The 72,089-nt window shown below is 46.9% G+C and overlaps 1 pseudogene; it reads right to left on the bottom strand.

The window, feature by feature from the left end:
- Nucleotides 1–46,166: 46,166 nt before the first annotated feature.
- On the bottom strand, nt 46,167–48,673 carry LOC123129382 (uncharacterized; annotated as a pseudogene).
- Nucleotides 48,674–72,089: the final 23,416 nt, after the last annotated feature.

Raw genomic sequence — 72,089 nt, 5'->3', positions numbered from 1 at the left:
AAGAGGATTCATCATCTTTCTGCAAGTCTTCTGAAGAACTGCCTTTACATGTTCCATCATATTGGGTATCATTGACATCAAGTTTATTGGCCTTTACATTGCTCCGTGAGGTTCTTGTGGATATATCAGTGTGTGCAATTATATCTGACATGCATGGAAGACAACTAGTAGTTAGATTTATGTAATGAGTGCCTGTAGGAGACGACATAAATAGTAGGACTGGGGTTAACTAGCAGCAACAGGTCTCATAAACTAAAGGGAGAACACAGATGAAAGCTACAGAATATGTATCATTTGTACTCGAGATTAACTAGATGGCACACAAAAGTATTAAAGAACAACATAGGTAATACTAGAAGTGGTATAATACTATAATCACCAGCCTGTGGGATAGCATTGGCTGATGGATGATAACTATGGAACAACGTTACTTAAAGAACAAGTATCTTAGCTGAACTATGGAACAACGTTAACTCCTGAACAAGACCCGTAAGAGATCAACATGAATATACAGTGAAATGTGATGATCTATTTTCCATGCTTAGATGAATAACAAAGCCATAAATGTTGCACACAAGTAAGATGAGGGTACAACCTATCTGGCTGCCATCCATAGGAGTGAGCATCATGTGCTGACTTGTCGATGGCCCTGCAGTTGTTGTGGCTGTCCATGTCGGGCACGCACATTCGATGCAGGGAACTGTTGAGTGGGGACTATAGCTCCCTTCTGGTGTATGCTTCCCTTGTTGGAGCAGGTGTGGTGAGTCGGAAGACGGTGTGTCTGAAGATGCAGATAACGCATAATGTTAAGAATGACATATCTCTTTGATCTGAAGAAATACACTAAGAGATCAACAGCAAGGTACGAGAGTGGTCACACGTCTGTTGACTGAAGACTAAATTGGGGTCACACGATTTTATTTTATTTTGGTACTGTCTGATCTACGCCGGATGGCTGGCCGTCTTATGCCTCCCAGCTAACACTGTTTGGAATCTTCCCCGAAGAGCCAGCGACCAACGGCAGAATAGCCTGCCTCCGCCGTTCGTGGCCCCGACCAAAACCCCGCTCCCCGCCCCACCGCACTGCCGTGGTTGCGCCGCCCCCGTGCCAATCCACAAAGACTTCCCGTCATCCAGATCCGGCGGCGGCAGTACCTTCAACCCACACAACTCTAAAAGATAGCCATCTAAGCACTGCTTCCGCGGCAAATTTGCGGCCCCACACCCTTACGTTAGACACCAGCCAACCGGCAGCCTAGGAGCTCCGCCGCCTCGAGGGGTGCTGCTTCCCATTGGGAATCGATTGACCCAGAAAAAAATTCAGACAAATGACACCTAAATAAAGTGATTTGAGATGAGGGTGCGACCTATCTGGCGGCATGGTGAAGTAGGCAGGTCCAGCTACTGAGTCGGTGAGGCCGGCGCGGTTGCGGTGGCGATCGGCGGCAGGGAAAGAGCGATGTCGCAATGGTCGACGGCTACGCAGGAGTAGCGCCAGGACTCTGGACGGATCCGAAGTTGGAGCCACTCCGGCGCCGTGAATAACGGCGGGGGTGAATCGGCCCCGGTACGATTCAAGCGGCCGTCGTCGAGGCAGCACCAGCAGCACGGAGTAAGAGGCACATGGCCCAGTGCACGACGACAAATGGACAGCGTCTCCGGCATTAGGGAGGAGGGCGGCTGTGAAATTGGTGCGGCGGGGGCGCCATGGAGGTGGGGCTGAGGTTTCACTGCTCGGGAGAAGGGAGCTTCCCGGGGAGAAGGTGATTTGGCGCCCACGAGGTATGAATGGGGGCGGGCGGGGGGGGGGGGAATTGGGAGGGGAGTGGAACCATGTCTTACGGACGCATTTGTCTGAAATGTGAGGGGGAGTTACAGTTCTACCCTTGCCTATAGGCTTCTCGGCTTGGGTCTGTGTACTGAGGGTCGGGGATAGTAGAGTAACTTTGCTTCTCCCCAAATAGTGGGCGGGAGCGATTTCGGGCGAGGAGGGCGTGTTTTGAACTATAGTGGGCGCGAGCGATTTCGGGCGAGGAGAGCGTGTTTTGAAATAGTGGGCGCGAGCTATTTCGGGCGAGGAGAGCGTGTTTTGCCGACCATGGTTTATGAATTATTCGGCACATGTCATTTCGGCCGAGGAGAAGGCGCGCTTGGATGAAGTTACGAACCTACCCTCGATGTACAACGGGCCAATTGATGCGTGTCCCACATAGGACGGTAATTTCGCGTCTCCCATTTATTTGCTCGGGCGAATTCCACCGAGCAGAGAGGATGTTTAACGGTTCGTTCAAATTTTGGGAGAACGAGCATCCACGTCTACCTTACCAAGTCGATTCGGAATCAAATTTTGAAATATTAGCTTGCCACTTCTTTTTTAGATGGAGAGATGATGCTCGGGAGTAATGTGTTTTTACATGCTCGTTGCTAGCGATTTACTATATGACAAATAGTTGACCCACTCAAAAACGCGAATCAAACCCAAAATGAAATATCTCGATTCAATGAAATAGCTCGTTCAGTAGGTCAAAATAGTGAACTAAATCCAAAATTGAACACCTCAATCGAGTAGCATGTTGTACAGTATTATAGTACTCCATGAACATGTTGAAAGTCAAATTAATGAACTTGTTTGATATACGCATATATCCGTTCATGTGTGGATTGCAGACAACATGTTCTCCAATTTAAATATTTGAATGCAAGTTTATATCGAAACATGGTTTATATCAGTCTTTGATGCATAAAATGCGACCTCCCCCTCTCCCGGACTCCTGTTCTCTCTCTCTCTCTCTCTCTCTCTCTCTCTCTCTCTCTCGCCGACAATCTTCAATTCTGTCGCACGCATCCGACACAAAACCTTGTTGGTCCCTCTCCCATTCTCTCCATCTCCCTCTCTCTCTTTGTATGTGTGTGGGGGGGTCTTTCTAGTTTGCATGCATATATACAACATCTATAGGTCTCTCTCGCACACTATGTATGATACTCTAGCTAGTCCAAGCTAGATATCTTGGGTGCACTCATCGTACGCACACAAATTCCTTGGCTCTTTGCCCGTAACTCTCTCACGCACCACTATGTCGTCTCGGAGCTCTTCCCCCCTCTCTCAAACTCTCCATCCACCTGGGTCACACATACACATGCATATCTCACTCGCACTCGATAGGCCCATCTAAAACTCTATCTCTCCCCTCGTTCTCTCTCCATCTCACACGCGCACACACACAATCTCATGCCCAGCTAGCCAAGTATGATGGTCTCTCACTCAATTGTAGGCACACGCAGTCCCCCCTATATGTATATGACTAGCTAATCTTAGTCTCCATCACAAACATGTGCATGGTCTATATCTCGATTTCTCTCAGGGCATCTTTCTATCGCGCACGCACTCCCTCGATCTCCCACCCATATAGTCCCCTCACGATCTCGATGGGATCTCTCTATCACAAACACACCCTCTCTCCCTCCCCATGTGTCCATGCCATCCATGTGTCCCTCTCGACCTTTGTTCCTTGTTGGCCAGACCTCTATTGGACATGTGCTAGAGGGGTGTCTCTCTCTGTTGCAAACAATCACACACTAGCTATCTTAGTGTATCTCCTCGCCTCGCTTTTCCATCTCGGAGATGCATGCATGATATGTTCGCATAAGAAACGAAAAAACACACTCTCTCTCTAATTTATCGTTTGTTGTCACTTTCTCTTTCACACACATACTCTTTTTGCACACTTACTCATTCTCCTTCACACGCACTTGATCTGTCTCGACTGAGGCACTCTCCTCAGTCCATAGCATATAGATTTATTGAAAAGTCAAACATCACAAAGTTTGACCATGTACGTGGAGAAAAAGAATTACATCTAGTACGGCAAACATATACCATTAGATTCACCATGAGATGTAGTTTTGTATGATGTATCTTTGGTATTGTAGATATAAATAACATTTGCGTAAACCTGATCAAAGTTTCCAAAGTTTGACTTCTAAAAAATTTACATGCACTGCATTATCGAGCGGATGGAATATCTCTTTCCCCCTCTCAGCTATCTGACGCACCACTCAGCCTTATCGGGGCTCCTCAATCTCTCTCAAACTTTATTGGTCAGTTTGGTTCGTGACCTGACCCTCATGCCTTGATGGCCGGTACTGCCTGGTGTGGACGTGAGATGTAAAATATTTCTGCCTGGCCAGGCTTGTGTGGTGCTGAAGCGTTTGGTTCATGCCTGGGCCAGGCAAAGCATCAACATCCCATCAATCAATCCATGCATCAATTATTTAATGCTAATATCCATCCATGTTGCTGTTAGCCTCGTGGCCACAGACCAGGCACGGCCAGGCGTTCGAAATCGGTCGCCTGGGCCAGGCTACTTGCAGTGTCTGGAGTTCAGCCAGGCTAATTAAAGTGCAAGGGAACCCAGGCCAGGCGGGCTTTCTTTTTCACAGGGTAGCAACCAAACAAGCGTGCATGAAATCCAGCCACAACCCCAGGCCAGGCAAAAGATGCTCAGGACGCAAGCCAAACTGGCCTTATATCTCCCTGGTTCACACATACACATGTCTCGCTCGCGCTATACATATAGACCCATCCAACACTCTCCGCCCTTGTTCTCTCTCCATGTGACACGCACCCCCCTAAGTACCATAATCCCTCACTCCATCATAGGCGCAAGCACTCCCCCCCTCCTAAGTATGATTATCTCTTACTAGCCATCAGGAACACACGTATTGTCTCCTTCCATCCATACGTCTATCTCGATATCTCTCGGGGCATCTTCTATCGCGCACACACCTTGTCACTCGATCTCCCACCCATGTAGTCCCATCACGATCTCCAGGGGATCTCTCTATGACAAACATACACTCTCTCCTCCCCATGTCTGCATTTTCTCCGTACGTCTCTCTCGACCTCTCTCCCTTGTTTGTCAGACCCCTCTTGGCCACGTGCTAGGGGTCTTGCTCTCTCGGTTCCAAACAACTACACACTATCTCCTCACCTTGCCTCCGTTGTCGAAGATGCATGTGTGATATGTTTGCATAAGACACGCATGCTTTTTCTCTTCTTTTATCGTGTGTTGTCCATGTCTCTTTCTCACACGCACACACACTTTTTTCACTCATTCTCTCTCTCTATCTCTCTCTCTCTAGTTAGGGACTCTGTCACGTCCATAAGCATATGGATGTTTTGAAAAGTCAAACCTCAGAAAAGTTTGACCAGGTATATGTGGAGAAAAACATTTACATCTGGAGCGAACATTAGATTCATCAAAACATGGACTTACTTCATACTATCATTTATCTTTGGTATTGTAGATATAAGTAATTTCTTTATAAACTTGGTCAAAGTTTCAAAAGTTTGACTTACAAAAATGTTGGAAGTACATTATCGAACAGAGGGAGTAGCTCTTTCTCTCTCTCTCTCTCTGCTATCTCTCATGGGCCTCCCCTCTCACTCGAACTCTCTATACCGATGGATTAGACGCTCATTGTGTCAGCGTATAACTCCGTATATTGTTTAGTTGATCGGTCAACCAATCCAGATGCTGCCTTGTCAGATCGTGTTCTGTATCTTCGTGTTTTGGCCCATGTGGCAGTGGGTGAAAATAAGTAAACTAGAGGCCCATCTGACACGCCGTGAAGTAAACAAAGTTGAAACCACTCGGGGTAGCACCCCGCACGCTAGTAAATTGAGGTCGCATTGAGGACAACTTCTTGCGCGCGAAGGACGCACTCACGCACAATTCACCACTGCGCGGCGGCATGCACAGAAGGACGCACTCGCGCACACCCAGCACACAACACACACTAGCACACGTGTACAGCGGCGTCGCCGCCGGTTGAGATGGACGGCGAGGTAGCCAACAAGCGGAGCCGGCTCGAGCCAAAACCGCATCCGGCGAGCCTGGACTTCATCAGCAGCCTCCCCGATGACATGCTGCTCATCATCATCGGCCTCCTCCCCACAAAATCTGCCGTGTGGACCGCCCTGCTCTCCCGGCGGTGGCGCCCCCTTTGGCGCTGCGTCCCCCTCAACCTCACCGTCGACAGCTGCCTCTGCGACAGGGATTGCAAACGCATGGCCGCAGTCTCCAAGATCCTTTCATCGCACCCTGGGCCAGCCAGTCGCCTTGGCATCCGCATGTTCAGTACCAACTGCAAGGTCCAACCCAAGTTCGACGAGTGGTTCTTATCCCGCGCCCTAGATCAGCTCGAGGAGCTCAGCTTTAAAGCTGGACGATGTAACTCTCTACCGCCGTCCGCGCTCCGACTCGCGCCAACGCTGCGCTGCGCCAGCTTCAGCTCCTTCTATCTTCCCCAGATTAATGCCGCGCACGCCCTTCTTCTCCCTCAACTCAAGAAGCTCGACATCTTCGACGTTGTCATCTCGAAGAAGGCTATGGAGCACCTGCTCCGCAGCTGTACTGCGCTCGAGTACCTTTGATGAGGCACAGACTAGCGAGGTGCTAATTTGTGCTTGTAGATGCCCGATCTTTCACGGCGATGCTTGATCGACAGTTCGTCCCCCTGTTCCTCCTAGCAACCTTCAAGATAATTTTCACCCGCGTATGAAAATACATGAATAAGAAAGAGCATTTTTTGGTCCACAAAACTGTCGCACACGGCCATCGTTTCCTCGGCATAATATGGTCGCATGCTTAGCATTATTTTCCACAACTTTTTCATGCCTTGACTCATCAAATGGCTCAGCTTTAGTAGAATTATCGATCAATGGTGCCTTGCCCGCATCAACCTTCGTCTTGATCAGATCCACAGGTTCATTAGCCTCCACATCGCCTCGACGAATCTCCGATGGATTTATGTGTCTTGCTAGCCCCGCACAAGACATCAATTGGGAAGAGATCACTCCAGCTGTTCCACGTTATGGTCATTGAGAATGCGCCTTTCCTTGAGAGATTGCTTGTATCAGATCTAGAAGGTCCAACAAAAATCAGGGTCATTGACGCGCCGAATTTGACAGCGTTGGTGTACTCGTCTACCAAATTCTCCGAACTGTTTATTGGATCCGTAATCGTTCAGGTACAGCACTCATCTTCTTCTCCGTCTTCTTAAAATTCACATTTTTAAATTTCTTCTTGATGTATTTACGACCGTCTTCTAGAAAATGAGTCCCACAAGCTTGACCCAGTCCATGCGCACAGTGAAGATCTTAGCACTAAAATCTATCGGCCCCAATCTGGATCAAGTTGTTGGATTCCTTACATGCTTTCCGTGCACGGAGAAGCTACTCATCGAGGTGAAACTTCTTTCCTATAAGTAAACGGTAATGACAACGTAGCTCAATTTTTTTGTAATTTTCCCAAATTACGATGACAAGTGTAGTGTTGAAAACTGCATCTACGCACTGCACCGAAAGAAATGTTTTTAGTATTTTTTCTCACATGATCACCTGCATCGTTTTTATGCTGTACTACTATAGTAGCCTAGGCTAGTCATATTGGAAAGTAACTTAGACTACTCCAGTAACTCTATGGTTACCCTAAGAGCAAGTACTACCTCCGTCCTGGTTTACTCTTCCAATTTTGTAGTATCAAAATTTGACCATATATTTAACTGACAAAATGTTAATGCATGTCACTAAGAACTATATCGTTGGATTCGTATTTGAACATAATTTCAAATGGTGTAATTTTTAGTGACATGCATTGGCATTTTCTTAGGTAAATCTATGGTCAAAATTTTATACTACATACGAGGTAGTATTCCCTCCGTCCCAAAATTCTTGTCTTACATTTGTTTAGATACGGATCTATCTAACACTAAAATGTAACAAGATACATCCGTATTTAGACAAATTTAAGACAAGAATTTGGGACGGAGGGAGTACAAAAGTGGGCTATGTATGCCAAAACATGTGCCAAATTCACTTGTGATGCATTTGGCATCGATGCCCCTCCATTGCTCACCTGGTGCCCCAATCTGGATCACCTACTTTGCTCCGGTGCCAAATTAACTCACGCAATGAAAAAACACTGCGTGGGAGAGAGAGAGGACTGAGGCAATAAAAACACTTGTTTGGGAGAGTGAGAGGCTGGTGTAGTTGGTTTGATTGATTTGTTTATACATGTGGTCTGTGTGCACAGCGGTGCCAGCTCTCTCACATCGCGAGAGCGGTGCCAAAATCTTTTGATTTGACATCAATGCGTATTATGTGGCATACTTTTGCGAAATATGGCATCGGCCACATAGTGGAAGGCAACAAATGCCCAAGCTCTTCACGTGCTCCTAGTTAAATGAGAGGAAACAGAAAGAGAGAGAGAGAGAGAGAGAGAGAGAGAGAGTGAGTGAGTGAGTGAGTGAAAAAATATCACTAGCCAACCAACCCTATCATATGAGCGAATGATATTGGTACCTCTTGATGACATGGCAATCTTATGCAGCCAGCTGCTCTAATATGTTCTCTTCTTTTGCAGATAAAGAAGACCCGAAAGTGAAAAATGTGCTGCACTATAACAATCTCATCGAATGCCTTGATCTCCATCTTACAGAAATTGATTTGATCGACTACCGAGGCAGCACATCTGAGATTAAATTGGCTAGGTTCTTTGTTCTGGAGGCAAGTGTGCTCAAGGTAATGAGGTTTGGCGTTCTCTGGCGCAACAATGAATGGCGTGCTGTTCACCGCAAGCGTCTAAGACTAAATGACAAAGTCTCCGCAGAAGCTGAATATGTTTTTGAAACATCAAGTGGCCAGAGACTCGAAAACTTATTTGCCCATTAGTGACTTGTTAGGGCGGTGGATTTTAGTTTGTACGATAATGTTGCATCCACCTAAAGTAACGAAAGTTCTTACGTAAACTTCGTAGTAATTCCCTCTTCATAGGTGCAGCATTACTCCTAACATTTGTAATATCAGTTTGTAACTTGTAATATTGCTGTGTCCTATTCCTGCATTTTCAAAATCCTGCAAATCAAACAGGTCCTGAGTTGGTGATGATGTTTTGCCTCCCATCTTTCACCAATAGCCGTCGGATCTAGATCTGACGCATACAAACCAAGCTTCTCCATTTTTGCAAAAAGATGCCCGCACTTGTTCCCTGTTTACAAACAACTCCTTCTCTGTCACAATCAGCCTTATCTCCTCCCCACCACAGCTAGAAGGCCGTGGAAAAATCTGGCGCGATGGCCGCTGCCGGAGCCGTCCACCCACTACAAGAAATATGTTAATTTATGACAGATTTCTGTTGACAGTTTCAGAAACTGTCATCGATGGCCCGGTATAGCCCGGCAAGCCCGCTAAAGCCCGCCTAGCCACTCCCGTATAAAACCTAACCCTAAGACTTTGTTCCTCGGCTCGTGGCCACACCCTCCTCCCAATTCCCCATCGTCTCCCACGCATCGCCGCCAACCACCTATTTGCCTCCGTCCTCTCACGGCTCGCTGCCGGCCTTCCCCCTTCCCTCCTCCTGCCTCGCAACTCTGGCAGCTGCCAGATCCGCCAGATCCCCCACCCAACCATCCCTCCAGGAACCCATCTGTCTCTCTCTCGTGTGACCACTCACGCCGCGACCAACGGCCGCCGATTCCGACAAAGTCGGCCACCACGTACCAGACTCACGACCTGGTCTCCGACCTCTCCGTCTTCCTGACTGGCTGGATCCGTCGATCCCGGTCTCCGGTGCTCGCCCGCGGCCTCTGTCCCATGGCTAGGGCTTTGGCTGCGGCGTCGCGTCCATCGACGGCATGTGTCCGGCGGCTCCTCTCCGTCGCACACCGCACCCCCCTCGTGCCCTCTTTGCCTCCTGGATGGCGCCCCTTAGCTCGGTACGCTCGCGCGTGTTGGGCTTGACAGCAGAGACCCCAGCCTCCTCTTCCGCGTCTCCGGCACGGTCGTGCATCCTGCGACGACCTCCTCTGCCGCGCGACGGCGGTGTCTGGCCTGCACTGCGACAGTTACATCATCTACAAGCCTCTTTGGTGAGCTGCGTCCCTCCTCTGTTCAGAGCGCATGACTGGGCCATACTCTGTTACATGTAGATTACTACTTGTATGCGCCTGAATAATGGGCTAAATTGGCTAGTAGGAATCTAGTTTTTCTTGTAGGACTCGTTGCACCTTTAGTCGGTTGTATTATGTGTTGGATAGTGTGGGAAACTTGTTAATCCCATGGCCTGTATGCTGGTTCGTAGGTGCTTTTTGCATAACCATTTTGGTGGATGCACTATTTCGGTGTTGTTTCATAGGTGCTTTTTGCATAATCAGTTGAGTGGATGTTCTATTTTCTAATATCATCATTCAGGTATAGCTAATGTTGCTAAAGTTAATGGTTTGCATACTGTTTTTTATAGTGCACAACGAGCTTTGTGCATGATTTCTGTCCATGATGTATTCAATAACAACTCTTGGAAAATCGATACCATTAGAAGCTAGCCACTTGAGAAGGTTTGCTTATTTTTTTCACAAATTCTGAATTAGTTGTAACTTAACAATGATGTTGTGGCAGAATTTTAAAATAAGGCTCTGTAGTATCCATAATAGAATGTGTTTGGTGCAACGTACTACATGTGCAAAGAGCAAGCATACGATTCTTATGATACTGTTAGATGCATGCATTCATGTGCACCGATTTTAATATATGAAAGTAAAATAAGATAAATGGAATGGATTGTAGTAAAAATATATGCATCTTACACCCAATTCAGTGCAGAGGACGAGCTGGCCTGGTCTCCTTAGCTAGTTATATTGTGCAACTTCTCCTTTCCTAGATATGCTCTTAATTGTTAGTGTATTTCTTCTTCCTTGTTTTAATCTTCTGAATTAGATGCAAATACTGACGCTTGTTCCTCCTCTACAGCCGGTGTGTGGACTCACAAAGCTAAGGAAAGATGGAATCCGTATGACAGAATGGAAGAAATGAAATGAATAGATGAAGCAGTAATTCAAACAAAATCCCTGTATGCAATATAAACTAAATAAGGATACATGAGGATAAACTAACAGAAGGATAATTATGTTGTGTGCTAATTCCTGTATTTACATTACGCTACATAAGATAAACTGCCATAAGTTTGCTAGTCTGAAGGGTTGATAACTCACATCTATTTTTTAATTCGGTTGTTTTATCTGTTTAGGTTCCTCAATGTATTAAATGAATCGATATAAAATCAACAAATGTTAAATATTTCAGTTTTACCATGTTCAATTAACCTCCTTGATACCTTCATGTGTGTTTAGGGTCAAAAGCATGTGCTGTCAGTGGCAGCAAATGTTCAGTTTAGCTACTGCCTGCTGGACATGTAGAGGTTTATAGTGTATATCACATCAAAAGGTATTTCATTTTAGTTGGCACATTTTAAGGACTAGTAATTTGGTGTCTGATATATGTGTTTTAGTCTCACCAATGCAAAGATGGAAAATAATGTGCGGCTACCCATTGTACATTGTTCCTTAGTTCAGTTAGTATGCAATTGAATCAATTCTTTAAGAATTCAGTTAGTAAATTTAGACATTTGGGAAGGCATAGTTCTGTAAGAATTCGGTTCAGTTGAGACAACATTTGCATTTCAGTAATAATGAATGAAACCACATATCCAATTGTCACACTAATATCTTTGCTTTGCACATTATAGTCAGTACATCTCCCACATAATCGATGCCGACGACACCGTCCTTGAGCAGAATAGGGTGAGCTTGATACCCTTCCATTCTTGATGTGAATTATTCAGGCTGTAGATTTTGAGCTGTTCAAGGTGCGGACTGTTGTGAGTTGTTCAAGGTGTGGACTGTTGTGTGGTTCTAGTAGTTATAATTGTACAGATATTTCTGTGTGCCTAAAATCTGCATTGGACAATGTCCCTGAGATCATGCATTGTATCCATACTCTACTAGACTTTCCTAACTATTAGTTTACCGTTTATCAAGTGTTTTCTTGTTTAATAATTTACTACAGTGCAGATTTTAATTTTTTCATGAAATAAAAGTACATAGTTTAGTACCCCACAAATAAACTATTAGTGTGGGAGATCTCTCAATGAAATTGTATCATGTTCTTTGTTAATGTTTTGCATGCCATTTGAACTTCACTTGGCAAGCAAGTATTGTTTAGTACTATATTTGTTGGCACTTTGAGATGAACTTGCAGCATAAGCATCAAGTTAGATGAAAAATCCTTAGGTGCTGATTTTGATTTAAATATTGAGCTAGTATAGTCCACAACATAACATATTTTGATTTGAACTTGGCCTATTTTTATGCCCAGTTTGTGTTAATTATCTTGAAGTTAGTCTGTCACTTCTTTACTGTCATTTTTGTTTGCTAAGGAATGGTGTGGTACAGTGTCTATGCTGGCGGATTTTTTTACATAATTTTCAGCTGCTCGCTTATACAGAAAATTTTGATCCAGGAAATCCAAGTACTTACATGTGCGCACATCTTCCTCTCACAAAAAAACCTAAGTGCATGTCACTTTTTTTTCTCATTTCTTTTATAGTACAGAAACGGTTGATCAAGATAAACTAAATACATGTACAGGGGCAATGCTTCCTCTCAGAAAAAAAACTAAGTACATGTCTCATCTTTGTTCACTAGGCCAGAAAAGAGACAACTCCCAGCCTGGTTAGCCCCATGCACATATTGTCTGTTCGGTCCAGAACCGATTACTGGACCAACTGCTACTGCTACTGTACTTTTAGCTTTGTGATGTGTGCTTGTTACTTGTCACTTGTAGCCTAACTTAGATTATACTTTCATTTGGCACACTTTTCTTCGGACTAATTTTTTTGAACTTGTAACTAGTCTGTTGTTTTCACGTGTGTTACACACATTTACCTATTTCCATAATATAGTAGTGGCGTTTCCACGGATGTTATTACTCTGGATTAGTTTGGAAGCTTTCTTTTATAACTTATTACAATTTTGTATGTGTTTTGATTCTATGCAGGTTTGGCAGTTGAGATTGAAGTTTTTTAGCAGGAATTGCTTGGGCCCGGATAGTTGCCTTGGATCGGTGTAGTGTTTGAGATTAAAATCAGTAGAAGTGCATTTTGTTTGAAGTCATGTTACTCATTTTTTAAAGGTGCTTATAGCGCTTTCTAGATATTCTTGTGATTGATATTAGCTTTGTTTTCTCAAATCAGACTAGATTGTTGGAACTCTGTATTGTCACGTAAACAATTGCTTTTTTTTGAATGAATAAAATTTGGTTGTCCTGTTGTAAATTGTGTTCCATTGTGAAAATAGGTTGTACAAAAAATAAACAGCTGATTGGTTGGATCATCCACCAAAATTATTGGGCCAAATCCCTAATTGGGCTGGTTACAACATGGGCTATTAGCCTCCACGTCAGATCCATGTAGACGACTTGTTAGGTCCATGTCGCATCCACGTCATGTAAATCGGTGACGGATTGTTCCGTCACAGCCTAGTTTGGGCTTGGCGGGCCTGGGGCGGATTCATGACGGCCAAGAACCGTCATGGAAGGTACACTGTCAAATTATGACGTGATATACATGACGGATTTTAAATCCGTCATGGATTTGCACGCATGACAGATTTTGGCTGATCTGTGACGGACTAGGACCGTAATGTATTAACAAGTTTCTTGTAGTGACTCCCAATCTTGGTGTTTCGTACAATGCACGGGTATCTACGCATGGGAAATTATGTCAAACAGGGCTAGTTGTAAGCAGGCTAGCTCTACAGCCATGATGATAGTGACTGCTGACGGTGAGGCTGACTATGGTATGCCGAACACGGCGCCTTTACTCAGGTGTCATCTCCGGCGCAGGGTCTTGTCACCTCACTGTGAGGAGCAGCATGTAATAATTTGACCAACGGGTAGTACAGTGCTAGTACTCCTACTACTACATTGGTAGTACTACTACTAGTACTAGTAGCACCACCGTATGGATTTAGGAGTACTACCACGTCCTTCTAGATTTTAGTATTTGACTAGCAATATCTAGTAATGCATGTCACAAAAGATGTACTACTCCCTCTATAAATAAATACATGGTGTTTTATTCCTATCGGCGAGAGAACTTAATGTTTTTTTCTAACTAGAGTACTAATAGGATTACATGCAATGAACTAAACACTGCATGTCATGTTTGGTAGTCTCAAGTCATTGAAAGCATGCACGACCCACATCTCTCATTGGTTGATATGTCACGAAATAAGAAACACGGAGGGAGTTAATGCACCGTGCCTAAGTATTTTGGGATTATTTTGTTTTCGTAAGGTGACTTACACAACATTTTTGTTTACATGCATTAACATTTTATTAGTTAAATCAAAGGTCAAAACTTGGTGCAAAATGCAAAGGGGACCAATAAACCAGTAAACATCAAACTTCTCTCGTTTGGCCCCAAATAGAGGTCCGGTGAGATGACTATACTGCACCGGCACGGAGGGGGACGCAGCTTCATTGACTTACGGCAACTGTCTTTGGGTGAATGACACGTGGGCCCAGGGGGTGGCTGGCCCACCTATCATACAGCCAAAGGCAGGTGCAGTAGAGGGCCGAGGAGGAGTGCGAAATCCTACGCACCTACACACGCTAACCAAGGGCAAGAGTGTTCACTCGAATCGCAAGATCAGTTGACTAGAAGCTAAGCTAGGCCCTGGAGGCGATGAGCGCGAGCATTAGCTGGCTGTGCCAGATGGTCCACGACGCCGGCCTGCGGCCCAGCACAAAGGAATGTCTCCAGGTAGTATTGCTTGAGGCCGCTAGGGCGAGGGGCCGTTTGGACAACATCTTCGTCGCCTTGTTCGATGAGGTCCTCGTCGGTTTCCTTGACAAGTTCACCATCGTCAAGAAGCTTGCGAACGACTTTGACGTAAGCCTCCAGCTGACACGCCCAGGCTCTGCGATGCCCGCCACCCTCAACGGCCACTATGGTGAAAACCTCTTCGACGCACTGGTGGCCCTGTGACTGCCCGTCGTCGCACCAGAGAATGTCCACCTCGATGTCGCGCTCGCCGCGCAACGCCTGGCGCAGCAAGACACCATCGACATAATCACCCACGTCTACGCGCAAATCGTCCACAAGGACTACTACATGCAAGAGGAGGACGATAGGACACTGGCCTTCTTGGACAGCAGGGCAACCTTGGACGACACTGTTCAGAAGCATGTTGAGCTCGCCGCCAACGCCGCTGCTCCTCACACGTCGGTTGGTGACCCGGCGCACTAGAGTGTGAGGATGTCGTTGATGGATCCGTATGTATTTTTATCTTTCCCTGAAATCCATGTAGTAGTATATGATACTATAGTAATTATCTTACCTTTCGCATCAACTTCATAATTTTCGTACGTACTCCATGCATGTACGACGCCAGAACCAAACTTCTCATTACTCTAGGCAAAATCGTTATTTTCTATCTATCGGTCGCGCCATGGAGCATAACCAAATTTTACAAGTTACGAGTTCAAAAGGAAAAGCCTGCCGTGTTCACGTTGCACCCCCACACGGTTGGTTTGGCACGCCGCTCAAGCGGGAATGCGTGTGGTGTTGCATTTTCACTTACAAGTGGGACCGCAGTTGAGCAAACCGACTATCGGCAAACCCCCACCCCGCCCACCGCGCGATGGCTGAGAAAACAGGAGGAAGAAGGGATGGCTGTAGCACGGACACCAAGAAAATTGGTGTCGGATGGGACTCGTGTGGGTGGCGTGTGCCGTACTGCTAGACGTGAATACTAGTTATGGCCCATGCCACCCCACTATATCGAGCCTATATCGAGGTACATATATAGAACAAATTTCCTGCAGTCCGTGCTCAGCCCTCCTCTATCTCTCTTCTCAGCCAACCAGCGGACGCGCGGAGCCCATCGTCTGTTTGCTCACATGCGGCCCCACATGTCAGTGAAAACGCAAGAGGACCCACTGAACCTGCACATCTTTCACCTCGACGTGCTGGTGATGAAAAACAAATCCAATAAAGATCTTCGGTGGCCGCTTTTGGAGTTACTCAAGAGTAGCAAGATTCTATTTACAGTTTAACCCAATATGCACATCTCGTGGCTTCAACTGCCACTCTATTTTGTTTCATGACACGACCTGGATGCTGGATGTCCCACGTGTCGGCAAAAGGAGGAATAACCCGATCAAATCTTCGGTTGTGCTCTTGGATTAGACTAGTTGTGCTAACTTAAAATTTTTATTGTGTACTCCCTCCGTTCCAAAATACTTGACTTCCATTTGTCCAAAAATGGACGTACATATATACTAAAACATGTCTAGATACATATATATTTTGACAAATAGAAGGCATGTATTGTGCAACGGAGGGAGTAGAATGGATGCAAGTTTTTGTATTGGGAAGAAGAGTACATCCATATATTGATAGAGCGCAATTTAGTAGATGTTCTATCACTTTTAGCTAGCATAGAGGCTAGAGATGAGATTAGTGCACTTGTTGATACTCCTACTAGAATAGAGGCTAGACATGAGACTAGATGCGAGGAAGCAACGTCTACTTCTTTACACTCGAAGAAGAAAGAAGCACGCAAGATCGAGCCTCCGCTGATCAACAATGAATGCATCGAGAAGGCACTAATCCAACTTACAGGAGTAGTAAAATGTATTCTTGTGGTTCTTGTTTTCTTTGGTCTTGCTTTTCTAGTCAAAATTATCGTTGGACTTCGTGCAAAACGGAGGTCTGTTTGGGGTCATGCGTTGGAGTTGGCCTTACAAGTGGGACCGCAGTTAAGGAAACTAACTATCGACAAACCCCCGCCTCGCCCGCCACGTGATGGCTGAAGTTAGAGAAGCGACGAGGTTGAAGAGATTGCTCTAGCACGGACTCCGAGAAATAATATGGTGTTAGATGGATGTCGTGGTGGTGGCGTGTGTCGTACTCCTGGACGTGAATGCTTGTTCTGGCCCATGCCACCCTACTACTCCTACCATTTACTCCTAATATATAGTACTAGTATCGAGGATTCGAGGTGCTGGTTACGTACAACGAACACATTAACATATGGCTACAGTAAAAATACTCGCCCGACACGCGAAGCATGTGAAGCTATTGTTGATTGGCCTCATCCGATAACCTGTTGCAATGCACGTACAATTATGTATTCGGAAAATATGTTTTTGCCTCGTCACACCACTCACTCAGAGAAGCGACTCGAAAGCCATTCATAAATTTAGTAAGTTTATCATAGACATATCATTTTATTACATACAACAGGTCATCAACCCACATCGACAACGAGGATACATTATAAATACTAAAGTTTTCACCACACAAAAAATAACAAGAAATGAAATCAACTTAAACTCAACCATTCCTCCGCGTTGGAAATGCTTGCTTTGAACCACAAGTGATTCTCTGGGACGGGCCATCCATTGTCGATCTGGAGACCAACGCAGGACTGATCATCTAGGCTGAAGCAGCCTACTATATCAGTACCAGGGTAGGGAACCACCCGAATGTCCAAGGTATAGACACAGTTGCTTCTCATAAATGGTACTAGTAACGTTGTGTCAATAGCCGTTGGATCGCCTTTCACCGTCATCGGATAGTTTTGTCCAAGGAAGAGCGAGTTTTCTCCAAGACTATCAATTCTGTACCAGGGAGAAGGAGTTGGCGCTAGCACACTAGTATTCATCCCGAATACCATGCAACGGGTGTTGGAATAGGTCCGGAGAGTGCGACCATGGGAGACTACACCTGCTTCCTTAGCAGTAACATCATAAGTGGGTTGTATACACACAAGAAGAGGTGATCCATTGGAATTAGTTGCCAGGCGCCACAGAGTATATGGGCACTGCTCGTCCTCATGCTCGTGATCATCACCATCATCATCTCCCCCTTGGTTATAATTTTTTTCAAGTATAGGTGGTGGGATGTTAACAGGACCTTGGAAACACAAGAAGAAGGTTAATTAGTAAAGGGAAACTTGCTAACCCGCATGCATGTGGATGAAACAATTATAATTACGGTGGAAGACAAACGTACCGAAACTATGAGGATCCCATGGAAAAACAGTGCCACGAGTGGTGGCAGCAAACACAAGGCCCTCGTATTGAATTGCATCACAGTACTCATCCGTGTACAGAAACTGATTTTTGAGCAATATCCATCGAGTCAAACCACCAAGGACGGCAACAAGCTTGTCGAAGATAGCAACAACTTCATAGTTGTTGTGATTCCAAGAGCGGTTGGGAACTCAACAAATTTCTATCTTCCATAGAAGACAGTCACCATGATCGTATTTGAACGTGCGTACAATACCGGTGTGCTCAACCTCTGGGCAGTCTGCTGAGATTTTTGGAAGTGGAACCCGGTCACTAGTGTACACATTCACAAGTTCCCACTCGCAGTTGGACCCAATGTAAACAAACCAATCTCCATTTGCACCCGCCCAAGCCTTGCCCTCAAGCGATGGCATCTTAACATCATACGTATCATTATCAAGCGGCATCAACTTGCACAGGGCGAGGCCTCTGTCGTGCCGTCTCCAGTCATCAGGGTCACGGCGAAGAAGATAGGGGAGATCAAACCGCTCCTTGACTCTTGGGTTCCTTGTAATGATGTTATTAGTTGAGTCAAGAATGGGCTTGAACGAACCTGCCATGCTAGCCGAGGTGATGACGTCGCACCGATCAATGAGTTCCTCCACCACGTCATCTTTCAGATCGGGGCAAGAATAACGGGGTCGTTTCCGGCCTGTTTCCTCCATGGAGAAGACGATCGAACAATGGCAGAAGAAATGGTGAAGGGCTGAAGGAAAATGGAGGAGGGAGAGGAAGAGCATGCGACCGCAGTTCTAAATCGAGAGGGAAAGGCAAAGAGTCGGTGGACGGTTGCGAGTTTGCCATAGTTCACCAAGAGGCGCCCCGGCCTACACGTCCATTTGGAAATACTCCTACTACTCGCCGTCGTCTCACTGATATGTTGGAACGAGACCACATGTCAACGAAACATGGTGTGTAATTTCTCATGCAAAATGCGATCTGGCAGCGTTGGCCCGAGGTGCCACATTAGTTATCGACCTTTATTTTTTAATGGCGTGAAGCACTACTAACTGGTACTATACGCAGAGAAAATATAAAGTACTCTACCACTACTCCACCTCCAGTACTAGTAGTATAAAAAAGATATATAGGCTGGAGCTTCGGCGCTTTCTTGCTAAGGGCTGCCCACTTGCTTCTCACACTACCACACTCTCTCCAGATCTAAAAAGACGGCCCCTCTCTCCCTCCTCACCGGTGGTCACAGATCCGCCGGGGAAGAAAAGGACGTGCATCGTTGACGCACTCATCGTCGGCGAGCGAGGTCACGCACTGACGACAAGGCCGTCCTCTCAGACCTAGCGCCCGCGCGGGATGGCATCCGTCCCCAAGCTTGCTGCCGTAGTGTGTGCGAAGGACGACGACCACGAGCGAAGCCACTTCCCACCGACCCTCAGGTATGCTACCTCTATTCGAACCATAACCTTGTTCTATTGCCCCATCTGCCACGTCGTTGCATGTGGATCTTTTTCCACTCCACCATCTTCCCAATTTTCTATCCTCTGCTCTGCTAGGCACGCAGATGAAAACTATAATTTGCACTATTAAATGAAACCCTACTTCATGCAGACTAATCCATGTCTGGGTTGAATAAGGAAAGGAAGGGAGACTATACTGTCCAAGAGAGTAGGCATCGAACCCACATCTAGGTTGAAAAGGTGAAAATTAGTAGCTAAGGAACGAGTCTCGTGTCTCTTTGTTGAAGAAGGGTAGAAAGGCATGACAACGCAATAGAGAATGACCAAGTCGATCGGTTTGTTGTCCTCGCATAGGAAAAAGGTGGCTAAAGAGAACAAAAATGGGACGTAATCCACATATGCTGCCTGGATATTTGTTGCTCTGGGAAACCATACCTCCCTCACCACTCTGCGTCCATGGAGGTACATCGTACTGGTGCGCCCACTGTCCGAATGGGCCTCCCATGCTCTTATTGCCACTTTTTTGCTGTTAGTATAACGCCAGCAGTCAAGTCAAGCAATGCTACTGCTAAAGTGATACCACATTTAACTAATGCCGCTCTCAGTCTAATGCCACCGATAAATTTAAGCAATGCCATTTAATGTCACTAGATTATTTCAGGGTTAGCTGTTGATTGTGGATGTATTAAAGATTTTTCAGCTAAGGCATTCTAATGTTGTTGCACAGCTAGTATACCAATGATGAAACTTGTTACTACCTTCAAATTTTTGCACTGTTAATGCTTATAGATTACATACCTCACTTTCATGAGATAAGTTAATTTTTTGTACAGTGTCACCAAAATGCCAAGGCGCTGATGTCATTTTATTTTGGTTAAACTGCACAGACAATTATGAAGACAAGAGGAAAGGTCAAGAGTGGGCACCTCCTCCTCCGGCTGTTCTCTTGATTCATTCAATCAAGTTTTTATGTTTAATCGATTATCAAGATTGGGATAGCAATTTTTAAGGTCCCCCAAGTTCGAAATGATATTTACCTTGGAGGTACATGGTTTGCAATTTTTTATACTGTCATTAGTTAATAATGCTAGTTAACTTCAGACTTTTGTATTTGGTTTAATGCTCATGCACAGCTAGTATACCAATGCTGAAACTTGTTACCTTGACATTTTGTATTGTTAATTCTTATAGGAACCTTCTAGTGCTAGAGTTTATTGAAATTTGTTTAGTAAAACCATTGTACTATACCCTGTAATAAACTAACTACTCTACTGTTGCACTAGCCACTGGATTAGTGTATAATTGTAGTATTCGAATGGTGTTGCATTAGCTTATGGACATAAATAAAGTGTGGCAAGCTTTCCCAGATATGTGCTCAAGAAAACTACTACCTATTTTTCTAAATACTAGACGTTTGGGTACTTTAAATTGAACCGCGAAAACGTCTTATATTATGGAACAAAGGGTGTAGAGTTCACTCAAATTATCCTGGTAAAGCTAGTCACACCTTTGTTAAAATTAATGTTCATTATGTTATCGGAGGAGGTCTATATGTTTGTCTCTAATGCCTGTCGACTACATACCAGACATCATGATGTAATGTTAAGTCATTTCCTTTTGTACAGTGTCACTGAATTGTCAAGGTGGTTATGGCATTTTATTTTAGTAGAACTGCACAAAATTTGCTTAAAAGAAGAGGAAAGGTCAGGAATGGCTCCGTTTTTCAGAAAAAACTATGTATACCTTCCTGACATCAGCCATTGTTGCTTTATTTATTCCCTCAAACAGGTGGTTAGAAACAGTCTTGCTACCTTTTCCCATTAAGAATTTGGAATGTTGATATTTTTGAGTCTATGCTTCAACTAGTGCCACTTTTAGAGTAATCACACTTTCAATATCTATGCAAACAGGGATGCTCGATTTTAGTGGAACTGCACAAAAAGTCCAACTGGTTCAACATTAGGAGCATGTTTTTTTCCAAACCTTTTGTAATGCCCTCGATGCGGCTATATCTCCCACGTGTCGAAGCACGACTTAGAGGCATAACCGCATTGAAAGCAATGTCGCAAGTGAGGTAATCTTCACACAACCCATGTAATACATAAGGGAAAAGATACATAGTTGGCTTACAATCGCCACTTCACACAATTACATGAATAAAGCATTACATCAACCAGTTACAATCAAGGCCCGACTACGGAGCCCAAATAAAAGAAGAGCCCCAAATGCGACAAGGTCCCTGATCGACCCCAACTGGGCTCCACTACTAATCAATTAGAACGAAACAACACAAAGGACAAGATCTTCATCGAGCTCCTCCTGAGCTTGGTTGCGTCATCGGCATGGTTCAACGGCACCTGCAAGCTGGTTTTGGAAGTATCTGTGAGTCACGGGGACTCAGCAATCTCACACCCTCGCGATCAAGACTATTTAAGCTTATGGGTAAGGTAAAGGTATGAGGTGGAGCTGCAGCAAGCGACTAGCATATATGGTGGCTAACCTGTTCGCAAAAGAGAGCAAGAAGAGAAGGCAAAGCACGAACGAAGAACTATGATCAAGAAGTGATCCTATAACAACCTACGTCAAGCATAAATCCAACACCGTTTTCACTTCCCGGACTCCGCCGGAAAGAGACCATCATGGTTACACACGTGGTTGATGTATTTTAAATAAGGTCAACTTCAGGTTATCTACAACCGGACGTTAACAAATTCCCATCTGCCCATAACCGCGGGCACGGCTTTCGAAAGTTCAAATCCCAGCAGGGGTGTCCCAACTTAGCCCATCACAAGCTCTCACGGTCAACGAAGGATATTCCTTCTAGCGGGAAGACCCGATCAGACTCAGAATCCCGGTTACAAGACATTTCGACAAGGTAAAACTAAACCAGCAACACCGCCCGAATGTGCCGACAAATCCCGATAGGAGCTGCACATATCTCTTTCTCAGGGCACACCGGATTGTCTAAACTTCCGGTAGGCCAGCCCAGAGTTGCCCCTGGTGGTCACCGGCGGGTGACGAGGTGGACCAACACTCAGAGGAGCACTGGCCTGGGGGTTCAACATAATGATGACCCTTGGGCGCGTGACCCCCAAGGGAAAAGAAAAGGCTTGGTGGCGAATGGTAAAACCAATGTTGGGCATTGCTGGAAGAGTTTTATTCAAGGCGAACTATCAAGGGGTTCCCATTATTACCCAACCGCGTAAGGAACGCAAAATCCGGGAACATAACACCGATATGACGGAAACTAGGGCGGCAAGAGTGGAACAAAACACCAGGCATAAGGCCGAGCCTTCCACCCTTTACAAAGTATATAGATGCATTAATTAAATAAGAGATATTGTGATATCGCAACAACTAAACATGTTCCAACAAGGAACAACATCTCCATGTTCCAACAAGGAACAAACTTCAATCTTCACCTGCAACGAACAACGCTATAAGAGGGGCTGAGCAAAGCAGTGACATAGCCAAACAACGGTTTGCTAGGACAAGGTGGGTTAGAGGCTTGGTTCAACAATATAGGAGGCATGATAAGCAAGTGGTAGGTATCGCAGCATAGGCATAGCAAAAGAGCGAGCATCTAGCAAGCAAAGATAGAAGTGATTTCGAGGGTATGGTTATCTTGCCTGAAATCCCGCAAGGAAGAAGAACGAGTCCATGAAGAAGACAAACGGACGTAGACAAATGGGTCCTCACAAACGCGACGTTACCGGAACCAACCCGAAGAAGCAAACAACGGAAAGAAACACACAACATAGTAAACAAACCACACATGAACATGGTATGATATGCGGGATGCGGGATGCGGTGCATATGCATGATTTGCAAAGGAATGATTGAACCTGGCCTCAACTTGGAAATCCAAGTGTGCCACTGGAAAGGTGAGGTGACTTCGGTTGAAATCGATATAAAGATCGCCGGAATCGGATGCACGGTTTGGAAATGGCAAGCAAAACAAATATGACACTAGTCTGCGATAAACAGCGAATAACCATCTAAATGCAACAAGATGAACATGCTACATCACTCAAACATGGCAACAAAATACATGGCAGGGATCCACTCATGATGCTTGACAAAAGATGAACACTGAGCTACGTCCAATTCATCCATTAACAGGTTCAAACAAGCATGGCAAAAGTGCAACTGGTAAACAGATTTCAGACTTGGTGAAAATTAACACAAGCATGGAATTTTAGATGAGGTAGCACACTTTGAAGCATGAAAACAATATGCTACAGGAACTTAACATCGCAAAGCAAGGCATGGCATGGAGCTACTCAAAGAGCTTAACAAAAGTCCCTTAGTGACCCTGAGCCAAAAGGGATCACAAAATACAATTGCAGGCATGTGAACATGGCAAAAACATAATCAGATTAGAGACTTAGTGAAAAAATGGAAAATGCAAATCAGATAGCGAGTAGGCATGTTTACGAGCTCGATGCACTCACTACAGAGCAAGTCATGACAAACTAAGTGCACACCCATCAAGAATACACATTATACAAGCTAGACATGGCAAGAACAACAACATAGCATGCACGGATCAACAACAACATCCTCGGCAAAATCGCTAACAAGTAGACAATCTGCCAGGAATAGTGAAATAGCAAAAGTAGAGCTCGATTGACTCATGCTAGGTTGCTCCATAATTGCAAACAAACACATGCATGGATATAGAACTACAAGAGAAACAAATCATCCTTACTGATCATCCTCAAAAGAGGCACGGATCACTAGGAAACAACATGAACATATGGCATATTGATAAAACAGATCAAGGACTTAGTGGAATTGCTAAGTCCCTGAAATCAGCATTAACGAATGCGCCACTTTGCAAGCTTGTGCTAGTCACCACACACATCACAAAAATACATGGGTTGCACCTCTGGAAAGATGGCATGGCATATAACAAAACACATGTAGAGCTCAGGGGCATATCATGCACACATTAATCATGGCAAAAATAACAAATAGCTATTTGGAGCAGCAGATCTGAGAGTTAACTCAAATAGCACTCTTCCAACAGCATTTCGGGCATGAAGATGAACTCAAATGAAAATGATGCAATGAGATGAAATGATGTGCTTTCTGAGGCGAACATTTTGATGTGCTACACGTCCAAAACGGAGCTACGGATGCGGAGATATATCATGATGAACAAGGGCATTTGAATCTGGAATTCGGGGACTTCGAAATTACCGCTCCGAGAAAGTCAACGGGACCGGACGAAGCGGGATGGCGAGATCCGGATCGGGAGGGGCCGTTTGGTTTGTGGGACGGGTGGATCTCATCCCACCCGTCCGGATCCGGTGGGGAAAGAACTCCGTCGAGGTCGGGGCGGTACCGGAGATGGACGCCGGCGAGAAGCGGCGCGGGTAGCCGGCGAAGGGCGGCGCGGCACTACTAGAAAAGGGGGCAATGGTCCAGGCCAGGTCAGCCCATTAGTCCCGGTTCAGTCACGAACCGGGACTAATGTGAGCATTGGTCCCGGTTCGTGCGGCTAAGGCATTAGTCCCGGTTCACCATAGCCCTTTAGTCCCGGTTTGAGGCATGAACCGAGACTAAAGGGTGCGATGCCCTTTAGTCCCGGTTTGTGTCTCAAACCGGGACAAAAGATTAGACCTTTAGTCCCGGTTTGAGACACAAACCGGGACTATAGGGTGCAATGCCCTTTAGTCCCGGTTTGTGTCTCAAACCGGGACTAAAGGTCCAATTTTCAAACTCTACCCCCCCTATGGATCGCCTCAAATTCTAAAAGGAAAAAAGTTATGCTCAAATTTCAGTTTTTTTGAATTTTTGGTAAATCTGGTCAAACTATGGTCAAACTACTTATTCAAGAAGTATTAGTGTTACTAAATAATTATTCAAGAATATTAGTGTTACTAAATAATTATTTCAGTTTTTTTGAATTTTGGTCAACTATGGTCAAACTGTGGTCAAACAATGGTCAAACTACTTATTCAAGAAATATTAGTGTTACTAAATAATTATTTCAGTTTTTTTGAATTTTGGTCAAATCCGGTCAAACTATGGTCAAACTATGGTCAAACTAGGGTCAAACTATGGTCAAACTACTTATTCAAGAAATATTAGTCTTACTAAATAATTATTGATTTTTAGAACAATAGTTTCAAACTCAAACAGTGAAATGTGTGACTTCATGCTCAAGCTAAATTCCCGAGGGTTAATAGGATTGATATCTTATCATTGTTAGGAAAACAACAAGTGCAGACTTGGAAACGAGGGAGAATAGAACTCGGAAGTTAAGCGTGCTCAGGCTGGAGTAGTGAGAGGATGGGTGACCGTTCGGGAAGTTAGATGATTTGGAATGATGAGGGGTGATTAGAGATTAAAGGTTAAATTGAGCAGTGATGAGGGGTGATTAGAGACTAGAGGTTAAAACAATTCAGAAATTTGAAATTCTAAAAAAAAATTCAAATTTTTTTTCAAAAAAAATCATAAAATTTCCTTTAGTACCGGTTGGTGTTACGAACCGGGACTAAAGGTGGACCTCCAGGCAGCGTCCACGTGGAGGGCCTTTAGTCCCGCTTCGAGTTAGAACTCGGACTAAAGGGGGAGGCTTTAGTAAACTAAAGGCCTTTATGAACCGGGACTAAAGGCCCTTTTTCTACTAGTGCAGGCAGCCGGGTGCGGCGGCGAGGCAAGGCGCGCGGCGGCGCGCGTAGCTAGCGGCGGCGGCCGGGGGCGAGTGGCGCGGCGCGGTGGAGTCCCGGCGAGGCGCCGGTCGCCGGCGGGCGGCACGGGGCCGGTGGAGAGAGGCGGCGGCGTGAGGTGCTCTCGGGCGCGTGATGAGACGGGCCCGGCGCAGCCCGGTTCGGCCCCGGGGCGGGCCGGATCTGGGCCCTGGGTGGCCGGCGCGGTGGGAGAAGGGAGATGGCGACGTGGCGGCGGCGGATTCGTCTGGGACGGCGGCGTGGACATGTCCGGCGCGGTGGAGAAGTGTCCGAGGGCGCGGAGAGAATGAAGTTAGGGTTCATCCGTGAATTTCGGGAGGGGAGCACATATATATATAGGTAGAGGGAGCTAGGAGAGTCCAAATGAGGTGCGGTTTCGGCCACGCGATCGTGATCGAACGATCTAGATGATGGAGAGGGTTATGGTGGGTTTTGGGCCAAATTGGAAGGGTGTTGGGCTGCAACACACACGAGGCCTTCTCGGTCCTTCGGTTAACCGTTGGAGCATCAAACGAAGTCCAAATGGTACGAAACATGACAGGCGGTCTACCGGTAGTAAACCAAGGCCGCTTGGCAAGTCTCGGTCCAATCCGGAAATGTTTAACACCCGCACACGAAAAGAAGTAGAAATGGGTGATTAGAGATTAAAGGTTAAATTGAGCAGTGATGAGGGGTGATTAGAGATTAGAGGTTAAAACAATTCAGAAATTTGAAATTCTAAAAAAAAATTCAAATTTTTTTTCAAAAAAATCATAAAATGTCCTTTAGTACCGCTTGGTGTTACGAACCGGGACTAAAGGTGGACCTCCAGGCAGCGTCCACGTGGAGGGCCTTTAGTCCCGCTTCCAGTTAGAACTCGGACTAAAGGGGGAGGCTTTAGTACCGACCCTTTAGTCCCGGTTGCAGAACCGGGACTAAAGGCCCTTATGAACCGGGACTAAAGGCCCTTTTTCTACTAGTGCGGGCAGCGGGGTGCGGCGGCGAGGCAAGGCGCGCGGTGGCGCGCGTAGCCAGCCGCGGCGGCTGGAGGCGAGCGGGGCGGCGCGGTGGAGTCCCGGCGAGGCCCCAGTCGCCGGCGGGCGGCACGGGGCCGGTGGAGAGAGGCGACGGCGCGAGGTGCTCTCGGGCGCGCGACGAGACGGGCCCGGCGCAGCCCGGTTCGCCCCCAGGGTGGGCCGGTTCTGGGCCCTGGGTGGCCGGCGTGGTGGCAGAAGGGAGATGGCGACGTGGCGGCGGCGGATTCGTCAGGCACGGCGGCGCGGACATGTCCGGCGCGGTGGAGAAGTGTCCGGCGGCACGGAGAGGACGAAGTTAGGGTTCATCCGCGAATTTCGGGAGGGGAGCACATATATATAGGTAGAGGGAACTAGGAGAGTCCAAATGAGGTGTGGTTTTTGGCCACGCGATCGTGATCGAATGATCTAGATGATGGAGAGGGTTATGGTGGGTTTTGGGCCAAATTGGAAGGGTGTTGGGCTGCAACACACACGAGGCCTTCTCGGTCCTTCGGTTAACCGTTGGAGCATCAAACGAAGTCCAAATGGTACGAAACTTGACAGGCGGTCTACCGGTAGTAAACCAAGGCCGCTTGGCAAGTCTCGGTCCAATCCGGAAATGTTTAACACCCGCTCACGAAAAGAAGTAGAAAGGGACACCGGGTGACATAGGAGTGCCGGATTGCAAAACAGACAACGGGGAAAATGCTCGGATGCATGAGACGAACATGTATGCAAATGAAATGCACATGATGACATGATATGCAATGCATGACACGCAAGCAATGACAAAGCAACAACAGCGAATAACTGGAGGACACCTGGCGCATGGGTCTCGGGGCGTTACACCTTTATATCCAATTGGTGGCACTATGAGCTGTTCATTACGAAGGTACATGGTTTGCTAATATCTTGCTACTCTTTTTGTACTATCATTAGATAGTAATACTAGTGGTTTGCATGTGAATTTATTGGCAGGGTGGACCTACATTGGAGGTGCAGGACATGATTCAATGATTGGACGCTCAATTTCGGTTGTATAGATTTCACCTCTTCCATCACTACGGACATGGATATCCTTGGTCTGATGAAGAATAAGCGCTATATTTCTTCTCTGAACCAGCAAATCAATTCAGTATGAAATTGTCTAGGGCAAAACATAACTGTATCAGATTGTGTAGTGCAGAACATGACAGATGCTAAGCGGAAGAGACATGTTTAAACCGAAATACAAGGTGTGGTATATGTTTACTAGCTGCTTGATATTTGTGTAGACAGAGATGTCTGCCTGTTGGTATTTGGCAAACAAACAAAGTGTCTGCAATTTTGGTTGAACTGCACAAGAGAATAGTGTAGTCACTGCATGCAGTGCCATTTGAAAATAAACACAGAAAGATTGGATAGTCACTTCATGGACTGCAGAAAAGTAGTATTGTACTATTTATTGGCCAACACTAGGTGCTTCAATGCTTTGGTCTGATTATACAATGGGCATCATTTTTCCTAAGTTAAAGTTTGTATTCCGAAAATAGTCTCGCGGTGTGATCGAGAGAATACCAAATCATATTGCAGTGGATGTTCCTCCATCATGTGTGGTTCATTCTCATGGTTCCAGCTGTTGATGAAACCACTTACATTTGCAAGAGGAATTGTAGACTTCACAAACAAATTTGTCTTTCAGTCTGTACTGAATGTTGGCCAAGAGAAGCATCCATGTTAGTAGGAAGAACAGATGTTTTTTCTAGATCTTTGCTTTTGGAGCTACATATTTGTATATGATCTGTGAATCATTGAGATGCATTAACATGTTGATCTTATGTATGGGAATCGTACTAGTTAGTTTTAGTTGCGACACAAGATGTGAAGTGGCTGATCTTTGCTTTTGGAGCTACATATTTGTATATGATCTATGAATCATTGACATGCATTAACAGTTACTTATTTATGTTCGCTCAGTGTTTACAAGTTACTGATCGATCACTAGCTAGCCTACAAATGCGCTCCTGGCAGTTTTATTTGCGACGCAAGATGCGAAGTGGCAGTTTTTTGAATAAAAATGCCTACCTCTGAAGAAACTGACAAGCTACACTATCGATCCTATACGGATAAAAATGCCTACCTCTGAAGAAACTGACAAGCTACACTATCGATCCTACACGGATAAATAGCGGATCACGCACGTACTACCTCCTTTCTGGTTTGCATTGCTCAATTCAAGAAACGACCTACTCGATCCTACACGAATAAATAGCGGATCACGCACGTACTAGTACCTCCTTTCCGGTTTGCAGGGCTTAATTCAAATCTCTCACCAACCAAGGTACTCCCTCCGTCCGGGTTTATTAGTCCAGTGAGCAAAGCAGAAAGACCAAGGCATGGCAATAATTAACGGCATGCCGAAGTGTAAGCCTAATTAATTCTGGCGATTTAAGTGGCTACATGCGTGCCCTCGGCTGCGACTCGTTGCATGCTGCTTCGCGTACTGCCTGCGAGCTATTGTGAGTGCCTGCATGTAGCCGGCCGTAATTAAGGCAGCTAACTGATGTGAAAAAAGATACTGTTAAATTGTTGCAGACTTTTTAAATCCATGGAATCATTATTGACAAGGAGGGAGATGATTGAAGTGCACTCGTTTGACCGCCATGCCGGCGTGCGACCCAGACGGGACGGGGCGGCATAGTCATAATTTCAGTTTCTCTAGTTTTCCACGGCAAACTGGCGCGCTAAGCCATTATGCATTGAATTCCGATGATCGTCGCGCTACCTTCCGCCTATAAGTACTGTTTCCCGGCCTTCTCCGGTGCCACCGTGACCCAACTCGCCATATCCTCATAAGCCCCCACCGGCCCGACGTCGCTCGCCACATCTGCCATGCCCCCGCCCGTCCGCGGTAGGCGACGCCGGAGGCGGTCACCGCCGGAACTAGTATTCGGGTTTGCACTGGAAGGCAGACGGAGGGGGAGGCATTCTATCTGTCTTTAGATGACAATGCGGAGATCGAGGAGTTGTTGGAGCACGACCGCATGGCGGAGGAGCAGGAGTTGTTGGAGCGTGACCGCCTGGCGGAGGAGCAGCGTATCGCCGATTTGCGCCGCCAGCGGGACATGGAGCAGCAGCGCACCGATGCTCTGAGTCACGAGAAGAGCGCCCGCAACTGGGCTGACTACGTGAAGGCCGGCGCCCGGCAAATAGCCCTGGAGGCTGTCGGGCACGCACGCGTTCACGACGCCAATTTTTACTACCAGCTCGTCAAGTGTGTTTCCCGCTTGGAAGCCGAAGCTTCGGTGGACCACGCCGACATGGAAAGGGCCAACGCGCGCGAGCAACGCGCCCTATCGCACCGCTTGCAAGTCCGAGGCCAGGCGCACGACGCCGGTGCCGGCGTTTAGCGTGTACCACAGATGGCGGCCGGTATCGTCTAGTTAGCTAAGAGTAAGTTAGTACTTGTACGCTACTAGAGTATTAGTGGGAGTAGATAGTTAACTAGGCTATGATGGTTGCCAACGCGGAAGTTCAGTACTCTATATGTGGATCAGACCTGTTACTTTGCTCTGAATGTTGAACTTTCCGTTTCAACGTATGGAATGGGCTATTATTTTTTTAAATGGGTTGTATTTGTCCTCCACGGGTTTAGAGGCTGACTTGTGGGCCTAGCAAGTTGACGCGTACACAATCAGGAGATGATTGTACGTGGAGAGGATGACAGCAGGGACCCGCCAAGGTCACGACAGTACGCAAGCAAGTGCCTCCTTATTTAAAGCCAATAAAAAAATGGCTCCTCCTAGTGGATTTCTGACATCTGGGTCCCATGCCATTGTCAACGTAGTCAATAAACGAGAGAATTGCACAACGAGCGGCTGACACCAGGGACCCAGCAGCTCGCCCAGTTATTTTTGTTTTGGGTTAATTTGATAAATGCCACTGCAATTTCCAAACTTTAAAAAATGCCATTTCTAGTGGCATTTTTCGAAGTCTGGAGTGGCATTTTTCAAAGTTTGCAAACTGCAGTGGCGTTTTTCAAAGTTTGCAAAAATTGCAGTGGCATTTTTCAAAGTTTGCAAAAATTGCAGTGGCATTTTTCAAAGTTTGGAAATTGCAGTGGCATTTTTATGAATCGCCATAATTGGAGTGGCATTTATCTAATTTATTTTTGAGACGGAAGCAGGGTGTCAACTGGGCTGTGCGGGACACTCTGGCCTGTCTAGACAACATTTTTTTATGTTTACCACAGACCAGCCCAGTAGTTTTTTTTCTTTCTGAAAATGGCTAGCCCAGTTTTTTTTGTGATTTGTCAAGTAAGTCGCTTTTGTCAGGCCTGTTGGGCTGCAAATCTTTCAAGACGAGGAGAGCTTCATTCGGCTGGCCGAGAAAATGGCCTATCAGTAATGAGAAATGGGTTGTACATTTTTAAAACACATCAAACCGGCAATTAGTTTCAAATATCTTTTTTTCATTTCAAGATTTTAAATTGCATTGATTTTTATGTGTGGACAATTTATTGGATCTTATATTGATATACATTTATTTTTAAAATAAGTCTGAGTGTGACTCGAAATTTTGGGATTAAAAACAGTTCAAGCCGCACTGACATATGCAAAATTTCGTATAATTTTTTAACCGTGGCCACAATATGGGCTGTAATGCTAACAAAAATAATATGGGCTCCAAAAAACCCGTAAGAATCAGCAAATGGGCTGTAAATTATTCGAAATAATTGCAGATGGGCTGTATGCTGTTTTCCACAGATTTGAGGCTTTCCACAGATGGCATGTATACTGTTGGATGTTCATCCAACGGCCGTCGTGCTTTTCAATCTCTGCTCTTCCTGCTCCCGCCGCTCAAACAAGCGCCGGCGGGACTGCCTACTCCCTCCTCCCCATGGCCGGCTGTGATGCCGCGCAGGCCTCACTGCCCCACCGTACTCCCATCGCTGGCCTAGCCATCCCTCTACTCACCCACACCTACTGTTATTCTCCAGCGACGGCCGACGAACCAGTAAACCCTCATACAGTCGTACTCCCCTCCGCGTGGGAAACAAAACCAACTGCCGAGTCTTCCCTGCCTCCGTATCATTTCCTTCCTAGGCCTCGCCGTCGTCCACCACCCTGGTGCTCTCGGCGTGGCATGGTCAACGTGGTCAACGACCGATATGCATCTGAAGTGGAATGTACGTGGAGAGGCTGACAGCTGGGTCCACGGCCGCACGCAAGGAAATGCCTCCTTATTACGCGCAAAATAATGATTCCTCCACCTGACATCTTTGACCCACCGAAAGGGCCTCTGTATTTCACGAAAAAAACTTTACCGCCGCTGACAGCACGACCCACCAGCTATATCTTCGCACGCAAGGAAGTGCCTCCTTATTACGCACAAAAAATGAATACTCCCCCTGCAGTTGGGACCCAGTATAGTGGGCCTACTAAGTTGACGGGGACGAAGGGCTTTTTCAACTTAGTCAATATGCATGATTCTAGCTCGATTGACCATACGATGTCCATCCAACGGCCGTAGTGCTTCTTCAACCTCTGGTCTTCTTGCTCCAGCCGCCCAAAGCAGCGCCGGTCGTGCCACCTGCTCCTGCCTCCCGTGGCCGGCTGTGCTGCCGCGGAGGCCTCACCACCCCCATACTACTCCCACCGCTGGCCATTCCATCCCTCCACTCCACTCACCCACACCCCTTGTTATTCTGCGGCGATGGCAGTGCAACCGAACTAGTGAACCCTCGTACTCCTCTCCGCATGGGTATCCACTGCCGCGTCTTCCCCGGCTCCGCGTCGTCCCCTTCCTAGGCCTCGCCGTCGTCCACCGCCGTGGTGCTCTCGGCGCAGCGTGGTCAATGTGGTCAACGACCGAATTCCATCGGAAGAATATTGTACGTGGAGAGGCTGACGGCTGGGTCCACGGCAGCCGCAAGGAAGTGCCTCCTTATTATGTGGAAAATAATTATTCCTCCACCTGATAGCAGGGACCCACCGGACACCCACTAGTATTTCGCGAAAAAATGTTTGCCCCTGACTGCTGGGACCCACCCGACAAGCTACCGTATTTCGCAAAAAAAAAACATTCCCCCTGCTGTCAGCTCGGACCCACCGGAAGTGCCTCCTTATTTTTTTAAAGGTTGGACAGTAGGAACACGTCCTACTTCATGTATATATTAAAAACCCAAAAGGGTGAATATGTTACAAATGTACAAGGGGGGTGGCTTAAACAATTACAAAGGATAGTTAGAGAGCTAACAAGTTAATCTAGTTAGGGGATAGAAGCTAGGATGGCAGAGATGAGGTGCCTCTTATCTTCAGGGAGTCTAAAAGCAACGTTGGCAAAGTCTTTTTTAAACCTGGCTTGCCAACTGTCAACCGAAGGGGCCACCTTCCTAAAATAGTTATTACTTATTTCCTTCCATAGACTCCACGTAGAAACTAGGAAGATGTCCATGATCATCTTACGTTGATTCCCTGTCTTAAGGTGTTTCATCATATGCAGCCGATCTCCTATAGCAGGCCAGGTTATATTGAGCTTGAGCCAGCACCGTGTGCTAAATGTGCAGCGAAAGAAGAGATGCTCAAGGGTTTCTTCTTTGTGTTCACAACAAATGAGACAGTCCAGGTTGGTCCCAATGTTGTAGTGCCGATCAACCAGAAGAAACCAACCGAAAACTTTGATCTTTGGGACACTTTTAACTTTCCAGAGCCAATGAAATGCCTCGTGTACTTGAAGCTCTCAGAAACAAAATTTGTAGTACGTCGTAGTCTTGAATGTGGCCGAGCGCTAGGTGCATATCCAAACATCTCTCTCATCTGAGAGAGTAGTGGAGGAGACCACATTTTGGATCCTTCTAAGTTTATCATGGGCTTGAGTTGAGAGGGGGAGGTGAAAAGCTTCACGGACTTCGGATATAGTAAGCATACTACGAACCGAGGCATCCTCTCCAGTAGTATAAGAGAGGGCCCTAGGGAATTGCTCCTCGAGGATGTGATTACACTAGTCATCTTTCCAAAAAGGGTCATCTCTCCGCTACGAATTTGGACCTTGGTAACACCCCGGTACGTTGGCATGAGCTTGATCAATTCACCCCACCAATGAGAGCCACAAGGTGGGGATGCATGCGGGATGGTGGCCACATAGTAGGTGTTCCAAATCAAACTAACCCAAGGGATGTCCATTTGGTTGTAGAATTTGTGTAGAAGTTTGAGCAGCAAAGCATCGTTTTGGACTTTGAGATTGAGAAAGCCCAAGCCACCTTTCTCCTTAGGGCGACAAACCATGTCCCAGGCAGCCAAAGAGTTGCACTTCTCACCATTATCTGTTTTGTTGATCTAGAGGCAATGTCGTCGAATCTTGTCCAATTGTTCAATAATTTTTCTAGGGAGTCAGAGAACACCCATGGGATAGATAGCCAGATACGTGACAAGTGAGTTCATCAGAGCCAATTTGCCTGCGTAGGACATGAGTGACATGGCAGCCGTGATCTTGCACTCGGCTTTGCAGATCCAGGGGGTCATGTCTAAGATAGCGGGTTTAGTAGTACCAAGAGGTAGACCAAGGTAGGTGAACGGCATAGACGCAGTGGTACATCCAAAGATATTTGCAATGTCACAGCATTCATCAGGGGTATTAATAGGGATCAGAGTAGACTTGGAGAAATTGATGTGTAGACCAACAGAGTCAACACAGTCTATGAGGATAGTTTTCAAACGTGCCGCTTGATACAAACATGCTGGCAAGAGGATAATTGAGTCGTCTGCGTACTGAATGACCGGGTAGTTAGATGGCTCAGTCGAGGGGATAGGCAGTTGCAAAAGATTATCAGCTAAGGCTGCATTAATTGTAGTTTGAAGAAGGTCCGCTGCCAGGACAAAGATGAGAGGGGAGAGAGGGTCCCCCTACCGAACCCCACACTTGCATCAGAATTGTTTCCCCGGTACACCATTGAGCAGCACCGAAGATTTCCCAGAGGAGGAGATGTTGTTGAACCAAGAAATCCATCTGTCATTGAACCCCATGCTCTTCATTATCTGAATGATGGCCGCGTGTTCCACTGTATCAAACGCTTTGGCAAAATCCAGTTTGAGGAGAACTATCTCGCGTTTCGAAGCTTGGCATTGGTGTATATACTCAAAGGCCCAAGCAAGACAGTCATGGATGGATCGTTCTTTCAAGAACCCATATTGGTTTTTATGAACAATTTTTAGGATCACTCTCTGCAATCTATTGGCTAGAATTTTGGTGATTAGTTTAAGGCAGCAGTTCAGTAATGTGATTCGACGAAAATCGTTGACAGATTTCGGAGCCCTAGTTTTGGGGATCAAAGTAATGTACCCATAGTTGAGGCTTTCAAGGTTTAGCGTCCCCTGATTGAACACCTCACGGAGCAGATAGAAGTCCAGTTTGATTATGGGCCAGCATGCCTTCAAGAACGCACCGTTAAAGCCATCTGGGCCAGGGGCCCGATCCGGCGGCATTTCCTTGATCGCAGTGTTAATTTCTTCATGCGTAAATGGAATAGTGAGGCTGTCAAAATCAAACTGAGACCGAAGCATATTTGAAAGATTGAATTTCATTTGCGGAACCTTGGCTGTGCCCAAACATTTTTTAAAGGCCTCAAACAAGATGGACTCCTTGCTCGCGTGGTCATCATGGCTAATACCATCTTCAAATTTCAGACTTGACATACAGTTTTTCTTGTACCTTTCAGTGGAGACAACTTGAAAATTTTTGGAGTTTTCATCCCCGAATTTAATCCGACAAATGGTGCAACGTTTTCTCCAGTACTCCTTCTGGTATTGAAGAAGATGAAGCAAATGGTTCTTAAGGATACGCTGAAAATTCCCCTCAGGTATTGCCAATGAGCGCTTATCGGCTATATAATCAATCTCCAGCAAGGCTTTGTTGGTATTTTCAATGGCAATTTTCTCACGTGAAATACGTTTACTCCAACGGCTGAGAGCATGTCGAAGATTCTTAAGTTTTTGGCACAAGCTGGCAGCCCCATTAATATTTCTCCCATGTTTGATAGGCTTGTTCCATGCTTGTGAGACAACGTCAAAGAAGCCCGGATGTGCAACCCAAAAAGTTTCAAACCTAAACAGTCTACTTTTAGGAATGGAGGTTTGAATGGAGACATTGCATGGTATATGGTCAGAAATAGGCCGTCCAAGAGGCATAACAAGAGTGTTAGGGAATGTGGTCGTCCAATTAAGTGATGTAAAGAACCAATCAAGTTGTTCAAGGAGGGGGTTCTCTTGCATATTCGACCACGTGAAATTACAACCTTTAATGGGTAATTCAATAAGGCATCGCTCGCGTATGAAATCATTAAAAATAAACATGTCGTTTACATCACCTCCAGGTTTGTTGTGATTTTCTGGCGAACGAATATAATTAAAATCTCCAAGCAAGAGCCAATCCTCAGTAGGGGGGATATCCAGATTAAAAAGCCAATTGGTAAAAGAAGTACGTTGATCGCCTTGGCAAGGACCGTAAATATTAACTAGCTTCCATCTCTGAGCCGATTGTTGGAAGAAAATTCCACCCCCAGCGCAAATTGTTTAGACATAAATAACGTACCATCAAAAACATGGCTACACCAAATCGTGATAATACCACCAGACGCACCAATCGCCGGAACAAAAGCAAAAGAATCAAAACGCTTAGGGCAAAGGATTTTAAGCATAGACGCGTCAAAGTGCTGCATTTTAGATTTCTGAAGGCAAATCACGGCACAGCCAGAAGAGTTGATCGCGTTTGAAAGGGCTAAATGTTTTTCGGGCTAATTTAAACCGCGGACATTCCAGCAAAGAATGTTCCAATTATGCAAAAGAACCCTGGACAAACAGATAGCATAAGAGCTAGGGAGAGGAGGCTGAGGTAGCTCCATCGTCTCCTGCAGTAAGAATGTGTTCCGTGAGCTCCTTAGTGGGGATGGCACAAAGCTGTGTACCAATATTCTGCATGGTGGTGATGGATGTAGGAGGTGGCATCTCGCACTCGGCCTTCTTTTCATCGGACGCAACAACACGAGGCAACATATAGAGGGCACCACCCTAGGCTTCACCTTGGACTTGGAAGGGCGAGACTCATCATGGATATTAACCCGAAACCCATCGTACCTGTTGGATCGAGTGCTACGTCTAAGCGAAGAAGTGTTAATGGGAACAGGATCTTTATCCTTTCTGGCCCTAGAAGAAGGCATCAGTGCATTAGAAGCTTGAGGGTCAATGAGACTGGCCATAGAATCAACACCATCAACCGCAGCGGGAACAACTAGGATCTGTCCAGAAGCTGGAGGCAGACTGTGCAGAGCAGTTTCAGATTCAAACATAGCAGCTTCAGGTTTAGGTATACCAGGGATAACTATATCTTGATCAGCAGCAATAGTTGGGAGAGCCAAAGTATTAGGAGCAACATCAGGCGGCATGAACGATGTAGGCTCAGTGTTAGGTATCTCCTGAATGATGACCTGCGAAGAACAAGCAGGCAGGTTGTTGGGATGAGGAACAGAGACAAAGTGAAGCCCCTCATCAGATTCAGAAACCTGAATTTCCACATGAAAGTTGTCCTGTCTCAGACCATATCCCTGGTTCCAAGGTCCCATGGTGGCCAGCAGAGCGCGAACACCCAAAAAGATAGAAGCATTCAGTTGCTGAAGAGGAATAGGATCAGTTAGCAAAAGTTCACGTAGACTGGAACGTTGGGTCAACAGTCCAAAGCGAATCCCCTGACTATGCACATCCACGGTGACAGTAACCAGGTCAGGTTGCACAGGAGGGGTGACCTGCTGGTTCTCCAAGATGATCATAGCAAAATCCGAATTATCAGTGCTGGAGTCATCCAAGACAGTTATGGAATCATTCCAAGCATCAGCAGCATTATCAACAAGGTTGTTCTCCAGAGTAACACCAGACTGGAAAGTGAGCCCCTGAACATTGAGCCAAGCTTTGTAGTTCATCAAATGCGGAGGCATAACCACCGCAGGAGCAGGCGGAGCAGGTTCTTCAGGCCAAGCACCCCAATGCGCATTCTGAACTGGGGGGCATGGGCTTCATTGGCGGCTGCATTTTGGACTAACCAGTTATGAACTTGCTGTTTATAGAGTTGTTCAGCAGTGAGATCCGGTCCGAACTGCAAATGAGGGTTTCCATCAGGCGGCGGGGGCTCCTCACTAGCGGGTGGAACTTCAGGCAACAGTGCATTCCAGTCGTTACTGCGCAGAATGGTTATCTGAACTTTCCAACAATCCCTAGCTCCTCCTAACTGCCAGACCACAAAGCTTTTGGGAATGAGACGGAGATGAATCACTTGAGCTTTGATCAACATGAACCGACGGTCTTGGTGCGGATTATACCAGGAAATGAGAGATCCAAAACCCCCAAGTGACTTGTTAATGTAATAATCTTTCTGGTAATCATATGGGAACCCGAAATACATTAACCAAATTGCCGGCCCAAAGGTGGTAGTGCGGCAGTTGAGAGCTTCATTATGTGGCACAAAAATTCTGAGGAGATCCTCATCTTCAATCTCAAGAGGCGTGGCCACAACAGTATCACGGATGAAAGAGTCGACAAAACCAAATATCCCAATGCCAAAGGGATGATTGCTGACCTTAGTTGTGAAGATCTGAGCTTCCTGGAGCAGAGCTAGGACAGCATGGCAGATGACCGCACGTCGGTGGAGGGGAACATACTGGCTCGCCTCCGCAATCACCAGATAATCATGGTTGAGGGGTGGGATAGGGCCAACCACCATCCCTCCGTGGACGATGCGGTTCGCCGGGCCTGGTTCGACGGCGAAGCCTGGTGGCAGGAATGGCACCGGGTTGAGCGGATAGTTCGCCATGGTGACCAGAGAGGAGGAGGGTGGCAGGACTGGTGATGGAGAAAGGACATAACTGGGCGGCGTCGTTTGAGGAATCGAGGTGGAATTTGGAGCGTGAGGGGTAGATTTGGAGCATGATGGAGAAAGTGCCTCCTTATTACGCACAAAAAAATGAATACCCCCTGCTAGCTGGGACCCACCTTGGTGGGAGGCTGATTTGTGGGCCTACTAAGTTTACGGGGATGGAGGGCTTTGTCAACTTAGTCAATATAAACGATTCTAGCTCCAGTGACCCTACGATGTCCATCCAACGGCCGTAGTGCTTCTTCAACCTCTGGTCTCCTTGCTCCAGCCGCCCAAGGCAGCGTCGGTCGTGCCGCATGCTCCTACCTCCCGTGGTCGGATGTGCTACCGCGGAGGCCTCACCGCACCCTACTATTCCCACCGCTGGTCAGGCCCTGCGGCGACGGCAGCCTCACACCGCAGCCGAACCAATGAATCCTCGTACTCCTCTCCATGCGGGCTTCCACTGCCGCGTCTTCCCCTGCTCCGTGTCGTCCCCTTCCTATGCCTCGCCGTCGTCCACCGCCTTGGTGCTCTTGGCGCGGCGTGGTCAACGTGGTCAAGGAACGACTTCCATCGGACGTGGACTGTACATGGAGAGGCTGACAGCTGGGTCCATGGCCGCAGCAAGGAAGTGCCTCCTTATTACGTGAAAAATAATGAGTCCTCCACCTGACAGCTGGGACCCACCGGACGGGCCACTGTATTTCGCGAAAAAAACGTTTCCCCCTGACTGCTGGGACCCACTAGCTACATCTTTGTAGGCAAGGAAGTGCGCCCGGGCAAAAAAAAAACGATTCGCCCCCCTGACTGCTGTGACCCACCAGCTACATCTTAGCATGCAAGGAAGTGCGTCCGGACAAAAAATGATTCGCCCCCCTGACTGCTGGGACCCACCAGCTACATCTTCGCATGCATGGAAGTGTCTGACAGTCGGGACCCACCTGGTCGAAGCGTACGTAGCGTTGTCATTCTGGTCGCGAACGTGTAAGTATATATATACTGGTGGATGTAGAGGCGCGCACGTGTCGTAGTAGAGGCGCGCACGTAGCATGTACATGTACGTACAGCGGCCAGGGTGCAAGAAAGAAAATACGGCCACGTATGTGTACATACAGGCAGGGTCTCAAACGCCTACTCGCGCATACGTACGGCGAGGGCTCGTGTACATGGCTGGGTCGGAACGAGGAAACAACGTCGTCGTCGTGTTCATGGGGAGGCAACGGAATGCGTCGTGTTCATGGGGAGGCAACGGAATGCGTCGTGTTCATGGGGAGGCAACGGAACGCGTGGGAGCTAACCGGCTGGGTCGGAACGGAATTTGTGGTCGTGTTCATCGGGGGGGGGGGGGCTTGGACGGAACAGACGATGGAAACGAGGCCTGGCCACTAGTAGAAAAAGGGGCTTTTGTCCCGGTTGGTAAGGCCCTTTAGTCCCAGTTTTCGAAACGGGACTAAAGGGTCGGTACTAATGCCTCTCCCCTTTAGTCCCGGTTCTTACACGAACCGGGACTAAAGGGCGCGGCCACATGGAGCTCCACCTTTAGTCCCGGTTGGTAACACCAACCGGGACTAAAGGAAATTTTATGATTTTTTTTGAAAAAAAATTGAATTTTTTTTAATTTTTTAATTTTCAAATTTCTGAATTATTTTAACCTCTAGTGTGTAATCACCACCCCTCATCACTGCTCAATTTATCCTCTAATCACACCTCATCATTCCAAATCATCTAACTTCCCGAACGGTCACCCATCCTCCCACTCCCCCAGCCTGAGCATGCTTAACTTCCGGGTTCTATTCGATCTCGTTCCCAAGTCTACACTTGTTGTTTTCCTGACAATAGTAAGATGTCAATCCTATTCACCTTCATGAATTTTGCTTGAGCATGAAGTGACACATTTCACTGTTTGAGTTTCAAACTATTGTTTTAAAAAACAATAATTATTTAGTAACACTAATATTTCTTGAATAATTTGTTTGACCACAGTTTGACCAGATTTGACCAAAATTCAAATAACTGAAATAATTATTTAGTAACACTAATATTCTGGAATATTAGTTTGACCATTGTTTGACCAGATTTGACTAGTAATTTTTTCGATTTTTTCCACTCTAGATCTTAAAAGCCCCGTAACTTTTCGAGTAGATGATTTTTCATATAAAAAACTTTTTAATCCGAGTTCGTATGCAAAAGTTATGCCCATTTTACAAATTCCAGAGTGATTTTGCAAATAAAGTTGAAATTCATATTTGTAAATTTTCCCAACAAGTAGACCACATATCACATGGGAAACTTAGTTTATTTTATTTTTTTTGACATTTCCATCATTTTCTTTTGTTTTTTATAAACTGAAAAGGCAGTCCATGGGGGGGTGAGAGTTTGAAAATGCTACCTTTAGTACCGGTTCGTGCCATGAACCGGTACTAATGCCTCAAAACCCATTAGTACCGGTTGGTGGCACCAACCGGTACTAAAGGTCTAACCTTTCGTCCCGGTTGGTGCCACCAACCGGGACTAATGGGCATCGCACCCTTTAGTCCCGGTTCGTGGCACGAACCGGGACTAAAGGGCCCAGATGAACCGGGACTAATGCCTTAGCCACACGAACCGGGATAAATGCTCACATTAGTCCCGGTTCTTGACTGAACCGAGACTAATGTGAAAACTGCCCTGGACCAAAGCCCTGTTTTCTACTAGTGTGGCGTACCGCAGAACGGAGGAAACGGACCTCCTACGGTCGAAACGGGGGTCCTGTTGATCGGGAGGGGTGTGGCGTAACGCAAAATGGAGGAAACGGACCTCCTACGGTCGAAACGGGGGTCCTGTTGATCGGGAGGGGTGTGGCGTACCGCAAAACGGACGAAATGGACCTCCTACGGTCGAAACGGGGGTCCTGTTCATCGGGAGGGGTGTGGCATACCGCAAAATGGGACTCCACGGGATACTGTTCATCTCCACCATCGACCTCCTCCAGCCTCCATGGGCTACCATCGACCTCCTCTAGCCTCCACGGACTCCTGTTCATCCAGCCTCCACCGCACGCTACTCCACCGGCTACTGTTCAACCACCCCTCCACGGGCACCCCTCCATCGTCTACTGTTCATCTAGCCCTCCACACCATGGGGTCCTGTTCAACCACTCCTCCACGGGCACCCCTCCACCATCTACTGTTCATCCAGCCCTCCACCACACCACGGGGTCCTGTTCATCCAGATGCAACGCCACCGCTCACTGTTCATCCAACCCCCCCACCCCCCGCAACACTCACTGTTCATCCCAGAGGCAGCATCGATCGGCTTCAGTTAGCAGGAGTAGTGAAGGAATCGCTCGATCGGGTTTAGTTAACAGCCATCGATCGATCGCTCGGGTTCAGTAACGTGTAGCCTGTAGTGCAATCGCTCGGGTTCAGTTAGAGCCCAACGCCACGCTCGGGTTCGGTTAGAGCCAACGCCTCGCACACACACGCGTACGTGTATGAGAGAAACACGCATCGCTCGGCCCCCGACCTCCCACCGTAACCGGAAACTCCCTGAAGTTTTCCTCCCCCTCGCTTCTACCATGGTTTTTTCTGTCATGGACGGCCCAAAGAATGTCATGCAGCTGCGTCTCCGGCTCGCCCAGGACGAAAAGCCCATTTTCTGTCATGATTTTTTGTCATAGAAGTAGGAGCCCATCATATCTATGATGATATCGGGTTTTGTCACAATTATCGTCATAGAAGTGTCATATGTATGACAGAAAAAAAATTTGTTCGGCCCAAAATGTCACGGATGTGTCTTTTTTTGTAGTGCACAGCAGCAGTAGAACTCGTCGATGAAGATCCGGAGGAAGCCAGAAGGCGCTTGAGCCGCACAATATCCTGGTCAGCGAGTGAAGGAGTCGATGACGACACAGGAGTCCCACTGGAAGAGGAGCGCCTCTAGTTGCGCTTCTTCTGACGACAACCAGACTCTGGGTGACCGGCCTAGAGCAGTAGTCACATAATGTGTCACGGCGCGACCGACCCTTCTCAACATAAGGAGGGCGACCCGCCCCACCCCCTAAAGGTGTGGGCAACAGCGGTGGAGTAGTAAGACGAGCAGACGACACATGAGCTTGGGTAGCCAACACAGAAGGAACCACAAACAACCCAGCAGAACGAAGGTGAGTCTCCTCAGCACGAAGCTCAACAAGTACCTCCGAGATAGGAATACGACCACGAGCAAGCAAGTGAGCACGTCAAGGCTCAAACTCAGAGCGGACGCGAGATAAAAACTCATGGACATGATGAAACTCCAAGTCGGACCGCATAGTCTGACAGTAGCGGCAAGATCCACAAACAACTGTCCGAAGAGAGTCAAGCTGGCGCCAGATGGCAGAACTCTGTGTGTAGAACTCGTCAACAGACGAGTCACCCTGCTGAAGAGCGTGCTCCTAACGCACCAACAATAAGCAAAGAGCATCACCAAAGGGCTGATAGCGCCGACAAAGATAAGACCACATCGCTGCAACTGTGCCAAGACTCATGAACTCCGAAGCAAACTGAGGGAGGACACTTGCAGTGAGAACAGCAGCAGCACGGGCATCATCATTGCACCACTGAGTGTAGGTAGACAGATCATCGCGGTAGACAGAAAGAGCATCTGAATAGGTGGATACCTGCTGATCATAAGCATCAACTGCAGCAGCATCAAGAGCCTTGGCTGCATCTTGATCAGCCTGGGAAGCATCAACGGCAAGAACCGGGGGCACTGGCGGGGTAGGAGACATGGGACCTCTCCAGAGAGAACGTCCCACAGAAGAAGACCGCGCATATGGATGAGCATGACACCCACAAACTCAGCATAGTTGGTGCCGTCGAAAATCACCGAGTACCGAAGAGCAGCAACCTAGCCTGAAGACGACATGATAAGCTCTTTTTTTGGAGTCAACGCAGGAGACCCGATCTGGAGGGATCGGGATTAGACAGAAGATCACGCTCCATCTGAATCGAGGTAGGGAATCGCTCGCGGGGGGAGGAAGCACCCGCTTCCTAGCGGGAACCGGCCTGGGCGGTAGCAACCAGGCGGGCCACAGCGGCGGACGAGCAGGCCTGGGGTGGCGGCGGCCGGTCGGGCCAAAGGCAGCAGCGGCTGGATGGGCCTAGGGTGACGGCGGCCGGTCGGGCCAGAGGCAGCAGCGGCCGGACGGGCCTGGAGGCAACGACGACGGTCCCATGGAGGAGCAGCAGCGGCCGGACGGACCTGAGGCGGCTGCAGCCTGATGGAGAGGAAGCAGCGGCTAGAGAAGACGAACGTGGGTGGAGCGAGGCAGCGGGGTGACGAATCCGGTCGGGCTAGGGAGGAGACGGCCGGTGATGGACGGAGACGGCCGGCGGCGGGCAGACTAGGTACTGGACGCACGGAGTTGCATCGTGCGGGAGGAAGGGGCTAGCCTGGCATCTGATGCCATGTTGCATAATGAGCAACTAGTATTCATTTAGGGCCAAAGGCTATTACATATACATGTGTGGTGAAGTGTAAGAAACCCCTTCTACAATGGGGATATATCGAAAAGGGACTATACACATCTAACAGCAAGCACATACGGCAACTGACTTTTTTTATAATCTTCAGTCAAGCTGCATTTATAGCCTGTTAGGCATTTTTTCATCAGGATTTATTAACCCAGATGTATTTATACTATACTCAAAAACCTACAGGAAATGTGAATCTATGAGAGAAGATGATAAGGAATGCAAGCATATATGATCCTTTTGGCCCATCGATTTTTTTATGACGAGAAATTTCAGTAAAAAAGATATTATTTTGTCTATTCGGAAATTTGTACCAAGAGACACCAGGAGACTGCGGTAACCAGAACACACTCACTCAGATCTTCACTCAAACCAATCGTTACTGGACCATCTACCAGCACTCAATTACATGAAACACAACGAAGAAAGAGTATTCAAGTTTTTCACTAAGCACATGAAAGAGGAAGTATTTCATTCTGCTACCACTTAACATGACAGACTCCTCAACTATAAGAATGCAAGGAAGCAGGCCCTGGAGAAATCATCCAGGATGCAGCAATCCATGAAAGGATGATGGGAGGTCGCTAGGTGGGCGATATTTGGTACTTGAGAAATGGTACTAAAAATAAAGTGATACACTTTGGTATAAGAACATTTCAGATACCTCAATTTGCATATACTTGCTCGACTGATACATCACAATAGCACATCTAACAGAATAACCGATTTAAGTATTGTCTCCATCGTGTCCACCAGGGATGCATCACAGCTTCAGCGCCCTCATGTCCACCACCAATGCCTGTTATACTAACATAAGTTAAATGAACAATGACATCCAAAAGAGAAAGCCAAATAGATATGAGGATGCATAAAGAAGATACTTAGATCAACTCAGAACTGTAATTTAAAAAGACAAAATAAACTCAATTCATTAAACACTTGCAATAGGACTCTACTACAAGTGATAAAATAACAATTATTTGGTAAATTTGAAACCAAGTCACTATTATGGATTTAAGATTGTTAGTAAGCTCAGCAGAGATAACAATATTTAAATATTGAAAGATAGAAAATTAACTAGATTTTAAGCTTCAAAATGTACCAATTGAGCTACTTATTCGAAATTTTAGTAGCTTCAAGCAAATTTTTCGTATAGCTGGTCACCTGAAAACTGCTATGTACATCATCTTGAAAAGAACAGAAAACTACAATGCAGCTATATCTATGTGCTAACATTAGCATTATAGAGATACAACTGTTGCATATTTCAGTAGGCAAGCAAGAGTGATTTTTTTCCAATTATTAATTTGTTACAGAACTAACCAATCTCTATGTGCATTGCATATATTTTCATATTATGTATATATCATGTTTAACTAATCTGCAGTCAATCCATATCATCAACAAAATAGTTGGTCCATTTGATTATTTCACGAATGCATAGCAATCGTATAAACCACTCTAGTAAGTTCATATAGTTTTTATTCTTCCTACATAGCACTGAGTTGAAGCAGATAGTTGCAGGTTCAACGATAAAGCAATAATACTAGAAACAACATTGTGTAGGTATGAGAAATTTATGTTGAAGACTTGAAGAGGTCATCAAGCAACAATAGGAGCACGTGATATGACAGTACTAACAGAAAAGGGATGTGAACAGCATTTAATCAGCCAAGTATGAAAAAAATAACTCGGCTTTGTTCTACTCATAATGTAAAAGGCATGCTACTAGTATCTGGAGTATAGATAGTTTCAAATGGATGATAGTAAGATCTGATGGTTGCCTTGGAGATCTTCTTGAACTGCAATGACTCAAGATGGACCATGAAGACACCAACAACTGTCCAGAGGGACACCAAATTATTTTCCTCCGCATACCCTATCATTTGCGGGGGTTGTTTCTTTGAATTTAGTCCAAGTAACTTGTCCAGTTCAATAATTCTTCTCGGCTCCCATATCACAACACCATCACCATCGGTCTCCATACTCCATAGTTGGGCGGTGAAGCCTGACAATAAAAGGAAACCCATCCCACCACCATCTGATCGGATGACCATGACCGTGAATCTGCCCGGGGTATACATGTCCCCTGGCAGCAATTCCAGGACACAAGAACATCTCATCAAAGGTGAGTAAGATTTATTTCTTCATCTCTGATGAGGTGGTCCCCCCCATGTCGCTCTCGCCTAGGGCGACTCGGGGGCGCCTCCCTAACCCTAGCGCGCCACCGGCCAATCGCCCCCAGCCCCGTGCCGCCGCCGGGCAAAGCTCGTGAGGCTTTCGGCGGCGGCGGGGCGTCTCCTCGCGGCTCCTATATTGGGACTAGGCGGCGGATCTCGGCGGGAACCGGCGGTGGCCCGGGCTTGCGCGGCCCATGGCATCCGGCGGCGTGGTGGTGGGTCTCGGCGGGGGGTTGTAGGTGTGGCGGAGGGGTCGGACCGTTCCTGCTTGGTGATGTACTACTGCCTGCGATGGCGCATGGCGACCTGCACGGCAGTACTCTGCATTCCTTGGACGAGCGCGTCCTTTGGAGCAGGAGGGGGTCGGCCTTACGAGCTCCGGTGGGCGTGGCGTGCTCGTGGGAGCAGCAATCCGGCGCTCCAAGTGGTGTCTTCTTCGAGCGGCGCGAGGTGGACAGCAGGCATGTGGTGGCGGTGCTGATCTGTAATGGATCTGGCGAGGCACCACGGCCCGGTGATCCGTGCACGCGATGCTTGATGGAGGCTCTTTGAACAGATCTGGATGAAAACCTGCCTTTGGCTAGCTGCCAAGGCCAGCGGTGACGGCGCTGTTATGCGGCGTTCCCTTCTTGAAGGCATCGCCGAGGAGAAGTTTAAGGCCACTATCTGCTATCTCCAGGGGAAACCCTAGATCTGTAGATCAGATGACGGCGGTGCTATATTGTGTCGTTTCCTCTTGGGGGCGTCAGTCTTGGAGGTGTTCACGGGATCGAGGGACCAGTGGGCGGCTTCTTTGGTGGAGCGGTGCTTCATCTTAAACATTGATGGCAGCAGGTCTCGGCAGCGTGGTGCAGTGGAGACTTGGTGCTCGATGCGCGGAGATGGACTCACGCAGGAGGAGGTAGTTGTGTGGCGTCATGGTGGCGTCGATGGCAGAGTGGCCTGACAAGGTAGAAGCCTCAATATCTGCTATAAAGACGGACCTGTGGAAGATGGCGGCGACGACACATGTGAGTGCGTCAGACCGGTCTGTGCCCCAGCCCCGGTATATGGCTTGGCTGGGGCTTTCGGCTTTTGATGATAGGCTTAGGTGAGTGGTCTGGGTATTTGGCCCAGCTAGCACCCCTTTCATTATGTGGATAGGAGTAGTGGCATATGTTGCCAAGATGGCGGATTCAGGCGTATTGTTGTGATACTTTGTAAGGTTCTCGAGAATAATCAATCAAGTGGCCGCATGCATCTGCTAGATGCAAAGGCCGGGGGTCATCCTCCTTTTCTAAAAAAAGCAATTCCAGGGCTAGGCTCTGCCTATCCAAATCAAACCCAAGAGTACTTCTTGGCGACCCCGCCGTAAAAATCGACCAGTGAAGGCAATCCCCGGCCAGCACTGCGGGCTTGCTCGTAAAAACAAAAAAAGCCATCGAATGGAAGCGGCGCCGAGATGAGGTCACCCCATATGCCTGTCTCCGACGAGTAGACGCAGGCGATCGCTCTTCTGGGTTGCTTCCGTTCGCTGCCTATGAGGACCACTTGGAAGTGATCGCCGGCATCTCTAGCAGCGCGAAGCACCGCCCCGCTGAAATCTATCACCAGGTCGAGCTGAAACCCCAGGGGAACGAGCAGGCGATGCTGGTGACCGGCGACGGGGTCCCACACAACTAACTGGGACTGAGCCATGAGGAGCAAGAGCGCGAGGCCGTGGCACCATTCGAGGGTCACGTAGGGGTCGCCGAGCTTGAGGGAGAAGAGTCCATGGGGGAGGTGGTCGGGGGCGTCCAGGGCTGGCTCAAAGGTGATGCTGTGGTAGTCGTCGAGGAAGCCGAGGAGGGGAGGGCTGCGGCGGTGGTGGATGCGGAAGCGGGGTCAGAGAGGAGGCGGCACCAGCGCCTGCAGACGACGGAGGCTCGCGGAAGGGAGGAGGGCTACGGGGGGAGGCGGAGGAGGATCTTGGAGAGCAGGTCATCGTCTTCCAGCGGCTGGGAGCTAGGTAGGGGGAGAGGGAGGCGGCGGCGAATGCGGAGGCTAGCCGTCATCATTTCGCCTCCTGCGAGTGGGTGCGGGTGTGCAATCAGTCAAGGGAAATCACGCTGCCGGTCAGAGCCCATCACTAGACGAACATCAAAGCCCACATTCGTCCTTTTGTTTTTTTTCTAAGGCAAAGCCCACAATTCATCGCTCCTACCAATGGTTTAACGTAATCCTTACGTAGGCATGGGTCTTCTACCCTCTCGCTAAGGGTTTTCGCCTCCGGCGGCGGTGCTAGTCATCGTCTAGAGTCTTATCCCGATCGATCGCTGGCTAGCCCTGCCGATCCTCTTTGAAACCCGCCTGATCTGCAGGGACACAAGGGGGCTAGGGTTCTGCGCAGGTTTCTTGTGTTGTTTCCCTGAAGTCGCTGCCGTAGCCTAGATGGCGGGCCACGAGGGGTCATCGTCTTTGGCAGGCCTAGCGGGGAGAAACTTGGAGGAGATGTTGAAACACCTGGATCTGCAGGATGATGAGCTTGATGATGTTGTGGTGGGAGAAGAAGAGGTGAAGAAGCACGCAGCAGATGCGAGGTGGCTTGCGATTGGGAAGGTAAACACTACAAGGCAGTTCAGTGGATCGGCGATGTTCGAGATGCTGAAGTCAGACTGGAGGCTTGCTAATGTGCCAACTTATCGCGAGGCAGGTGAAAATCTCTCCATCTTTCAGATGTTTTGCATGGGTGATTGGAAGAAGGTTGTGCATTGAGGTCCATGGCGGTTTAGGGGGATGGGGATGCTTATCAAGGATTATGACGGCAAGCAGGAGCCGTCTTCTGTCGTCTTTGATGGTCTGTATGTTTGGGACCAGATTCACAACATCCCGGAGCTGTACCGGAAAGCAGAAGTAGTGGATCAACTAGCTCGCCGTATTGGTCGCGTGAAGGAGATACGACTCTCGCCTCGCCTCTTTTATGAAGGTGATTATGTCAGGGTTCGTGCGAGGATACAGGTGAATAAACTGCTGACGAGGGTGACGCCCCTGAATGTTACTGGTGAGGGGAGGAAGTTTCTTCCGGTGAAGTATGAGAAGATTCCTTTCTTCTGCAAGGTGTGTGGTCTCATGGGTCACAATCATGAGGAATGCGGTGATGGCGTTTGGGAGGAGAAGAACAAACAATGGGGAAGCTGGATGCTAGCAACAAGAAGGGAGGCAGCTCAGGAGTAGCCCAGCTGGGATCGTGGGGCGCGGGGTGGCTGTGTGGTAGGACGAGGGTGGGGCAGGGCAAGACGTGCAGGTCTAGAGCGTCGCCAAAACTCGCCCCCCCAGAAGAGATCATCGCGGGAGGCAGGCCTGGATTCAGGGGCAGAGGAGGACGATGTGACCAGCCCCCTCAAAATGGCTGCAACAGAGACTAAGGTCAGAGATGGAGTGGGGGCTCGACGCAACCTGGATGCAGCGATGTCGGAGAGTGCCAATGCAGCGGCACTAATGGTTCGTCCGGGCTCTACGACAATATCATTTGAGGCTCAAAATTTGGCTTTGGCGGGCACCGTCCAGGGTGCAACCCCGCTGCTACCTCCGGCGTATGTCTCACCATGAGAGCTCAAGAAACAAAGGAAGGGCTGCTCTCCCTTAAAGAAGAGCAATGACAAGATGGCGACATTGGCGGGCTCCGACCAGGGGTTCCGCCAGGCCCAATGAAAATACTAAGTTGGAACTACCATGGGATAGGCGATCCCGCGACAGTTCGCGAACTCCGTGATCTCCTTGAGATCAGCTCGCCATCTATCCTTTGTTTAGTAGAAACTCGGTTACAAAAGGCTCGTGTTGAGGGTCTTCGTTCTTCCTTAGGTTTTGATTTCAGTTTTGGTGTTGGTAGTACTGGTCGTAGTGGCAACATTCGTATCTTCTGGAAAAACTCTCTTGATGTTGCAATAAAGAACTATTCAGAGTATCATGTGGACACCTGGATTACTGAAGCAGGCAGGGAACAATGGAGGTTGACATGTTTTTATGGAGAAGCAACAAGAAGTTTGAGGTATAAAACATGGAACACAATGACGAGACTTAGGGGGGGGGGAAGTACCCTCCCATGGATGTGCATAGGTGATTTCAATGAGATCTTGAGAGCTGATGAACAACATGGTCCTAACGAACGGGATAGTGCCCAGATCGAAGCATTCAGAGAAGCGGTGGATGTGTGTGGCCTTGCTGATCTTGGTTACTGGGGCCTAGATTTGACTTGGGAGAAAAAGTGGCTGGTGGTCATTACTGTAGAGTTCGTCTGGACCGAGCTTTAGCGACAGCTTGTTGGTCAGGACTATTCCCTTTCGCCACTGTTGAACACCTCACGGCAGCCAAGTCCGACCACTGCCCAATACTGTTAGAGATTGATCTGGTGGATACAAGTGTAAGAGCACGATAGAAACAATTCCTTTACGAATGTATGTGGGAGCGGGACCCAAGATTTGGAGATGTGGTCACCGAAGCTTGGAATGCTACGGGCCGAGCATCGACCGTGGCTGATCTATCGCACAAACTGGCCTCCGTCGCTGGCTCACTACAGCGCTGGGGTCGCACCACTTTTGGTGCTGTCCGGGCGGAACTTTGGGCTCTACACACGCAGATGCAGGGCTTGCGTGCTATGCCTAGTCGAGTCAGCCCGTCTGATGAAGAAAAAAGGGTCGAAGCCCGGATGACCGAGTTATGTCTGCGGGAGGAGATTATGTGGCGTCAACGAGCCTGTATTCAATGGTTGGCTGAAGGTGATAGTAATACCAAGTTCTTCCATCGCAAAGCTAGTGCAAGAAAGGTCCGAAATCGTATCATAGAACTTCAGTGTGCGGATGGTTCTGTAAGCAAAGATGAGCAGGAAATGGCAAGTATGGCCACGAGCTTTTATAGTAACTTGTATGCTTCCGAGAATACGGTTGGGATAAAGGAAGTCCTGTCTCATATACCAAGGAAAGTGGATGATGCCATGAACAATATTCTGACGGCTCGTTACACCAACGCTGATGTCAAGGAGGCTCTCTTTTAAATGTTTCCTACAAAGGCTCCAGGACCCGACGGCTTCCCTGCACATTTTTTTCAACGGCATTGGGATCTATGTGGTGAGGAGGTAACCGATATGGTGCTACGTGTTCTGAGTGGAGAGGATTCTCCGTAGGAGATAAACAAAACATTCATCGTCTTAATACCCAAGACTGCAAGTCCAAAAAACTTAGGACAGTTTCGACTGATCAGCCTTTGTAACGTGATCTTCAAGATTGCATCAAAGGTCCTGGCCAATCGGGTCAAACTTATTCTCCCCGATATCATCACAGAAGAACAATTGGCATTTGTACCTGGTCGTCTAATCACCAACAATTTTATCTCAGCATATGAGTGCCTACACTACATGAAAACAAGGAAGCTTAGGGGAAACAGGTTTTGTGCTCTGAAACTCGATATGATGAAAGCCTATGATCGTTTAGAGTGGAATTATTTGGAGAAGGTTATGTTGAAATTGGGAATCAGCCCAAAGTTCACAGAGATTGTGATGTGGTGTGTCTCTTTAGTATCCTTTTCTATTATCTTCAATGGAGGGAAACAATAAGACTTCACGCCATTGCGTGGTTTGAGTCAGGGGGATCCCATATCTCCATATCTCTTCCTACTGGCGGCTGAGGGCCTTTCATGTTTGTTGAAATCGATGCTTCCAACGGAGAGGATACAAGGCATTACGGTGGCAGCAGGTGCACCGGAGGTAAACCATCTTCTCTTTGCAGATGATAGCCTTCTTTTCTTTAAGGCTACACCGGAGATGGCAAAACGGGTGGATGACCTTCTGCAAAGGTATTGTTCTGCCTCGGGTCAACGTATAAATAAAGATAAATTCTTCGTCTTCTTTAGCAAGGGCTGTGCTGAATATGTGTGACAGGAAATCAAGCAAGTTTTGGATGTTCCGAATGAGCAGCTCTCTGAGAAATATCTTAGTCTCCCCTCTGATGTTGGTCGGGCTAAAGAGGGTGCTTTCAAGTATGTGAAAGATAGAATATGGAAGCATATTCAAGGTTGAATGGAGAAAACTTTGTCCGTTGGGGGCAAAGAGGTGCTTATTAAATCCGTTGCTCAAGCTATTCCTACCTACTCCATGGCCTGTTTCAATGCCAACACATTAATGGGTTGTTACGCAAGTTTTGGTGGGGCTCAAAAAAGGGAGAAAGAAAGACTGCCTGGGTCCCTTGGGAAGTCATGTCACAACCAAAGTTCATGGGAGGAATGGGTTTCCGAGATATCGAGCTTTTTAACCTGGCATTACTGGCCAGGTAGGCCTAGCGCCTCCTACAGGAACCCACCTCTTTGAGTGCGTGGATCCTAAAGGCTGTTTACTACCCTTTTTCCACCATTCTTGATGCAGAAGTGGGCAATCATCCTTCACAAGTTTGGCGCTTCATAATTGAAGGCAGAGACACTTTGAAGCTTGGGCTTGTGAAACGAATTGGTTCGGGAGAGAACACAAACATATGGAATGACAATTAGATTCCACGTGGTTTTAAGCTTCGGCCGGTTTGCCCAAAGTCTTTGAATCCTCCTCACAAGGTGTCGGACCTTATTGATCTAGTTAATATGACATGGGACAGAGATGTTCTTGATCAGCACCTCTACCCCATGGACGTTGAAGCAATCCTTAACATCCCGTTAAGCTCAAGAGTCCGTGATGATTTCTGGTCTTGGCATTATGAGAGAAGGGGTGTTTTCACTATACGGTCTGCATATAGACTCGTGGCCTCCACAAAGCAACAGCTGAAGGACTGGCTAGAGCACAACGACAGCCACTCGTGCCTTGAGTCTGATCGCCGATCTTGGACAAATCTGTGGGGAGCATCGGTCCCTTCCAAAGTTAGAATTTTTGCATGGAGATTGGCTAAATCTTCCATCCCTACGGGAGAAGTCCACAAGAATAGGAGCTTGTCCTCTGGCCGAGCTGAGGCGGGGCTCCGGCGATCGCCGTCGACGAACGGCGGCTCCCCCCGGGGTTCTGAGGGCGGGGATGGATCCGCCAGTCCGGGACGGTCCTCTCGGTGGTCGACAGGCTGGCAGGGACGAAGGGAGTCGCTGGCGGCGAGCTCTGTGGTAGAGGTGGCTTCGGGTGTAATTGGGGGTTTGGGCTACGGTGGCTCTCGGTCGAGGCTGAGGGTTTGGGTAGCTCCGCACGATCAAGGGGGGTCGGTGGTGGCGTTGGATGGACGGGAGAGGGCCTGCTCACGACGAATGGAGCCGGAGCGTGGCGGCGGCCGAACTGGCCGGAGACGAGGAAGACAGCCTTCCCCCGTCGATTGCTGGCTGTGGGGGCACTAAGGGGATGGTACGAGGTTGCCTGAATGTCCGGATGGGCTCGGGGTTCTCCATTTACAGCATGACTAGGTCGGTTCCGCGGTGGTCGGAGATAAGATCGGCGAACCGCCTCGCTGTAGCTTGCAGTGCGACGTGTCGAGGCTGGGGATGGCGGCACAGGCTAGCAGACGAGTGGGCACTGCTCCAGGGGCGAGCTGGCTAGCGAGAGTGGCTCGGGCGGCGCCGTCCATGGCAGGAGCCTGCTGTTGCTGGCCGCTAGCTGCCATGTCCGACATGGCGGCGGCGCTGTGGGGCTCCAGAGGCGGCCAGGGCGGCTCTGCGACGCAGGAGGGGCCGGGCGTGTTGGCGGTGAGTGGCCAAAGGTCAGCACGGGCGCGGGGAGGGCGGCAGCGAGACGCGGCGGCTCAGTGCGCGTGTGTGCAAAACGTGCGCTCTTGGCACGCCCAATGCACGCAAGCTAGGTGTTTGACGAAATGCCAGCGTGTGTTAGAGAGCTTGGGTGAGGCTGGCAATTAGCAGATCTTGGTTAGAAGTAGCTAGGAGCTTAGTGTACAAGGTTGTTGGGTCAGAGGACCAGGTTCACAATGCAAACTAAAAATCATGTCAAATCTGGCTATGCACAGAAGGTGCTTGACAGAATGCCAAGGGCATCTAGGCAACTCTTGGGGTGGCCAAAATCTCCAGATCCTATTCTCTTTAGATGATGAAGGGGTTGGCAAGGTTAGTTTGGCAAAAACAGAAACTTGTTAGTGCAAGTTTTTGATAAAACCAATTCTGGACAGAAAGTAAAGGGCATAATTGCATGGACTAAAAATATCCCAATGGACCCACACTGGTAGAAAAAGGGCCTATAGTCCCGGTTCATAAGGGCCTTTAGTCCCAGTTCCTGAACCGGGACTAAAGTGTCGGTACTAATGCCTCTCCCCTTTAGTCCCGGTTCAATCCAGAACCGGGACTAAAGGGCGCGGCCACGTGGAGCTCCACCTTTAGTCCCGGTTGGTAACACCAACCCGGACTAAAGGAAATTTTATGATTTTTTTTTAAAAAAATTGAAATTTTTTTTGATTTTCAAATTTCTGAATTATTTTAACCTCTAGTCTGTAATCACCACCCCTCATCACTTCTCAATTTATCCTCTAATCACCCCTCATCATTCCAAATCATCTAACTTCCCGAACGGTCACCCATCCTCCCACTCCCCCAGCCTGAGCACGCTTAACTTCCGGGTTCTATTCTCCCTCGTTCCAAGTCTGCACTTGTTGTTTTCCTGACAATACTAAGATGTCAATCCTATTAACCTTCAGGAATTTTGCTTGAGCATGAAGTGACATATTTCATAGTTTTATTTTGAAACTATTGTTTTAAAAAACAATTATTATTTAGTAACACTAATATTTCTTGAATAATTAGTTTGACCATTGTTTGACCACAGTTTGACCAGATTTGACCAAAATTGAAATAACTGAAATAATTATTTAGTAACACTAATATTCTAGAATAATGAGTTTGACCATTGTTTGACCACAGTTTGTCCACTGTTTGAATTTTTTTCACTCTAGATCTTAAAAGCCCCGTAACTTTTTTTCTAATCGGTTTTTGAGGATTTTGAAATTTGGATGTAACTTTTTGAGTAGATGATTTTTCATATAAAAAACTTTTCCATCCGAGTTAGTATGCAAACGTTATGCCCATTTTTACAAATTTCAGAGAGATTTTGCAAATAAAGTCAAAATTCACATTTGCAAATTTTCCCAACAACTAGACCACATATCACATGAGAAACTTATTTTCTTTTATTTTTTGACATTTCCATCATTTTCTTTTATTTTTTTAAGACTGAAAAGGCGATCCACGGGGGCGGGGGGGGGGTGTAGAATTTGAAAATGGGACCTTTAGTACCGGTTCGTGGCACGAACCGGGACTAAAGGTCTCAACCCCATTAGTCCCGGTTCGTGCCTCAAACCGGGACTAAAGGTCTAATCTTTAGTCCCGGTTTGAGGCACGATCCGGGACTAAAGGTCATCGCACCCTTTAGTCCCGGTTCATGTCTTAAACCGGGACTAAAGGGCCCGAGTAAGCCGGGACTAATGCCTTAGCCGCATGAATCGGGACTAATGCTCACATTATTCCCGGTTCTAGACTGAACCGGGACTAATGGGCTGACCCGGCCTAGACCAAAGCCCTGTTTTCTACTAGTGCCAATCTCCTGTACTTAAGGGTTTGGTAGGGTGTACCACAAGCAGGAAAAAGCTGATGGTCACTAGAGCAAAAATAATTAGGGTTGCAGTAGAAAACACCCAACTGGGCCGGAGAGCAAAAGAGGATGATTTGCTCAAATTTCTCAAAGAACATCAATGGGTTTTTGCATAAAGTTGAATTATATACTACTACTAACATCCCATTATTTTGGTGGAAACTTTAAAGAAATATTTAAATAGGTTGTAGTGCAAAATTACAAACTAGACCAGTTTTGTAAACATGGGGTAGAGCTAAAAATCTTCACTGATTAAAAGATTTTTTTGCATAAAAGTGATGTGGGAACATCACATGACATCCCCAAATTTTGGTGAGAATTATAAAGAATTTTCTGAAAGGGTTGTAGTGCAAATAGAGCTCTGAAACTTATGAAAAATCATTTTTAAAGAAATAAAACTCAGGGGAAAGTAATTGTATAAATAATTCCACTGATAAAAGAAATGTTTCTTGAGAGGGTATACAAGTCCAATAACATATTTGGAAAGTTTTCACTTGGGGTAAAAACTCCTTAATATCCAAGAAAGGAGTGGTTCTGAAATCAAAGAAAATCCAGGAAATGAAAGATTTAGTTTCTTGGCAAAATTTTAATAAACAAATCATGTTTAAATTTTTGGGGTGTTACACCATAGCACTAGCTGTAGCATAGAAAAATCCCACTCCAGCAAAAAGTACAGCAAGTCCACTGGCCAAAGACCTATCCGAACTGCAGAGACGACCAATTCCTGCAGATTGGAACCCCATTCCATTTATTCCCAGTTTAAAAGACAATGCTTTCAATGTTGTTAGGGACTACATGCATATATTCCCATCATGGGAAGATTATTGTGAAGACAAACACCATTTTCACATCTTCCTGTCCAACTTACGTCTAAGTGCTATTATTCATGGTTATTATTTTCCTGTTTTCTGCTGATTGAACACATGAATGATTTATATTACATTGTTGTAACTAGGCGAGGGTCAATCTGGATAGTCATAACGAGGAAAGCTTGCTTGTGCTTTTCAAGGAAGCATTGCAGCAGTATCGGTGTTACCTGACTAAATCACACTTTGATGGCAAGTCTATAAACTTATTTCTGATGATGTCTCCTGTGCTAAATTTAGAAGACATTGAATGGAAAAACCTTTTTATGCACTAGTCTCGTTCCTAGGATGAGGTACTGCCTATGAAATCACATGACAATTTTAACTTCTACTTTTCCGCATGTGCCTTACGGATCTTTTTTTGCAGTAAATCTGCTCGAAGAAGAATTCCGGTTTGACAAGAACGATGGGATATCGCAAATATGCTGCCCGCTGCTTTGCTCTTGTTAGTACCTGTTGTCATGTATCACTATACTTGCATACATACCTGGTTCATTATGTGACAGCAGTATGCATGATAGCTTGCTTATCAATTGTTCGCTCCAAATTATCTGATCTGTATGAATGGTTACATTAGTGTAGAATATATTCAATGCCAATGTTTTTTTAGCTCTGCATTGTTCTTGTAAGTACATGTTGTCCTTTATTAGTGTACTTATAATGACAGGTAGTTGTTCATGTACCATCACTCTGCAACTTATTTTCCTTTGCCCTCCATTTTCTACACATCAGATCTATATTTACTCTTACCATAAGGTTGGTACTGAAGAAGTTTAGCTGTGCATTGCTCTTGGCTGTACCTTTTGCCTGTATCGCTGCACTTACATTTATAGCTACTTGGTTATGTAGCATCACTCTTCATATTATCTTAAACATTCTCCATATTTTCGTATATTATCACATCTATATTTACTCTTAACAAAATGTAGAATAAAGGCAATGCTTTTAAAGAAGATTATGTGGTAAACTTCTTGAATTGCCCCCCATCAGCATGGACAAGGCCTTTATAGAGCCTGTCTTCACCAATAATGTAAGTTTGTCCATCTCAAGCCTTCAAACTTTGTTGTATATATTTGGTTAGGCATGACTTCAACAGCTGTTTATTTTTGGTGTTTGCATCAAATTGCTTGTTTAAAGTTTATTATGTAGTTCATAAAAAAAAATTTGTCCTTTCTCAATTTAAGTTTTCAGTTGTACAACCAACTTCCTTCTTCATACCATGTAAATTAAACTATACAGAGCAAGTGATCTTCTTTTGCACTGCATGTATGCTTCTGTTCTTCATCCGTAATCCAGTGGTGTGGTGAACCTACCCACTACATCACAATTTCATATTCCGCAATGTCTTAACTATGAACAATGTCATACCATTCTACTATTATTTAAACCGTCTCTTTATTTGCCAATCTGAAATGGTATAAATTGGCAGCACACTAACCATTGATACTTATGAGTTCTTGATCTGTAATCCAGTGGTGTCGTGAAGTGCCAACTCCTTCACAATGTCATTTCCTGCCATGCCTTGACCTGAACAATACCATATTGTGTTAATGCAAATTTAAACTGTGTCACTTTATTCGTCAGTAAGAAATGTGATGAATTGTCAGCACTAATACTTTTATGTGCAAAACCTGTCATCTGTCTGCTTGTTTATCTTTCAGAGTGAGGATGATATAAGTGTTGAACAAGCGCAGTCTCATCATCTTTCTCAGCGGCTTGCGCTGCAGCTCCCCAGTAGGGGTAACCTTTCTTGAACTCTATTGAAGTGCTGTCAGTTTTGTATATTATTTTGTCGGCGTGTTTATTTGCACTGGTGGCGATCTTTGATGCCCAGTGTATGTAATCTACTGTCTGCTTGTGCTTTATTATCATAGTGGTGAACTTTGATGCCCAGTGCACGTAATATGCCATAATTTCTTTATCGTATAGTATAGGTTTTTTCTTATTCACGATGCTACAGTTATTTTACTGTATATATATCCTGTCTTTGCAGTAAACCGGCCAAACCGTAAAATTACGGTACATAATCGGGCCGTCATGCAATCACGATGTAGGTTGGGCCTGAAACGTGCCGATCAGCTCACGGGCCGGCAGCAGCCCGAACTGAACTCCGACCCATGATTGTGTGAATCAAATCACGGGCTTTTAACAGGCCGAAAAATTGTCTCGGTCCTTGTTTGGCCCAATCAGATATCGGCTGCGAGTAGGCGGGATGCAAACCGGGCCGTAGTTAGGCCCAACTAAATGACGGGCTTTTAACAGGCTGAAATTAATATAGGCCGAAATGTTAAACGGGCCCTTAACATGCCAAAACTAATATCAAGCCGAATTACTAAGTGGGTCTTTAGCAAGTGGGCCCAAAAGCATAGTGTCTAGTTGACGGGCCGAATCTGATATGGGCCATAATTAGGCCCAAAACCTCTTAAAGGGTCGGACCTGATCTGGTCCGTAATTTGGCCCAGAACGTGGTAGGCTTTTAACGGGCCGGATCTCATATGGGCCACTATTAGGCCCGGAGCGTGGCACACCATCAATAGACCGGATCAAGTATGGGCCGACATTTGGCCCAAAACATGGCAGCCAGTTAACGGGCCGGCCTACTAGGGTCCTCAAAATCTTGTGGGCCTACAGCTGGGCTGGCCCATTAATGTTGGTGAAATCTCGTGGGCCTTTAGCTGGGCCGGCCCATTATGATCTGCAAGAATTTTGTGGGCCTTTACCTGGGCCGGCCTATTATGGCACACGAAAATCTTGTGGGCCTTTACCTGGGCCAGCCCATTATGGCCCGCGAAATCTTGTGGGCCTTTAGCTGGGCCAGCCCATTATGGTCCGCAAAATCTCGTGGGCCTTTAGCTGGGCCGGCCCATTATGGTCCGCAAAAACTTGTGGGCCTTTAGTTGGGCCGACCCATTTAAACATGTTGGGTCGTGCCACGTGTCTACGTATCATAGGCGCATTCTGTCTAGTGAGTGGATGACATCTGTCCCGACGATGAGCCGACACGTGTTTCCTCTAGCCAATGGTGATTTTACACGTGGAAAATCCCCATTGGTCGGGGCTGTTAACGGGTTATCGGATCCGATAGCTTAACGGCGTTCCGTTACGGTGGATGCCACGTGTCGTTCACCCTTGACGATAGCACTTCTATGACACGCGATTTATCGTCATGGAAGTGGACACTTCCGTGATGATAATTTTGGTAATGTCATGGAATACTTCTACGACAGCACAGGTATGACTATCTTGATTCTGTCATAAATTTTTCATGGATGTACATGCATGACAAAAAAGTGACCTACTGTGACAAACACGTAGCATCACGGAAGTGTATTTTTTTGTAGTGACAGTCACCTACTATGTGTTATGATCCGGCAACCCTGAAGTGACAATAATCGGGACCACTCCCGGTGATGACAATAGTTTGAGGAGTTCATGTATTCACTATGTGTTAATGCTTTGTTCCGGTTCTCTATTAAAAGGTGGCCTTAATATCCCTTAGTTTCCAATAGGACCTCGCTGCCACGGGAGGGTAGGACAAAAGATGTCATGCAAGTTCTTTTCCATAAGCACATATGACTATATTCGGAATACATGCCTACATTACATTGATGAATTGGAGCTAGTTCTGTATCACCCTATGTTATGACTGTTACATGATGAACCGCATCCAGCATAATTATCCATCACCGATCCAATGCCTATGAGTTTTCCATATACTGGTTCTAGCTTATTTACTTTCCCGTTGCTATTGTTACAATCAATACAAAACACCAAAAAAATTACTTTTGCTTTCATTACTCTTTTGTTACCGTTACCACTACAATCATATTACTTTGCTACTAAACCCTTTGCTGCAGATATTAAGTTATGTAGGTGTGGTTGAATTGACAACTCAGCTGCTAATACTTGAGAATATTCTTTGGCTCCCCTTGTGTCGCATCAACAAATTTGGGTTGAATAATCTACCTTCGAAAGTTGTTGCGATCCCCTACACTTGTGGGTTATCAAGACTAATTTCTGGCGCCGTTGCCGGGGAGAATAGTGTTGGAAATATGCCCTAGAGGCAATAATAAATTAGTAATTATTATATTTCATTGTTCATGATAATCGTTTATTATCCATGCTAGAATTGTATTGGTAGGAAACTCAGATACATATGTGGATACATAGACAACACCATGTCCCTAGTAAGCCTCTAGTTGACTAGCTCGTTGATCAATAGATGGTTATGGTTTCCTGACCATGGACATTGGATGTCGTTGATAACGGGATCACATCATTAGGAGAATGATGTGATGGGCAAGACCCAATCCTAAGCCTAGCACAAGATCGTGTAGTTCATATGCTAAAGCTTTTCTAATGTCAAGTATCATTTCCTTAGACCATGAGATTGTGCAACTCCCGGATACCGTAGGAGTGCTTTGGGTGTTCCAAACGTCACAACATAACTGGGTGGCTATAAAGGTGCACTATGGGTATCTCCAAAAGTGTCTGTTGGGTTGGCACGAATCGAGACTGGGATTTGTCACTCCGTGTAACGGAGAGGTATCTCTAGGCCCACTCGGTAGGACATCATCATAATGTGCACAATGTGATCAAGGAGTTGATCACGGGATGATGTGTTACGGAACGAGTAAAGAGACTTGCCGGTAACGAGATTGAACAAGGTATCGGGATACTGACGATCGAATCTCGGGCAAGTATCGTACCGATAGACAAAGGGAATTGTATACGGGATTAATTGAATCCTTGACATCGTGGTTCATCCGATGAGATCATCGTGGAACATGTGGGAGCCAACATGGGTATCCAGATCCCGCTGTTGGTTATTGACCAGAGAGTTGTCTCGGCCATGTCTGCATGACTCCCGAACCCATAGGGTCAACACACTTAAGGTTCGATGACGCTAGGGTTATAGGGAAAGTATGTACACGGTTACCAAATGTTGTTCGGAGTCCCGGATGAGATCCTGGACGTCACGAGGAGTTCCGGAATGGTCCGGAGGTAAAGATTGATATATAGGAAGTATGGTTTTGGCCACCGGAAGTGTTCCGGGCATCACCGGTAGTGTACCGGGATCACCGGAGGGGTCCGGGGGTCCACTGGGAGGGGCCACGGGCCCCGGAGGAATACATGGGCCATGTGTGAGAAGGGACCATCCCCTAGGTGGGCTAGGGCGCCTCCCCACCAAGGCCCATGCGCCTAGAGAGAAGAGGGGGCAAACCCTAAGGGCAGATGGGCCCTAAGGCCCATGCCTGGTGCGCCTCCCTCTCCCCCCCCCACTTGGCCGCCACCCCAGATGGGGATTGGGGCTGCCGCCACCCCTACGGTGGAAACCCTAGGTAAGGGCGCAGCCCTCCCTCTCCCCCTATATATAGTGGAGGCAAAAGGGCTGCCCAACACACGAAGTTCTTCCCCTGTTGGCGTAGCCCTACCCCTCTCCCTCCTCTTCTCTCGTAGTGCTTGGCGAAGCACTGCTGGAGTTCCGCGCTCCTCCACCACCAGCACGCCGTCGTGCTGCTGCTGGAAGGAGTCTTCCCCAATCTCTCCTTCTCCCCTTGCTAGATCAAGGCGTAGGAGACGTCACCGGGCTGCACGTGTGTTGAACGCGGAGGCGCCGTTGTTCGGCGCTTAGATCGATATCAACCACGATCTGAATCACTACGAGTATGACTCCTTCATCCACTCTTGCAACGCTTCCTCTTAGAGATCTACAAGGGTATGTAGATGCACTCTCCTTCCCCTCGTTGCTAGATTACTCCGTAGATTGATCTTGGTGATGCGTAGAAATTTTTTAATTTCTGCTACGATCCCCAACAGTGGCATCATGAGCTAGGTCTATGCGTAGTTTCTATGCACGAGTAGAACACAAAGCAGTTATGGGCGTCGATATTGTCAATTTACTTGCCGTTACTAGTCTTATCTTGATTCGGCGGCATCATGGGATGAAGCGGCCCGGACCGACCTTACACGTACGCTTACGTGAGACTGGTTCCACCGACTGACATGCACTAGTTGCATAAGGTGGCTAGCGGGTGTCTGTCTCTCCCACTTTAGTCGGATCGGATTCGATGAAAAGGGTCCTTATGAAGGGTAAATAGAAATTGGCATATCACGTTGTGGTTTTGGCGTAGGTAAGAAACGTTCTTGCTAGAAACCTATAGCAGCCATGTAAAAACTTGCAACAACAATTAGAGGATGTCTAACTTGTTTTTGCAGCATGTGCCGTGTGATGTGATATGGCCAAAAGGATGTGATGAATGATATATGTGATGTATGAGATTGATCATGTTCTTGTAATAGGAATCACGACTTGCATGTCGATGAGTATGACAACCGGCAGGAGCCATAGGAGTTGTCTTAATTTATTTATGACCTGCGTGTCAACTTAAACGTCATGTAATTACTTTACTGCTAAAGCGTTAGCCATAGTAGTAGAAGTAATAGATGACGAGACAACGATGATGGTGTCATGCCGCTGACAACGATGATCATGGAGCCCCAAAGATGGAGATCATAAGGAGCGAAATGATATTGGCCATATCATGTCACTATTTGATTGCATGTGATGTTTATCATGTTTTACATCTTATTTTCTTAGAACGACGGTAGCTTAAATAAGATGATCCCTCGCAATAATTTCAAGAAAGTGTCCCCCCTAACTATGCACCATTGCTAAGGTTCGTTGTTTTGAAGCACCACGTGATGATTGGGTGTGATAGGTTCTAACGTTCGAATACAACGGGTGTAAGCCAGATTTACACACGCAATACACTTAGGTTGGCTTGACGAGCCTAGCATGTACAGACATGGCCTCGGAACACGGAAGACCGAAAGGTCAAGCATGAGTCGTATAGAAGATACGATCAACATGAAGATGTTCACCGATGTTGACTAGTCCGTCTCACGTGATGATCGGACACGGCCTAGTTGACTCGGATCATGTTTCACTTAGATGACTAGTGGGATGTCTATCTGAGTGGGAGTTCATGAAATATTTTGATTAGATGAACTTAATTATTATGAACATAGTCCAAATTGTCTTTGCAAATATGTTGTAGATAAATAGCTCACGTTGTAGCTCCCTGTTTCAATACATTCCTAGAGAAAGACCAAGTTGAAAGATATTGTAAGCAATGATGTGGACTAGGTCCGTAGTCCGAGGAGTGTCCTCACTGCTACATAGAAGGCTTACGTCTTTGATGCACCGCTCGATGTGCAAACCCCTACAACGTCGTATGTGGATGTTGTGAACACCTGACAGACACGTCCTGATGACTACTTGATAGTTTAGTGCACCATACTTTATGGCTTAGAATCGGGATTCCAATGACATTTTGAACGCCATAAAACATATGAGATGTTCCAAGAGCTGAAATTGGGATTTCAGGCTCATGCCCGTGTTGAGAGGTATGAGGCCTCTGACAAGTTCTTTTGCCAACAAGATGGAGGAGAATAGCTCAGCTAGTGAGCTTGTGCTCAGAATGTCTCGGTGCTACAATCACTTAAATCAAGTGGGAGTTAAACTTCCGAATAAGATAGTGATTGATTGAGTTCTCTAGTCACTTCTACTAGATCTTCGTGATGAACTATGACATGCAAGGGATGGAAATGATCCCGGAGCTGTTCGCGGTGCTTAAGACCGCAAACAAGTAGAAATCAAGAAGGAGCATCAAGTGTTGATGGTTTAACAAGACCACTGGTTTCAAGAAGGGCAAGGGCTAGAATGGAAACTTCATGAATGGCAAACCAGTTGCCGCTCCAGTGAAGGAACCCAAGGTTGAACCCAAACCCGAGACTAAGTGCTTCTATTGTAAGGGGAACGATCACTGGTAGCGGAATTACCCAAATGCATGATAGATAAGAAGGCTGGCAACTTCAACAAAGTATATACGTGTTATTAATGTGTACCTGACTAGTACTCCTGGTAGCACCTGGGTATTGGATACCGGTTCAGTTGCTATTATTGGTGACTTGAAGCAAAAGCTACGGACTAAACGGAGACTAGCTAAGGGCGAGGTGACGATATGTGTTGGAAGTGTTTCCAAAGTTGATGAGATCACCATCGCACGCTCCATCTGCCTTCGGGATTAGTATTGAACCTAGATAAATGTTGTCAGGTGTCTACATTGAGCATGAATATGATTAGATCATCTTCATTGCAATACGATTATTCATTTAAGTTAGAGAATAATGGTTATTCTATTTACATGAATAATACCTTTATGGTCATGCACCCAATGGTTTATTGAATCTCGATCATAATAATACACATGATAATAATATTAACGCCAAAAGATGAAGAGTTAATAATGATAGTACCACTTTCTTGTGGCACTGCCGCTTAGGTCATATTGGCGTAAGATGCATGAAGAAACTCCATATCGATGGATGTTTGGAGTAACTTGATTTTGAATCGCTTGACGCATGCGAGCCATGCCTCATGGGCAGGATGACTAAGACCCCGTTTTCAGGTACAATGAAACGGGCAAGTGACTTGTTGCAAATCATACATTCTGATGCGTGTGATCCAATGAAAATTGAAGCGTGCGGTGGATATCGCTATTTTCTCATCTTCACTGACGATTTTAGTAGATATAGGTATATTTACTTAATGAAGCACAAGTCTGAGACGTTTGAAAAGTTCAAGCAATTTCAGAGTGAAGTTAAGAATCATCATAACAAGAAGATCAAATTCCTATGATCTGATCGATGAGAATTTCTGAGTTATGAGTTTGGCAATCACTTAAGATATTGTGGAATTGTTTCACAGTTGAAGCCACCTGGAACACCATAGGGTAATGGTGTGTCCGGACGTCGTAATTGAACCTTATGAGATATGGTGCGATCTATGATGTCTCTTACCGATCTACCGTTTTCATTTTGAGGTTATACGTTAGAGACAGCTGCATTCACTTTGGATAGGACACCATCTAAGTCCGTTGAGATGACGTCATATGAACATTGGTTTGGAAAGAAACCAAAGTTGTCATTTCTTAATGTTTGGGGCTGCGATGCTTTAGGCTTCAGCCGGAGAAGCTCGAACCCAAAGCGGACAAACACATCTTCATAGGATACCCAAAGGTGACAGTTGGGTATACCTTCTATCTCAGATCCGAGGGCAAATTGTTTGTCGCTAAGAACGGGTCCTTTCTTGATAAGGAGTTTCTCTCGAAAGAATTGAGTGGGAGGAAGATAGAACTTGATGAGGTTGTCGAACCTTTGATTTAACCAGAGAGTGATGTGTTGGGGAACGCAGTAATTTCAAAAAAATTCCTACGCACATGCAAGATCATGGTGATGCACAGCAACGAGAGGGGAGAGTGTTGTCTACGTACCAACGCAGACCGACTGCGGAAGCAATCACACAACGTAGAGGAAGTAGTCGTACGTCTTCTTCCCGATCCGACCGATCCAAGCACCGTTACTCCGGCACCTCCGAGTTCTTAGCACACGTTCAGCTCGATGACGTTCCTCGGGCTCCGATCCAGCAAAGCGTCGAGGAAGAGTTCCGTCAGCACGACGGCGTGGTGACGATCTTGATGTACTACCGACGCAGGGCTTCGCCTAAGCACTGTAACGGTATGATCGAGGTGGAATTTGGTGGCAGGGGGCACCGCACACGGCTAAGGAGCGATTAACTTGTGTGTCTTGGGGTGCCCCCTGCCCCCGTATATAAAGGCCAGGGGCAGGGGGTTCGGCCGGCCAGGTGGGAGGCGCGGGGAGGAGTCCTACTCCCACCGGGAGTAGGACTCCTTCCCCCCAATACTATTCCAACTAGGATTCTTGGGGAAGAAGGAGAAAGAGGGGGCCGGCCCACCTCTCCTAGTCCTATTAGGACCTGGGAAAGGTGGGGGGCGCCGGCCAGGTGTGGGCTGCCTCTTCTCTCTTTTCCACTAAGGCCCAATAGGCCCATTTACCTCCCGGGGGGTTCCGGTAACCCTCCCGGTAATCCGGAAAAATCCCGATTTCACCCGGAACGCTTCCGGTGCCCAAACATAGGCTTCCAATATATCAATCTTTACGTCTCGACCATTTCGAGACTCCTCGTCATGTCCGTGATCTCATCCGGGACTCCGAACAACCTTCGGTACATCAAAATGCATAAACTCATAATAACTGTCATCGTAACGTTAAGCGTGCGGACCCTACGGTTCGAGAACAATGTAGACATGACCGAGACACGTCTCCGGTCAATAACCAATAGCGGGACCTGGATGCCCATATTGGCTCCTACATATTCTACGAAGATCTTTATCGGTCAGACCGCATAACAACATACGTTGTTCCCTTTGTCATCGGTATGTTACTTGCCCGAGATTCGATCGTCGGTATCCAATACCTAGTTCAATCTCGTTACTGGCAAGTCTCTTTACTCGTTCCGTAATACATCATCTCATAACTAACATCTTAGTTATTATGCTTGCAAGGCTTATGTGATGTGTATTACCGAGAGGGCCCAGAGATACCTCTCCGACAATCAGAGTGACAAAACCTAATCTCGAAATACGCCAACCCAACATCTACCATTGGAGACACCTGTAGTACTCCTTTATAATCACCCAGTTACGTTGTGACGTTTGGTAGTACCCAAAGTGTTCCTCCGGTAAACGGGAGTTGCATAATCTCATAGTTATAGGAACATGTATAAGTCATGAAGAAAGCAATAGCAACATACTAAACGATCGGGTGCTAGGCTAATGGAATGGGTCATGTCAATCAGATCATTCAACTAATGATGTGACCTCGTTAATCAAATAACAACTCTTTGTTCATGGTTAGGAAACATAACCATCTTTGATTAACGAGCTAGTCTAGTAGAGGCATACTAGTGACACTCTGTTGGTCTATGTATTCACACATGTATTATGTTTCCGGTTAATACAATTCTAGCATGAATAATAAACATTTATCATGATATAAGGAAATAAATAATAACTTTTATTATTGCCTCTAGGGCATATTTCCTTCATGATGCAACACAGAAAGATGTTTTCTGTGGCGCCTACGTCTGTTGGAGAGGAAGTTAATGATAGTGATCATGAAGCTTCGGATCAAGTTGCTATCGAACCTCGTAGGTCGACCAGGATATGCACTACTCCTGAGTGGTACGGTAATCCTGTCTTAGATATCATGTTGTTGGACAACAATGAACCTACAAACTATGGAGAAGCAATGGTGGGCTCGTATTCCGACAAATGGTTATAAGCCATGAAATCCGAGACAGGATCCATGTATCAGAACAAAGTATGGACTTTGGTGGACTTGCCCGATGATCGGCAAGCCATTGAGATAAATGGATCTTTAAGAAGAAGACGGACGTGGGCGGTAATGTTACCGTCCATGAAGCTCGACTTGTGGGAAAGAGTCTTTTCACAAGTTCAAGGAGTTGACTACGATGAGAATTTCTCACCAGTAGCGATGCTTAAGTCCGTCGGAATCATGTTAGCATTAGCTTTATTTTTCGATTATGAAATCTGACAGATGAATGTCAAAACAAGTTTTCTTACTAGTTTTCATAAGAAAAAGTTGTATGTTATACAATAAAAGGTTTTGTCGATCCTAAGGATGCTAAAAGGTATGCTGGCTCCAGCAATCCTTCTATGGACTAGAGCAAGCATCTCGGAGTCGGAATATACACTTTGATGGAGTGATCAAAGCTTTTAGGTTTATACAATGTTTGCTAGAAACTTGTATATACAAGAAAGTGAGTGGGAGCACTACAACATTTCTGATAAGTATATGTGGATGGCATATTGTTGATCTGAAATAATGTAGAATTTCTAGAAAGCATAAACGGTTGTTTGAAGAGTGTTTTTCAAAGGAAGACCTGGATAAAGCTGCTTACATATTGGGCATCAAGATCTATAGAGATAGATCAAAATGCCTGATGATACTTTCAAAGAACGCACACCTTGACATGTTTTTGAAGGAGTTCAAAATAGATCAGTCAAAGAAGGGGTTCTTACCTGTGTTGTAAGGTGTGAAGTTGAGTAAGACTCAAAGCTTGACCACGGCAGAAGAAAGAGGAAGGACGAAGGTCGTCCCCTATGCTTTTGTCATAGGCTCTATACGGTATGCCATGCTGAAGTACCGCACCTGATGTGTGCCTTGCCACATGTCTGGCAAGAGGGTACAAAGGTGATCTAGGAGTGGATCACCAGATAGCGGTCGAAATTATCCTTAGAGGAATAAGGAAATGTTTCTCGGTTATGGAGATGATAAAGAGTCCGACGTAAAGAGTTACGTCGATGCAAGCTTAACACCTATCCATATAGCTCTGAGTAGAGATACCGGATACGTATAATGGAGCAACAATTTGGAATAGCTCCAAGTGGAACGTGGTAGCAGCATCTATGATATGACATAAAGTTTTGCGAAATACATAGGGATCTGAATATGGCTGACCCGTTGACTACAACCTCTCTGTCGGTGTCAAAACCGGCGGATCTCGGGTAGGGGGTCCCGAACTGTGCGTCTAGGCCGGATGGCAACAGGAGGCAAGGGACACAAAGTTTTACCCAGGTTCGGGCCCTCTTGATGGAGGTAAAACCCTACGTCCTGCTTGATTAATATTGATGATATGGGTAGTACAAGAGTAGATCTACCACGAGATCAGAGAGGCTAAATCCTAGAAGCTAGCCTATGGTATGATTGTTGTGTGAATGTGTTGTCCGACGGACCAAAAATCCTCCAGTTTATATAGACACCGGATAGGGTTAGGGTTACATAGAGTCGGTTACAATGGTAGGAGATCTATATATCCGTATCGCCAAGCTTTCCTTCCACGCCAAGGAAAGTCCCTTCCGGACACGGGACGAAGTCTTCAATCATGTATCTTCATAATCCAGGAGTTCGGCCATCCGGACACCCCCTAATCCAGGACTCCCTCAGTAGCCCCTGAACCAGGCTTCAATGACGACGAGTCCGGCGCGGAGTTTGTCTTCAGCATTGCAAGGCGGGTTCCTCCTCCAAGTACTTCATAGAAGATTTTGAACACAAAGATAGTGTCTGGCTCTGCAAAATAAGTTTCCGCATATTGCCATAGAGAGAATAATATTTACACAAATCTAATCTGCTGATGTATTCCGTAGTTTGACATCGCACCGCGGCCAAGCCTTTATTCGAATCGTTTTATTGTCCCACCTCAGCGTGTTATGCGAGGCGGTTTCCTTGGCACGTCTTGTTAAAGCAGAGATCATGTCCCCTTATTCCAGGATTCTCATCAATGCGGGAGTGGGTAACCCAACCGCGCCATTGATTACGACGCTTGGGAGATAAGCGAGTTTTACCAGGCTGGTGGGGACGCATAGTCGCGTCCACCCATATAAGGGGATAAGGATCCAGCTTTTCACCTACGCCTTCTTCCTTCTTTGCCTATCCATTTTCGCGCACTCGAGCTCCAGCGCCCAAGTCCGCACTCCCCACCTCAACCTTCTCCAGCCATGTCCGGAGCGGGAGGCAAGTGGATGGTCTCCTCCGTTACGGAGGGACACATCAAAAGACTAAGGAAGGCCGGATACTTGTCTAACGACATTGCGCACCGGCTTCCCGAAGGGGGCAGCTCATCCCCAACCCTAGGCCCCATGAGAGGGTGGTGTTCCTCCCCTATTTCCTCCATGGACTGGGCTTCCCTCTCCACCCATTTTGTCCGGGGGCTCATTTTCTACTATGGCCTGGGTTTCCATGATCTGGCCCCGAACTTTGTCCTCAACATCTCGGCGTTTATCGTTGTGTGCGAGGCCTTCCTCCGCATCCGCCCCCATTTCGGCCTATGGCTCAAGACTTTCAATGTCAAGCCGAAGGTGGTGCGCGGCAACCAGGCGGAGTGCGGAGGCTCCATGGTGGGCAAGATGCCCAACGTCTTATGGCTCGAGGGCTCCTTTGTGGAGACCCTGAAGGGGTGGCAATCGGGGTGGTTTTACATCACCGAGCCGCGCAACCCTGAATGGGTCGTAGCCCCCGAGTTCCGATCCGGACCCCCTATGCGGCTCACCTCCTTGAAAGAGACGGGCCTGTCATGGGGTAAAAAAGGAGAGCTGACCGGACTCCAAACATGCGTCCAAACCCTGGTGGACAAGAAGGTCAAACTTGTCAACGTAGTCCAGGTTATGCTCATCCGCCGGATCCTCCCGTGTCAACAACGGGTTTTCAACCTGTGGAAGTTCGACCTGGCGCGGCACCGAACTCTGAGCAGGCTCTTCGACACGACGTATGAAGATGCCTGGAAGGTGCTTTTCAAGGGCGCTGAGGCCCCCGCATCCGCTACCGAGGATCGTGGATTCAGCACGTAGCGTCACGCTCATGCGGTATGCTGTTTTTACCTTTTACAGGGTATCAGTTTTTCATAGTTTGACTCCATGCAAGATCTAAGCACCCTTACCTTTGACAGGATTGGCAGAAGATGTCCAGACAGATGAACTGTCCAGCTCCTTTGCCCGAAAGCCCAGCGGACGCTCGTTTGGTGAAGCTGCTGGTCCCGGCACCCTATGTGGTGCCGGAGAAGAAGGCCAAGAAGAAGGCCACGGGGACTCGAAAGAGTGCCCGGTGCCCGGAGGTGTCGGATTCATCATCCGACGACTCCAAGATGCACTCCTCCCACGAAGACGAGGAGGAGGAAGAAGAGACCTCTCCCCCTCCAGCGGGGGAAGGGAAGAAAAGGAAGGCCGCCCCAACTGGGGAGGCCGAAGGGTCCAAGAAGGGGAAAACCCTTCCTCCGGACTACTCCACCAACGCCGACGACGGTGAAGAGGAGTGGCCGCCCAGGGCCAAGCCCCTGGCGAAATCCTAAGTATCCGGATACGAGAGTAATTCATAGTATATTCCTTTATTGCACAGCTTTCCCTTATGTCGAATATGATTATGCAGCCCACCCAAAGACCGGCTCGATGCTTCGTCGAGTGGTTCACTGGACTCGTCGGACGTGAATTCGCTTCCGAGGGCTTCCTCCCCCCGTCCTACGGACGACGCCTTAGTGTTGTCCCAACAGGTTCCAAGCCGGGAGGAGGTGGTCCTGGAGGC

This window comes from Triticum aestivum, chromosome 6A, assembly GCF_018294505.1.
Source record: "Triticum aestivum cultivar Chinese Spring chromosome 6A, IWGSC CS RefSeq v2.1, whole genome shotgun sequence".
Lineage (NCBI taxonomy): Eukaryota > Viridiplantae > Streptophyta > Magnoliopsida > Poales > Poaceae > Triticum > Triticum aestivum.
This window is presented reverse-complemented; position numbering and strand designations above follow the sequence as displayed.